The following is a 60948-nucleotide window of genomic DNA, read 5'->3' on the forward strand; positions in this document are numbered from 1 at the left end:
ATGACTACATATTTGAGTTAGAAGAATCAAGACTCACCCTTACTACTTTAGAAATTTAAAACATTACATAGTTGACACTAATGCTAACTCGTTTAAAAAATAAAAGGTAAACTAACTCAACGAATGACTCTTTCAATTTAGTTTCCTTCCAACACTTAGAACTGCATATTTGTCTAGAACAACCTTTAAAACTTTTATTAAATAACTCTTTCGAATTTTGGTCATTTCCCCCAAAATATAAACATTACATGTCTATTTTTTTAAACTAAACTCTTTATGCAACTATTATTTTCTACAAATCTTATTTTTATGCAAATTATTATGCTTCTATAAGTATTATTTCAAACAACACTATTACACCTTCGTTTAAAACCTTAACAACATTCATAAGTCATATTACAAAATAGCCTTAAAGATACTCTTTTTATACAAATTATTATTTTTCTACAAGTTCTATTTTAAAATAACATTTCTATATATCTATATTTACAAAGCTATTTTCTCTTTTATAATACTATATTTACACTTAGCCTAATTAATTATAAGTCCGGTCGGTTAACCATTGTTAATGGGTCTTAAAGGGTGCTTAATACCTTCCCTTTAGATTAATTGAACCCTTACCTAGAATCTTAAGTTTCGCGGACCTTAAACAGAGTTAACTTTAGAAAATAACTTTAATAAACTTTAGGTGTCCTAATTCACTGTAAATAATTAGGTGGCGACTCCTTAACAACAAACACAAAAAACAGGAATCTCCAATACGTCATACTTCTAATTTAACTACGGGGTTAAAAAGGGGTGTGACAGTAGCCCCTCAAATTTGCCAACAAAGTTTATTTAGACACTCGAACTACACCTTGTTGCAACTAATTCAGTATATTTGAAGAATTTTCATAATTAATTAAGCTTAATATATCGACAACCCTCAAACTGGTCAACAAATTTCATTAGACACTCGAACTACAACTTGTAATTAATTTAGTGTCTTCCTCCGAATTAGTGAATTAGACAGGATTTCTATGGCCAGACTAAGAAGTGGTGGGTCAATTTTCATAAATTTCATCGTAATATGAGATACTTATAAAAATTAAACAGATGATAAAGTGATCTTATTAGACACTTTCACTTCAAAAATAATAAAAAAAAAAACCGCACATGTCCTCAAAATACTAAGCAGATAAGTTAACCACTTACAACACACAACTCAAGCTTTGCTTGCTTATTGTAGTTTATAAATCTTTGGTTTTAATGTTCTTTTGCATATGCACAAATCTTTCAAGGTCCTCACTTCTACTTTTTCACATGTATAAAGCTTCACTAAAAGCAAACAAGATGAGGTCACTCTACTTCATAGAGACGTACTAACAAGCTCGTGTACTACTCACAATTATCCGTTCCCAAGCAAACTCGATTGCAACTTTAACATAACAACCAATGTCAAAGAGACTTTAGAAAATGTTGCATCCGTTTCGCATGTAGGTGGAAAACCTTGATTATAGATAACTGCAATAATAAACGTAAAACATGAGCCAAACGTGGTATGTCATTTTATCCTATCCCATCATACCTCTCACACGAAGGTTGCATAACTAGTCATAGCCCAACATAGGTATAAATATGCATGGTAATCCAATATCATTAAACGAAACGAATTCTCTAGTCTGAAAAATACACCATTCTTCCTACAACTTTTGCTTTTACAACTATTTTACATTCAACTAAAATGAACATCTAATCTACCTAACAAAATCCAATACTCATCATACACCAACAAAACTCATCAGGAACATCAAGCACAAGCAATAGAACAAAATAAAAAGAAACTGACAAAGTTATAGATCATCCATCCAAAGGTCTTCGCAATCCACAGTATATAGCTTTTCGAACCAGAGGATGAATATCTTCAGTTAGTACCTCGGCATCCAACTTCTCAATATGCGGCCATATCTGTAGATTGTTGACACCCAATTTTATCCCGCCTCTCCTCCGAAATACCTATTTACGCTTCTAATATTTTTGGAAAATTAAAAAATATATTTATATTTTACTATAATTATTAGCCTCTTATCAATACCGACGTTTCATTATTCTATTACAGTTACTAGCTGCTAATATTATTATTATTATTATTATTATTATTATTATTATTATTATTATTATTATTATTACGTTACCAGTAATATTATAATTCACATTTTTTTATCATTTCAGCACTTTTTTACCAGCTTACACACACGCATTGCATTTATCTTCGCATAATTAGAATAATAGTATTTATTTACTGTGGACTTTCTAAATATTATTGCACGGCTATTACGACGGCATATAATTTTATCATCTGAGCACTAATAATTGCATATTTTATATTAAGTAATATTTTAACACACTTTAGTATAGAGTTATTTAAATAGGTCTTTCATTTAAATGTAGTAACCCAATCAACTCATACTATTTTTTTTTTGACCAATTCATAAGATCAGCCCACATTCATTAGCCCATTCTTTTAACTCACCAGCCCAACATCCTATTCATCTTGCCAACCAGCCCATATTTTAATCGACCCAGTCCACTAAACCCTTTGACCCGACCCGGATTCGTTCAAAACAAAGGACGCCGCTCCCTCCCCTCTCCTCTCTCCTCTCTCCTCTCTTTCATGGTCATCTTCGTCTCTCTCCACGCTCCCTTCCTCTATCCCCCCACGCTCCTCTCTCTCTTCTTCACAAAGAAAACCCTAGCTCAAACCCGAATCGATCCTATAAATAATCGTTTTGCCAGTCGAATAAGGGGCTCTGGGAACCGATCTAGGAGTCACCAAAAGTTTTCAAATTTGCAGTTCGTTGTGATAGTTCAAAATATCGAATCAAAAGAATCTTTATTTTTTTCGTCTGCTCTGTTGTTGCTGAGGCTCGGATTTGGTAGTTTCGAGGGTGAATCGGAGACCCCTGCCCCACTTCGCTGAAGGTAATTCTCCATTCCCTTTTTTATTTCTGTTGCATTTTTTGTTATTTCAGTTTATTGTTCCATAATTCAAGTATGTTAGTTTTTAGCTAAGTTATTCTAGTTCGATAGATAAATCCGTTTCTGTTTGTGTGCTTAAGCATGTTCATGTATGATAATTTAGTGTAGTTAAGAAGGTAAACAACCCTTCCTTAATTTCAGTTTTAGTGATGTATATGGGTTATATGTTCATATTAGTTTAGGCTGATCTAGCTACATGTTGATTCGTCATTAGCTTTGCTTATAGTTAGTTTAGTAGTTCCTACCTGCTTAGTTGTTAGTTTAGTTCAAATTTAGTTACTCGCCTGTATAAGCATGTTTCTTTATCTTAAATAAGTAGTAGAAATGTTTACCCAAACTACTGTTTCTTCTGTTGGTCAGATATGATTTTAATGTGACAACATGTCGTTGGAATAGCCAAGTCAGTGGTGTATACAATATGTTCTAAGTGTTTTGTTAAATTAGTTTGATTGGTTAGCCACTATTATCGTGTCTATCATGTTCCGATTGGGTTAGTATAAACTAAATGTCTCCTACTTGAATATGTGCTATGTTGACTCTCAATATGTCATAGTTTAGCCTAATCCCTGCTATAAACTCTGGCCAATCAAAATGATGGCAAGTCTTGTGTTTCGGTTGGAATCAGTGGGATGTTTAATATGGTTCAATCTAGTCTATAACTTGTTTCGATTGAGTCCTGTTTGATTGTGTATCATGATCATACCTATGAACTCATTGGGTAATCCGTGAAATCTGTTGAGGTCGCTGATCATCTTTGTCCTTTAATAACCATGGTTTGATGAATATTTTAAGTATATTGCACTCAAGTATGTTATGTTTATGGTAAATGTTCAAGTTTGGAAAATATATGATTAAGAAGTCTACATGCTTTGCCCAAATCTCATTGTGGTAGTGTAGTCTTGCCATGAATCTCGTTTAAGCTTAAAGTCCAATCTACTTTAAAGGGTCAGTCATGATTTGAAGCCTGAAACATGCCATACTTAGTGGATGTACCTCTGTATAAATAACCTGCAAACAAATGAAGTACTCGAATATGTTAAAAGCTCACCGGAATCTTGTAAGTGTTCTCATGAAGTGATCTGTGCCAAGATAGGTTTTAAACTTGGTAGCAGCTCATACTCCATGCCATCTGGTAATCTCATACATGTTTGAATGTGTCATCTTTGGCTGAATGTTTGCTTAGGTGGTTAAACTTGTCTAGAAGATCAAGTATTGGTATTTTGTCTAATGAAATATGAGAATGATTGTATGTGCTGAAATATTGGAATCTGAACCAATATTAATTTGTTAGCTCGGTTCATGCTTTGCTTGGTTTAATTAGGTGAGATGTTTATTTTCTGTTTGCAGAGCATGATTGGGTATTCATCTCTAATTCGGCATAAAAGCATAGAGCTTTATTTCATGTTTAGAACTTATTGATGTAGCTAAATAAACAAGGAATGTTATTAAAATATCAGTTTTCATATGTGAAGGCTTAGTAATATTTTCTGGCTTAGTCAGACAAAATGATTTACCAAAGATGATGTTAGGTCAAGATTTTGTTTGCTTACCGCTCTAATAATGCATCTGGACTGAATACTTTTCCTTTCGAGTTTAACTTAGCAGACTTCGATTTAGTTCCATTCTCATATCAAAGCTATTTCTTTCTTCCTAATATAATGTCAAAACTACATATCTCTAAGCACAATAAATATTACATAGTTGTGTTCTTCCTTTTATCTGCTTAATGAAATCAGATTTCGGCTATGTGGAACCTGTTAGTTAGAGTTTTCCAAATCATGTGTAGTTAAGTGTTGGTTTAGTATGAATTGTATTTGATTTGAGCTGTGTGGCATATGCGCAATTGGTGAGTATATGTCTCTGTCAAACAATCATGTGTTTAGATTAATGTTGGTTAAAAGAAAGCTATCATACGATTAAGGAGGGATCTGTGGGGTATATTCGAAACAACTGCTTGTTATCTGCCAACTGTCTATTTTCTTTCAACGTGATTCATTTCCTGTTCTCTTCTTACATGTTCATAAGGCTGCTTGTTAAACTGCTTCTGTAGTGAGCTGGCCTCAATCCACTTCTAAAATGCTATGTTTAGAAATTTATTATTGAGTGTGAAATATGACTGCTGAGTCTATGTGCCGGACTGTATTTAGCTAAGGCCCCTAAGGTAGTCAGTTTGTTGAATATTTGCCCATAAAGTAGTCCCCTGTACGTGACGTTATCATTTTCAGTTTGGTTTGTTCAAATTTTGTGCGTTTGTTGCAAGTATATTTCAGTTGAAATCTGTATATAAATGTATATTGAAGTATGTTCATGAAATGTACTTGGATATACATAGTATATATATAATCGACGGAGTTGTTTTGAATTTATATTTTTATATGCTTAAACCTTATTGATCATATACTAATCTCTTTTCCGTTTATTAAATATTGCTCTTCAAAAAAAACCAATAAACAGTTTCTAATTGAGCTCTGTATACAATGGAATACGAAGAAGAAGTCCTAGTGGATCAGAACTTCCCCTTATTCTCCTGTAAATCCAAACCCACCACCAAAAAACCCGTCCCAGCTCGAACCTCCATCGCTGAAAACCCCAAGCAATTTGACAAGGAGACCAACTCTAGTCCCACACCTAGTCATATCACCTTCTCTGACTTAGGCCTTGCCGAATGGGCCGTCCAGACCTGTAACGAACTGGGCATGAAAAAGCCCACTCCAGTACAGCACCACTGCATCCCTAGAATCCTCTCGGGGCAGGATGTGTTAGGTTTGGCTCAGACCGGTAGCGGAAAAACAGCGGCATTTGCATTGCCGATACTGCATCGTTTAGCTGAAGATCCCTATGGGGTTTCGTGTTTGGTGGTAACACCTACTAGGGAGCTTGCTTTCCAGCTTGCTGAGCAGTTTCGGGCGTTGGGATCTTGCTTGAATTTGAGGTGTGCTGTGGTGGTGGGAGGAATGGATATGATAACCCAGACTAAGACACTGATGCAAAGACCACATGTGGTGATAGCAACTCCTGGAAGGATTAAGGTTCTCATTGAACAGAATCCTGATATTCCTCCTGTCTTCAAAAGAACTAAGGTAAAGGCACCTCCTTTCAGTTCCCGTGTAATTGTTTTCCCGTAATTTGTTTGTCTGATTTTGACTTGACACGGCGTTTAAGAAAGTAAAGAATGACTTTTGAATTTTTTGGTCTTAAACTAAAGATATGTCGAATGTACCAAAATGTCCTATAATCTTGTCCATGTGGAAAGTTGGAATTAAAAAAAAAAGTAATTTATTTCTGGTAAACTCAGCTTTGAGATTCTATAATGTGAGGCCAATTGAGGATTTCTTAGAATTCCATTATTGTAGTTAAAGAAACTTTTTTTGAGAGGAAACAAAAAATTGCAGCTGAAGAACTAATTAACAAGGTCCAAAGTTTACATTTTTAACGAGATTCCATATAAGAATGCACGTTGGAAGATTTGGATAGATCAGTGCACTGTCCAGTGCTGTGTTTGTCCAAAATAATTCAAAAGGAGCTTCTTTTCTCTTTGATAAGTAATGTTCGAGAATTATTTTGAGATGTGGGTAGACAAAAGTACCAGTAGAGTGTCAAACGCTAACATTTTTTGTGCCTTGATTCATCCAAAAGGTTGGTAAAAATAAGACTTTTTGAGAATGAACAGGCAAATAGCACCAGGGGAGATTTTGTAAAAAATATGTTCTGAATTTGTGTAATGATCATCTATGATCCCTCTGAGATCTATGTATCTTATTCCATAAGTGCCAGGACAGACAGTTTTCTAACAAATGAAGTTTTAGACACTTCATTTTCCACGGAGACCACAGAGCAACAATTATTTGCCTAAGCAGGCATATACCTTTTTTTCTGTTTTTATGACTGGGATCTTGTCCTGAAGGGTGAAAGTTCATCCTTTATTTACTTGTAGTCCCCTGTTCCTGCTTGGCTCCTGTACTATACATTTTGTCTAATATTTGAAAATGCACAGAATGGATCCTCTCCAATTGTGAACTCTTATCTGTATGTTGCCTTTCAGTTCCTTGTCTTGGATGAAGCAGATAGAGTTCTAGACGTAGGGTTTGAAGAGGAGTTAAGAGCAATCTTTCAGTGCTTGCCGAAAAATCGACAAACTCTTCTATTTTCTGCAACAATGACTAGCAACCTACAGACGCTACTTGAGCTTTCCGCAAACAAGGCATATTTCTATGAGGCATATGAGGGATTCAAGACTGTAGAATCACTCAAGCAGCAGTACATTTTTATTCCCAAAAATGTGAAGGATGTCTATCTGCAATACATTTTATCCAAGATCAAAGATATAGGCGTTCGCTCTGCAATCATTTTTGTTTCCACCTGCAGGTAAAATCCTTTCTGAAACCCTATAGAATCATTTTACTAATTAAATTTCTATTCTGTAGTCATGCAATAGTTTAAACTACGGCGGATATAGAAAGATGTTTTCCATACAATAGACTCTTGTGTTTGATTCTTGTTGCTAATTATAATTATAAGGTTCTCATGAAAAATGAATTTGGTCACACATAAGGAGGCGTATCGGAAAAGTAATTTATCTACCCTCTCAAGTATCTAATAGTTTAAATACTTAGTAAATGAAAAATCCAGTAAACCTTTCACTAATAGCATCCCAATCAGTGTGACATTCAACTACTCTGATCTACCAAGACCAACTGTTACACCAAACTATAGATGAAACAAAAAAGATTTTATCACATTTCTAGTATCTATTCACTAATCTGGATGGTTCTCTTATACCATTAATTCCAATAAGTGAGTATGTGCAACACAAGGCATGTAAAGTTGTTTTCAACAAGTATCATGATCTGTAGAGGTTAGAGTACCCAATGGTGCTTACCTTATTAATCCTAAAAAAGGAGCACCCTGTGAGGACATTTACAGTTATGTTTTACTACTTTGACTAGGAGCTGTCAGCTTTTGGGATTGTTGTTGGAAGAACTCGAAATCAATGCTGCCGCATTGCATTCATACAAGTCCCAGTCACTGAGGCTTTCTGCACTTCATAAATTCAAATCTGGGCAGGTCCCAATATTGGTCGCTACTGATGTTGCCAGTCGTGGTTTAGACATTCCAACGGTTGATCTGGTGATAAATTATGACATTCCAAGGTGTGAATATGATTGGATGTTCCATTACAAGTTAATTAAAAAGATTTTAGTGTGGTAAATGTAGCGATTGTTTGCTGCAGGTATCCACAGGATTATGTTCATCGTGTTGGACGTACTGCAAGAGCCGGACGAGGTGGACTTGCTGTCAGCTTTGTTACTCAGGTGAGAAGTCTGCAGATTTGTTTTAAGTTTGCAATTTAAGCACTAGGTGTAAGAAATCCATCCTTATCCTACTCGTTATCATTGGTTAAACAATTCTTATCTTGGAAGTTCCATTTCTTCCAACACCTGAATGATAGGAAGACAAGCGATCATAACCCTTTTGACTATTCTTTAATCCATAACTCCTTTCTACTCCAAAGTTACTCAGACTTGGAGCTTGTATCCTTCTACAACGTTTTTATCTCATACTCTATTTGTTTTATACCTACAAGGAATTTCTGTCCTGCCTGTTTATTTGACTGGTAAAAGTTCCATTGGAGAAGGCGTTTACTTGGTCCATGTTTCATGAAATTGCACACCAATTACCTGCCTTGATTGTTGCATTATGTATATCAAGAGCAATACCTTATCGTCAAATTTAAAATATGACAAGCAATGAAGCTTTGTGGCGAAGTTCTTTTTTTTTTTTTTTTTAAAAAGTCAAGGAATATCCCCCAAAAAGTCAGAGGTATATGGTTTTTTTTTTCTTCTTGATAATGTAAATGTATGTGGGTTCTTCAAGGAATCTTTTTGCTGCACCTACATGTGTGAGTTTTAAACTGTTAAGTGGGGTTTGGCTGTAGCATGGTAAATCCTATGAGAGAGGGGTTTAGTATGGGGGACTTGGTTAGAGCGCGATACTAGATCCAATTTCTTGTTTGAGAGAATGAATCGTTGCTCTTGATCCATCTTATTTGAATTAGCACCATCTAAAGCCAATACCAGCCTTTTATTCTCTTCTTCGCATTTTTTTATGTTGTTTCCTGGGCTTGCCATGAACATCCTCCAGATGAATAAACTGCTCCTCCATTTTAGAGTGTCCGCGAGCTTCCTGTTTTCATCATATTTCCAATAGCCTTCATCATTGTCTTTTAGCTCTTTGCATGCTTTGGCTCTCCTATGAGGCTATGAGCTTCTGAGGACTTATTCTTCTGTGAAATCTATGCAAATTCCCCTGGCCTCTCAATATCTTGTTTGAGAGAACGAATCCCATATTGGTTGCATTAAATGAAGAAATTGAAGTGACAGACCTTCAGTAAAGGATGTGTTACTAATAGTGTGATTCAGTATTAGTGCTGCTTTCTCTGACTGGAGTCGTTCCACTTTCCTTTAATTTTTCTCAAGCTTACTTATTCATATCGTGGAAAAGGGGTATGACAATAGGTGATGTTTGCTGCATTTTTATGTATGTTGTTCTTTGTCTTGGGACTGATCAGGAACTTCTAGGACTTAAAGCTTGTTAATTTCCTTTCTTCAACTTTGCTTAGTTTAAAGATTATTTGTTGCAGAATGACGTGGATCTCATTCATGAAATAGAAGCCGTGCTTGGGAAGCAATTGGAGAAATTTGAATGTAAAGAGAATGAAGTGCTTGAAGATATCACAAATGTAAGACAGCCCCCTTCTTATCCCCTCCCCCCCCCCCCCCCCCCCCCTTTTTTTTTTTTGAAATGCCTGGTCAATTTTAATTAAGTTTATTTGAGGAAAGGATTTATCATCACTTGCCAATACCTTAAAATTACCTGTATTGAGTACTTTTATGCAATATCCAACAGGCTTAAAGGGTGTGTTTCGTATGGCAGAAAATATTTTTGAATACCCGAATTGCGAATATCTTGATGCAATGAGTACCCGCAGGCTTAAAGGGTGTGTTTGGTATGGCAGAAAATATTTTTCAGAAGTCTAGTTATTTCTTATATTTTGATATTTCTGGGAAAATGACTTCTCTCACTTCAGGTGAAAGTCATTGTCTTAGATAACTCTTAGGTGAATCATTGCCTTAACCAACACTTAGACAATATTGTCAATCGTTAATATTCAAAAGTTTCATCAGACCAATATCCCGTTTGCTTATATTATTAATAATTTAATTGATATTTCCGTTAAGAAAATGTTCTCCACTCTTCAACCAAACACCTGAAAACATTTTTCAGGAAAATATTTGCAGAAAATAAGTCATTTTCCGTAAAATGAATTCTGTCGGACCAGTTTTAGATTCCTGTGAATGTCCCCCTCCAATCTGAAAGGTGATTGAAATTCTTTTAGCTTCACATGAATATTTTTTCCATTTGAAGGTTTACAAGGCGAAGCGTGTCGCATCAATGAAGATGATGGATGATGGCTTTGAGGAGAAAGCAGAAAGTCGTAAAGCTCAGAAACTGAAAATGCAAAACGAGAGAAAGGGAAGGAACAAAAAGCAGAAAAGAGAAAGAGTAGCAAAAGATATAGAAGTTTGAGATCTCCTATATTTGTGAATGGCAGAGAGTTTAGACGGGGAGCTGCATTTTGCACAAGCGGCTACAAAAGGAGTTTTTGACTTATTTCTCCACTCATCAGCCAAAAAAGAGAATCTCTACATTAAATAAGGGATCAACGTTTATTGTTATTGATCAATTGGTCGTTCTTGACAGCAGTGGAAGGGATCAACGTTTCAAATAAGGGCCGTGACATCTCTTACCGCAACTAATCTGCTTGATCCCTTGGGCTGCAAAGTTACTGCTTCTATGTAATTTGGTTTGAAATATTATTTATATATACTTCGTGAAATTTTTTGGCTGAGAATCTTTTGACCAGTTGGATCTCATGAATTTTGTAATTTTAGAAAAGTAACGAAGGAATTGTAGATGAACTTGAGGTGCATTATGTTGCCTAATCGGTTTCAGAATATTGGATAATTAAACGCCTTAAAAATTCATTAACCTTTACAGTCCTTAATATAAGTACATAGTATGTTCAGGATTTTATGCTGACATAAAAATAATAATTAAAAAATAATAATAAATAAAAAAAATCGGAGATAGCGGGCTAAATAATGATTGAATGAACAATTTGAGCACTAAAAAGAAGACAAAAAACAAATCTAGCACAAGCATTTTCGGTTGTATTATTAAGAAGACTGGATAACGGGGATCTCGACTATTTATGCTATGCGTTAAGAGTTTCACTAGTCACATCTTCTTTTGTTCCATGATAATAAGTGCAAGCACAGATATGATAATAACAGTGATGGATTCAGAGTTTAAAATTAGTGAGTTCACTTGAGATACACCTATTTTCAATATATTTTCACACATATAAGGTTCAAATTAGATGCAACGCTTCATTCAAAATCGTTGCGTCTGCTCTAGAGCCACCACTGTAATGGAGTCAAGTGGGCAGATAAAAATAGAATACGATAGTATAATATTAATCAAACCTCAAAAATGGAACTAAATATGGAAATGCGAGGCTAAAACACGAAATTGCATTTCTTTAGATTAAGGGAGACTTAAGGGAACATCAACATAACAAGCATGAATACGAGGGGCAAGGGAGGAAACTGATCGAATTCCATCCAATCTTGAGAGCTTATTTTTTCAGATACAAAAATACAAATCAAGCCATCACCTGAAGAAAACTCAATATTGCTCCTCTACAAATAGTTTACAATCTCCAAAAACAGGAGTAGAACAACAAAAGCTAATTTCCTGTGGAAAAACAATGTGTACTAATAACTAGTATGCTTCCTCGTTGGTTTTTCAGCGTTTTGTGAACATCCCCTGCGTCAAAGATGAAAAGTCAAATTCTTTTGTCGACTGCGTAGAGCTTGATGAAATTGGGGTAGCAGCCTGCTTGCCCGGTCCCGGAGGCACAATACCGTTGCTGGATGTATTCTGTCCCATCGAGTAGAAGCTGCAAAATAAAAGCTCAACTATCAGTGTCAATCCTAAGATGAAAGATGAAAAATTATAAAAGCACCCAAAACTTTTTCCTCCGGGATAACAAATAAATGGCACAACTATTAAAATGTGTCAACTGGTTCCTTACCCGACACCGGTATTAAACTAAATCACACGATAAAAGATGATTGGCAACTGAGTTCATCAATGCAAATTCAGCTATCAAATGATGTAAATAAAGTATACAAGCTAATACAAGCAATTGCTAATCCAATATAGACATAGCTTCTAAAATTGTTCATATATCTTTGGAGATAAAGCTATGAAAATCCTGAAACAAGTCAAGTCCAAACATTCAGATTTAGAAATCAAAATTACTCTGGTTTCTGTAAAAATGGAAAAAGAACTGTGCGCCAAAATGATGCAACCTTGTCAACCACATGTGACTAAGGTCAATATATTTTTCTACTGGTAGAATAAGTTAAAATAACAAAAAGACTTGTCTCCCTAAATAGAATTCAATCGATGTCCTTTATAATGAAATCATTACCCACAATTTTCTGTCTTTCCTTTTTAAACAATAGAGCTACATAATAAAGGCAAACAGTCTGATCATGAAGTTAGCAGGTAAGAAGTCAGTCACTTGCACTCAAATAAAAAGTTAAGGTATTTTAGAACTGCACCAACCCCCACCATGCATCCTACTTTGTTCTTCTGTTTTAGGTTTTTTTATTTTTATTTTGGGGGGTTGTTTAGTTGCAATCATCCTGTTTTATCCTCTTAATGAAATAACAACAACAACAACAACAACCCAGTGAAATCCCACAACGTGGGGTCTGGGGAGGGTAGAGTGTACGCAGACCTTACTCCTACCAAGGTAGGATGGCTGTTTCCGAGAGACCCTCGACTCAATAAAAACATAAAAAGAGGTCAGATACGGCTAAGAGATTCAAAGCGATATGGAAATGAAGTAACGCAAGCGACACAGATAACATAGAATAATCAAAGCACAGGAAATAACAGATAATAGCATAATAGCATAAATTAGAGCACAAGAAATTATACTACGATAATGCGACTATTAATAAGGCAGGGTAATGAGACTATCTACTAGCCTTCTACCCTAATATGGGTCCTCCAAACCCTCCTATCTAAGGTCATGTCCTCGGTAAGCTGTAACTGCGCCATGTCGTGTCTAATTACCTCTCCCCAATACTTCTTTGGCCTACCCCTACCTCGTCTGAAACCATCCATGGCCAACCTCTCACACCTCCGCACTGGGGCATCCGTGTCTCTCCTCTTCACGTGCCCAAACCATCTCAATCTCGCTTCTCGCATCTTGTCTTCCACCGAGGCCACTCCCACCTTGTCCCGAATATCCTCATTCCTAATCCTGTCACTCCTGGTGTGGCCACACATCCATCTCAACATTCTCATCTATCCTCTTAATGAAATAACTTTCGTAATTGTATAAATAGCAAAAGATATTTTTTGAAATAAGTGTGTCCATCAAAAGTTATGATTATCTACCAGGCGAAACTGTATCTCCCAAGACTGTAAAAATCAACAACGAATAGTGCGTACAGTATGCATACCACTAATATTCTTCAAATTAGGAACCGCAAAATGAAGAAATACAGTGCTAAAGCACACGGTGTTTGACCCAAAAAAAAAATTTTGTAGACGCAGAATTGCTTCATCCAATACTAAGCATTAGATTAGGAAAGAAACAGGGAATATGACAAAAATAGCAATTCGAGCAAAGTGGCATGCTTCTCTAAAGTCATCTTATTACCCCTGTATCTCTGAAGGGAAGTGTTATACAAAGGAGAGAATAATCAATTAGATGCATGAAGTATAGGACATCTGTAATTTCCTTATCTTGTTCCACATCGCCTAATACTGGAATAGAAGTAGCAAAGGACATGAACTGCCAATGGAATCTAAAATTCACTAAGCAGGGAAGAGCAAAGGAAGAAGTCCTGCCACTCTCCCCATGGCCATCTAAGTGGATAGAATGCTTTGGTGTCCAGACAACGGAGCTTTGCCGAAAGGAAAAGGGTCAATTTTGCAACAAGGTTCTAATCTATGGACTATGGGGTTGCCCTCTTCCACTTGATCATCACTTAATCTGTTTTACTTTTTATTGCAAGAGTCTTCTATTTTATACTCCAACCTACTAGGAACGGATCAAGAAAAATATTGAGTTATATGTTAATTTTTTCCTCTTGAAGAAAAATTAAGTATATCAATTAGTGTCGCAATACATCAATGGATCAAATGATACTGTTCACTGGGGTCTGTCCACAACCCACTATTAATCAGAGGAGTAAAAGGAGAGATACTTAAAATGAAATGGAAGAAGCAGCTGACGGAATACACTAAATTGTGTGGTAATGGGACATGATTTAAGAGATCTAAATGGCAAATAATTGGCAGGATATATGCATTGCATCAAGTTATTGAATTTATGGTCCAACAATACGCCCTCTAAGAACAATTCAGCAATTGAAGTTCTATATTTAACCAATAATGGATCAGAGGTCAATACCTGGATGTTGAAACTGGCACAGAGTTCCCAACTACATGTGTCGGTCCCATATTACCTACCTAGTTTAGAAGCAAAATAAACAGCTTTGAGCAGAGAGACTTAAATACAACTTCAATGCAAAATCCAATATCCATGTGTTTTTTTTTCTTTTTCTTTGATAATTAATACTCGTGTTCTACCTGCATATATTTCTCCAGCTCAGTCTTACTAGCTGCTGGCATCATCACTCCTGGGAACTGATAGCCTAAATTTGGCCAATTTTGATTTACCATATTGGTAGCATTAGAGCTTTGTTGTGCATTAACAGGAAGTTTTACAGCACCACCGGCAGCAGCCGCAGCCATTAGTAAAGACTGTTGTTGTGCCAGCATAGCCAGCTGTTGTTGATGCATAGCAAAAGGTGACACCATATTGGACTGTAAACGGCCAACATCAATTTTAGATAAAAGAGGAAAGATAGACATGACCAAAAAATCCAAATTCTTGTAGTAGTATTGTACCTTGTCAAAAAGGCTCATTATATCATTTTTAGCATCTTTCTGCACCTGCGGCTTCTCCGACGAGGCAGAAGGCACAATTGATGGTAAATCCTTGAATAAATCTTCAATTCCAGAAGCAGCAGCAGATTGAGACTTCTGATCATCAGATTTTGTAACCTCAGTTTTTTCTGCTTTTGTTACTTCTTGAGCAGCTGCAAAGGCACAACTTTCTTTATAAGAGAAATGAGCTACAAGAGGTAATATGATAACTTCAATTCAAATCCCAAGAAAAATTACAAGTTGTTTATTCTCGACTCGGAGTATTACCTAGTCATAGATTTATATGCCAATAAAAATATAAAGTTTTAATATTATATTCTTATTTTATATATTTAACTTGTTTTTCACATTTAAATTTATTTGGTATATGATGACATGAGGTGAGCTGAGGATTCATACTGCCGATTCCAATTTTTTTGCGACTGAGATGTAGTTGTTGATTCTCAAACTACCTGTGTGCCCTCTCTTCCAAAAAGTAGTAAAGCACTATGGGCCATCCTAATGAAAAAATAAAATTACACCCTCTAAATGTTAAAAATTGACCGTGACTTGACATACACTGGAAACCTGCCCAAGAGTTATCATCCGTAGAAGCTGCTTCTGAGCCATTGTCAGTTGAAGAATCCATAGAAAGCATGTCAAAAAGATCAGTAGCATAATCAACTTTAGGAGGATTGGTAGCTTCTGCAACCTGCTTTGCAGATTCAGTAACTGTAACTGGCTCTGCTCTCTGACTTGTCTGGTTAACAGCCTGACCTGAAGTTACCTGCAAGTAGTCAAAACTATAAGAATCTATTCTAATTCAGAAAGTATCCTAACTAACTCGGAAGAAACAGAAACTAACAGCAGTTAGGAACAGTTATACACAAGGACCAACAGGGGGACATGAATACACCACGTACGTAAAAATTAAGATGCAAGTATGTAATAGCTCAAAAACAGTACGAGCAACAGCTGCTTAATTCAACAATCTGAGTGAAGAATTAATTTTCAACACCAAGTAAACTTATACTGCACAAAAACCCAAGGGCTAATGGCCCAATCATCTCACATACATAAGCAAGTCGTGTAGATAACCAGCAAATGAAGAAGATTTCATCCAAATTAGAACATTGAAACAATAATATTACACCTGGAAGGGAAAGAAATGTGGAGAAAACCAGTTTGATGAATAAGCTTAACGTACATGCTCTGGCCCTTTAGGAGGCAGTGGTATACTGACTCTAGTAGCAGGTACATCTTGCTTCATGTTTGGGGCTTGAATATTTCTCCTCTCGTCATATGCCCCTCCTGAGCTAGTTGCATGTCCACGTCCACTTCTATCACTGTTTTGTTGCCATTGCACCGAAGCCCTCTCTTCTTGAACCCTGGAAGGTGGTTTTTGTATCCCATCCTTAGGGACCCACCTCTTCTCTTCATATCTTAATAAAAAAAAGGAAATGCCTTGGATCAGCGTCAAATACTAGATAGAGTGGAAGAAGACTGTACAAAGGTAGTTTGTTAGGAGACTTAGTAAGCACATACTTTGCTCGGATGAAATTTTCAATACCAACTCTATCATAATTTGGAGGCAGCTCTGCTTCCCAATAACTATTTGACCTCTCATTTCCCATTGCTATATCAACCCAAAAGAGAAAAGGAAGGGTTATAAAACAATTTCTCTATCAGATCAAAATCGAAACTGTGATAATTATCGAAAACATAAATCTTACAATGAATAAATGCAACTTGCTCAGGAAGCCATGTGTCTAGAGTAGCTGATCTGACCTGCAATTTCAGAGACATCAGAGAATACAACAAAAAATTGAACAACAACAATTGCTCGGAGTACAATGAGTCATTCTTCTATTATGTAAATATTTTTATTTAATATGTAAAAGATGTGGGATTATATCCCGTATACAAGCGGCATAACAAAAAGTAAGAGAGCCTACAAGAAATATAGTGTTCTATAAAAGACGTCCAATCTTCTATAGAAACAAGAACCTCATGAGCTCAACTAAAAATGAGAGGCTACTCCCTAGATGTACAAAAGTAGACTCAAACTACAATGAGCCATTATAATACAACTTTTTTTTTTTCTAAAAAAAAAAAAAAAAAAAAAAAAACTGGGAGGTTGTGGAGATCCAAGGTTGAGGGATGATGAGAGAAATCTTATCACATGTCCAAGTCGGCAGATACTTCACAACCACACATCAACAGAGAGTGCACAAGGATTATTATGACCATGGAGTTTTGCCTAATAAATTGCTAGAAGTTGTCAGTGAACCTTTTTCCCCGATGAAAACAGCAAACAAGTTTCACAGACAATCTTCATTGCTATTTCTTCATTTCAACGATTGTGGTGTAATAGTTTAATGACTTCATTCAGTCGAGATGTGTGCATAACATTAAGATGTTAGAAATAATTTCCTGGATTCTCATCATAAAACACAGAAGATGAGGAAATGGGGAGTGACTTTCCAACCAAGTACATAACAACTATCCCTCTAAATCAGAAGACAATGCAATAAAGGAGGAAGTTAGATATAGATTGAATATCAGTAGTAGAGTCATGAATAAATAGTTATGAAATGTTCCCCATTAGGGGTGCCCCTGAAAAAGGAATGATTTACTATTGCAATTTCTCAATTGTGGCAAAACTTATAACTGCAAAACATGCAGGTTCTCACACCACGTCAGACTCTTTGGTATATGTGGAACATCTTGGTTATGATAAGGAATATGTCACCTTTGAGATGTGCACCCCTAGACTTCTGTGGATCCCAGAGCATTGCATGCAAATAAATATCCCCAGGTTCACGCTTGCCCATCTAGGACCCCTGCATTAGAACAAAAGAAAAACAAAATCAATACAAGGATTCCAAAGAATTCCATACATTAACGCCAATTCTATCCAATTCAATGATTTATAAACAAGGACATCTGAGCTTCACTTTGTCACATTTCAAATACATCCTAATACGTACTTGGCTTTGCAATCTGCACATTCCCTGTTCTCGGGCAATTTAAGAAGTCCTTCTAGTATCTGCCAACAAGCACAGCAATGAGTTACTTTGGATGTGAATGCACATATGAATCAAAAATAAACCACCAGTAAATAACAGTGAAGGGAAAAGTCATAACAGAACCAAAAAGTACATAGCTAATAATCATCCTTCCTTGTGGTCTTCCTGTGGATAATCATATTTTTTGCTTTGATTGAAGAAAATTTGACCTTCCTTCCTCCAAGGAAAATGAGTAAGAGTAGAGGAGCAAGAACGGATACCACATTTTTTTTTTTCATAATAATTGCACGATACTACGTCAGACTTAATGCCTACAACCTATGTTACTCGGACTCTTCACTTTCGGTGCCGCACCCGTGTCGACACGACATGGGTGTGGGTGTGGGTGTGGGATCCGTACCCGATCTGGTCAACCAATTTTGGATACTTTGACCAAAATCGACGTAGAAATTCTGGACAGATTCAATGATTTCTTTAATAAAAACTAAAGCTAAGGTGAAATTGAAGAAAATAGAATAACTTGTATCTAAAAATTTCTATGTCACTCTGTTTCCTTTTATCTCCTTTGGGGATTCTCCTCTTGATCAATATTTTTTCCTCAAGTTTTCCACATAATATTCCATAATTTAGGTTTTATAACTCTAATTTTAGATATTTAAATTTTTTTAGCCGAATCGCCGCACCCATATCCATAACTGAATCCGTATCCTTAAAATTTAAATCATGAAGGATCCGACATCTAGATCCGCACCCGCATCGGACACCCGCACCCGAGTCCGAGTAACTTAGCCTACAACTCAGGATGCTAGTACAGCTTTGGCAATTAAGAGTTCTAAAATCAGCAAGAGGAAGCTTCCATTGAGAGGTTGGCTTAAGCTGGTTTCATTCAGCTCCTTACTTTAAAAGAAATTATCTTTCCTCCTCCACTTCTTCACGGGGAGAGCTCTGGAGAACTTTATTCAACGATAGAGTCATTTCTAACTAGTAATTTCACTCGGGAAAAGTTGACGGCAGAATGGTCAAATGATTAAATGCTTTGACTTTAGGTTGTCAATACCAGCTATATGCATATTGTAATTAATTTAATGAGCTATGAAAGGAATAATAAGTCGATAGTGCCCTGGTAATATGCACATTTCACCTAATGTCCTTAAGAAATATCATGTCCAGAAGATGAGAGTTGCGGAAATAAGGATGTTGAGGTGGATGTGTGGGCATACTAGGAGAGATAAGATTAGGAAAGAAGATACTTGGGACAAGGTGGGAGTGGACTCTGTGGTGGAAAAGAAGAGGGAAGCGAGGCAAAGACGGAGATGGTCCGGGCATGTCAAGAGGAGATATTCAGATGCTCGGTGAGGAGGTGTGAGAGGTTGGTCGTGTTGGGTCTAAGGAGAGGTAGAGGTAAGCCGAAGAAGTATTGGAGAGAGGTGATTAGACAGGACATGGCGCATCTTCAACTTACCGAGGACCTGATCTTAGATAGGAAGATATTAAGGTCGAAGATTAGGATAAAAGGTTAGAAGGTAGTTGAGCGTTGTCTCGCTCTCCTGCAGGATAGGTTCGGGGGGTAGTTAGTACTAGCACTATTCTCGTAGTTTCTTGTTCTTCAATCTTTGCTACTACCCGTTGTCTCTTGTGCTTCAGTTATTGCATTATTTTGCTTCATATGCTATGTTACCCCCTCCCTATTCTTTTTTTTTTTTGAGACTTTCTCCCTATTCTTTGCTATGATTTATTTAGTCTTGTACTTTCTTTTTCGAGTTGCATTGTTCCGCGTTACTTGAGCCGAGGGTCTTTTGGAACCAGACTCTCTATCTCCACGAGGTAGGTACAATGTCTGCGTACACTCTACCCTCCACAAATCTCACTTGTAGGAATATACTGGGTATGTTGTTGTTGTTGTCCTCAAATTACGTAAAACAATTAAAAAATGATGTATATCCTGAAAAGCTGTCTATGAGACGTATCATATAAAACTAAGGGATGTTCGAGACTAATAAGAAGGTGATTTGGAAGACAGGACCTACACACACTTTCAGACTATCTGGCAATAAAGGCACAGTAGAACTTTTGAAGGAACGGAAAGACAGATATGGAAAGCCAAAGGAGAGTCCAATTGTATCCTATGTTGCTCGGACTCTCCAAAAAGGATGCTGCACCCCGTGTCGGATCCTTCAAAAATGCACTACTTGTGGAGGATGCGACACGCACTTGAGTCCATTTTTGAAGAGTCCGAGTAACATAGATTGTATCTACTACAACAAAGAGATTCCTCTTTGTACAGATAGATTTGGACAGTCAGTGCTAACCTTATGTAATGTTGACACTGTCTCAGTGTCATATACAATGAAGTGATTTAAATTACCAAGATAAAAATATTACAGTATTATTAATAATGGAAAGCTAAAGTACAAAGAAAGGCTCTAGCTTTAAGTTTATCACACAATGAACAACTGACTATATCTGAAACTGCAGTAACAAAATCTACATGTGTCTGTCTCAGAACCTATCAAGATTCTTTGAAACAATCTTATTCAGGAAGCATATGAGTTAAAAGATCCTTTTTTTTATCCAATTGTGTGTATAACTGTCTGTTTTTTCTTTCTCTATCAGGAAAAAAATGAACAACCAAAATTATAATTTCAACCACCTGCTTCACTTGAACCAGATCATCATTTCAGTGCTATAACTATCACAAATGAATCTAACAACAGGAGTTCAAATTTAACAACCGACGAAAAAGTATCCAATAAACCCCAAATCTCAATGAGTAACCAATAAAAGCATATAAAATTCATCCATCACAACTAACCAAGAGTCAAACTTAATCAAATCTAACTAGATCAAACGCAAATAATGAATCGGATATATATATATACACACACACACACACCATTCTATGCATAGCATTAAGCTCTTTAGTAACATTAGCTTTCTCGTTCATGGTGACCTGGCAGGGGTTTAAGCTGAAATGGAATTGGCTTACGCAGAGAGAAGATATCGGAAGTATATAATTCTTTGAAAAATCTTATTCAGAAAGCATATGAGTTAAAGCATCTTTTTTTTTTTTTTTATCCAATTGTGTGTATAAGTGTTTTTTTTTTTTTTCTATCAGGAAAAAAAAATGAACATCCAAAATTCTAATTCCATGCACCTGCTTCACTTGAACCAGATCATCATTTCAGTACTCTAATTATCACGAATAAAACTAGCAATAGCAGTTCAATTTTTAGAAAATAAAACCTCAAATCTCAAATAATAATTAATAAAAGCCTATAAAATTCATTCACCACAACTAACCAAGTCAAACTTAATCAAATCGAACTAGATCAACCACAATAACCTAAGTAATAATGAATCGGAGGAATATATATTGATACCTTTCTGTGCTTAGCGTTAAGCTCTTTAGTAACATTAGCTTTCTCATTCATGGTGACGTGGCAGGGGGTTTAAGCGTTAATTGAATTGGCTTACGGAGAGAGAAGATAATAATCGGAAAATTAAAATTTCCGATCTGATATATTTTTCCTCTCTCTCCGACGCGTAAAAATGTATATATGACCCAACGGGGAAAGGCTATGCAAATGGATGAGAAAGGAAGAGGAAAGGAATTGTAGTAGCGTCTCTTTTGATTTTGACTTATTTATGTGTTGGCGTTTGGCAACCAAAACAAAAATATTTTTCTAACTTTTTTTTTTTTTTTTTGAATTTTGAAGTTCGAATTGTGTTTAGTTATATTTTTAGTAAAGAATATTTGTTTGTTTGAGTAGGCGTTTGGCCATGAAAATATAAAATTATTCACTTTATTTGAAATTTTGAAGTTGAAGTTGTGTTTAGTTATAGTTTTTGCAAAGAATATTTAGTTATTTGAATGTAATGATAGTGGAAAAAAAAAGTGAAAATAAGATTTTTGGTGTTTTTCAAAATTTAAATACAACTTCAAATTGAATTTTAATTTTCATAGCTAAACGCTGATTTTAAAATAAAATGAAAAACAAATTCGGGAAAAAGTGAAAAACTCTTATGTCCAAACGAGCCCTTTTACTCGTGTGAATCGGTGGAAGTAGGTCCAACATGAGTAATTTTTTTCTTCTCCGAGTAGGTCCACCATAAATACCTTGGCCGTATTTTTTACTCATTGTATGCTTTAAGAAGAATTAATGATTTGAGGTACGATGGTTAATTATTTATTTTACCACCAACGATTATGTAAAAGTATTTTTTTCAATTTTAATTATAACTCTCGAGTTTGAGCCTTGAGAATGAAGTCGACGTTGATACAGAGGATTTTACTCCTCAAAGAGGGACTTTTCGGCATAAATTCAATTTAATCTGCCTACATATTGGGTGAAAAATTAATAAAAAGATTAAGTATTTAGTTTATTATCTGAACTTAAATGTATTAAAATTATATGACAATATGTTAACTTTGCTTTCATAATCTAAAGGTATTGAAAATATAAATCATTTTTAACCAAAGAAGGATGAGAGGAATCGCAGTAGTGTCTTCTTTGATTTTGACTTATTTATTTGTTTGTGAATATTTACTTTGTGTTTCCCGTGCGAACTGGGATAATGGTGAAAATTTTGGGTTAGTGTACGCGTGTCAATTAGTGGAAGTAGGTCCGCTATACATTTCTATTTTATCGAGTAGGTCCAACATAAATGCCGTGACCTTATTTAGTACGCAGTATGCAGTATGCAGTATGCAGTATGCAGTATGCTTCAAGAAGAATTAATGATTTTGAAGTATGGTGGTTAACTATTTATTTTTAGGCTTAATGTATATGCGGTCCCCTAAACTTATTTTATTTTTTTATTTTGGCATTTTAACTAAGTGTTGTTCTTATTGAACCCCTAAACTCGTCTTCAAGTGTGTCTATCAAACCCTCTAAATCTAATTTTTATTAGAAGCAGAAATTAAATTGGAGAAATGAAGGTGCAATAATATTTTAGGCATGTGGTAAGCTATTCTTTAGGTCATGGATGTGTCGGTTTCTACTGGTTTTGCTCTTCCACAGCTAGCCTAATTAAGAGCTACTCGTTTTTCCCTCTCAATGGTTGTTAATCTTAGCTTAAAGATGGCATAATTAAATTAGAATATATATTAGCATGTTGCTACATTGAAGATGAAATATTATGTAAGCCGATTGTGTTTGATGAACACACTTGAGGACAAGTTCGGTGATTCAATAGGAACAACACCTATTGAGGTGCCAAAATGAGGGGGGGAAAAAGGCAAGTTTAGGGGGGCGCATATGTGTTAAGCCTCAATTTTACTACTCTCTCCGTTTCAATTTACGTGATCCCATTTAACTGGGCATGAAATTTAAAAAGTGGAGAAGATTTTTAAAATTATAGTGTTTTATTGGTGAATATACCACAAATTACAATTGAAAATTATAATAAACAACAACAACAAAATTGTCAGGTCCCGAACCATGGCCTGGGCGTAACACGACACTCGGTGCCTGACAGCATGTGACCGAACGAACCACACGGCTTGCTGAATCAACATGGGGCATGAACTGAATACGAAATATAACTTTAAAACATGAACAGTCTGAATGACATGAGTTATCATAATACTAATGAAAATATTGTTTAACATGATGCGGAAATAATATGAAAATATAATAAATGCTGAGTCAATACTGGTTATACGACTCTAAACACCTGACATGCCATAATTGAATAGTCTATGAAACCTCTGACATGAGTCTGACTGCTAAACTGTTTACCGGGACAAGGCCCCCGGCCTACCTTAACTACAAAACTAACATAAAATATAAATACTGACTAAACCCCGAATGAGATGGGCACACCAAAAAGCTAATACGAGCAGTGGCCTAACGAGCTGATCCGTCGTCCTGTGAATCTGCATCATGAAATGCAGGGCCGCAGGCAAATAAAAGGGGACGTCAATATGTTCGAATTCTACTGGTATGTAAAATAACTGAATGAAATAAGCATGGCACATGAAAATAATAGAACTGAAACTGTATCTGTAAGCTGAACATGAGTATCATCTGACATGAATATATATATATATATAACATGAGTAAAAACATTTTTAGTTGGGAGAACATTAATATAACCGACAACATGAATTACCACGTGGGTACGTGGAGTCTGGTACCTGGCCTGACCAGCAGAGCAATCTCATACCTTGCTAGGGGTATGAGACATAAATGTGACATGAAAGGATCCAATCAATAAAACATGAAGAAATCGACCTAACTGGGCGGAGCGATACCTATCCTACGGTGGCAAGCATAGTTTCAGGTTATCTGAGCCTTCTTGGTAATCTGTGCAACTCCCAAAAACATGAACATGAAAATAGGTGGCATCTGGGCCCATGGTTTTCTTAAACAGGATTTGTAAACATGAATTGCAAGTATAATATAACATGAATATATATTTACATAATATACTTGTATGAAAACATGGAGACATGTAGGATTTTTGTGAAAATAAGCATAATAGTTCATATCTTGCATGTAAGAACCCATGGAATGCAAAGTTTGAGTTTCTATGGACTACAGATAGATCTCAATAACCAAAAAGGAATATGAAGAATGCAATAATGAATTATTAATACAAACATGGTATATCATGGTACATGTACTTAGGATTATCATGAACATGTCTAGAACCCTAATTTTTTATGAGCTTTCATATAATCATGGAAGAATATGGCGTAGAGAAGAATAATGATGTTCCCACACGTAACCCTACATACCTGTAAACGCTCCAAAACTCGTAATAGAATTCCAAAAGCTTAAACCTTGAGATGGTTTTCTTGAAAACCCTAGGTTAGGAGTAATAATTTCCTAATTAGATTACATGAATATATGTTAGAATTGACTTGTAAGGGCTTGGAATGTCTTACCTTAATGTCTTAGATTGATGGGAGAAAAGGAGCTTCGTTCTAGAGCTTGAAGGAATGAAAAACAGAATTAGAAGACTGAACTGGTGTATTTATACTTAAATGTGTCTGGAGAAATACGGACCATAAATAAGGTTCGTACATTGAGATACAGTTCGTATTTATGGACCGTATTTTATCATGGCACAAAATAGAATGTCGATGCTTACGACCACAAAATACGGACCGTATTTACGGGCCGTGTTTCATTAGACAGTTCTGCGACCCTTCGATAAAACGACTATAACTTTTTGTACAGATGTGCATTTGACCTCCATAATATACCGTTGGAAAGGTTTTCAAAGGGATACAACTTTTATCAATGAAGTTTTCTCAAATTCCCAATTAATAAAGGGGTTATAGTCACTTGAAGTAAGACCTTCTGTAAACTCACTTGAAAACATGCTCCGTAGAGTGGCTTCCAACTTTGCTTTGTCCAAAGACTCTTCTTATGACTTGATTAGATTTCAAAACACTTTCTATACTCCTCGTATTGGTTTCACTATACCCTTATCTTACGAGTCGAACTCTAACACGAATGCACGGGGTTTTACAAATATATCCAATGTAATCCCACAAGTGGGGTTTGGGGAGGATAGGATATATGCAGACCTTACCTCTACCTTTGTGGGATAGAGAGGTTGTTTCCGATAGACTCTCGACTTAAAAGAAATGTAACTAATGTAGGAATGAAAAGGAGACAAAAAATAGCAAATGCACAAAACAAATGTAGTAACAGATATCAATACACAGTTGCGAAAAGATACTACGCAACTACCTAAAACAAATGACTACAAGCATGACAGCACTGTGGTACCTACTAACCTTCTACCCTAATTCTCAACCTCCAAACCTTCTTATCCAAGGTTATGTCCTCAGTCAAAAAGAGTTGTGCCATGTTCTGTCTAATCACCTCCCTCAATTCTTCTTCGGCCTACCTCTGCCTTCCTAACTCCTGCTATAGCCAACCTCTCACATCTCTTCACTGACACATCCTCGCGCTTTCTCTTCACATGTCCTAATTATCTCAGCCTCGCTTCTCTCAAAATGAAAATAAATAAATAAATATTTTTCATGCTGCAGCGCGGATATCTCGCTCTCTTTAAGGAGATTCAAGTCCACTGCGGTATGATATTCTTCACTGGTCCAGCAGTATAACTCTAACTTGTCCCCTCAGGACACAACAATATGTCAACGTCGTGTGACTCAATCAACTCCGAACATAAAAATACTCTTTTTTGTAGTGACTAAGTTGGAGACTTAGAATAGAATATTTTTTTTTTCTCTCAACTCTCTCTTTCACTACCCCAACCTCAAAATATAAACGTAACATAATATTTTTCTCTACTACTCATCTACTTTTTCCACACAACACAAGGATGAAAGCATCCTTTTGTATATGCGTAGGATTTATTCCACAAGTAAATGTCAAGAAAGTGGATGGTAATTTGAGGTTTAGTGTGTCAATTTATAACAACTAACATGATAAGATATACTGCACTTTAATATTTTTATTTTAATATTAAAATGCACTAAACTCCAACACGTGTTAAATGTGTAATATATATTTTGTGTGGCTATAAATCATTACATAAAGGTAAATTTTTTCTAAATATAGAAATAGGTCATTCTTTTTTACACAGATTTATAAGGAAATAAGCTCACATAAATTGAAACGCAGGGAGTATCAAATATTATGGGAATGATAAACACTCTTTCATTTTTAATGAAAGGTCTCAAGTTTGAACCTTGTGAATAGAGTCGCCTTTAGATAAACCTTTAGCTTAAACCCTGTATACCTAAAATGAATAATATACATCACGGTGAGAAATTAAAAAAATTTAAGTATTCATTTTAAATATGCACTTGAACATATTAAAAATTATACATTATTTCTAAAACTATATAAAAGTATTATTCTTTTTGCTCGCTTAATCTAAATGGATTGAAAATAGATAAGAAATAAATCATTTTTTTAACCAAAAAAAAAAAAAAACAGTTTAACTACTTGAATAATAGTAATAAAACTATATTAAGTAAGATAACATCAAGCTGCTTTTTAACATTTTCTCACAGCCCAAATGTTTAAATATTTTCACTTCAATTTCTTATTTTTCTTTTTACTGTTTTAGTGTTATCAAGGAGTCCGAACATATACGAGTATAGTGGAATGAACAGTGATTGTCCATAAAATAATTGAATTTTTTGCCCTTTTCATGCTAACCTATAACTGGTAATCGTAAAATCAAATACTCCCCAATTTTGTTTAAATCTTTTTGGTGTAGGAGACGTTTCCTCCAATAAAACTTTGTCGCTCTGATGGTGTTTTTTTAACTGACAAATGACTATACTAGATTAACGCATAAACGGTATGAAAGAGTCAAAATACACAACATAAATTATAATCCAACTAGAGAATACAATATTTAATTAATCTTAGGTAGCAACCAAACAAAAAACTTGATTAAATTGTGAGCTAGCATATCTAAAAATATATACAAGCTGTAAAGCTCTTACGGTCCTTAGCTGCCATTTTTCCTTTTCAAATTTATGATGATCTGAACAGATTGTTATTCCTCTCCAACTGTCATCCTTAACAAACTTTATTATTGGTTTAGTTAAATAACTCCACTGCTTTTCATAGTGAACGGCCCCCCACCTAAACGAACTGTGAAGCAAAGTACAAACTTAGCACATTGTTTAAGTTTGGGTTTGCATACAAATTAGTTGAGAAAACGATAAAAATATCCATTGCATACAATTTTAGTTTTTTTTTTAAATTTTTCCATTTTTTTTTTAATCTCTGTCAAATATTTAACATACTCTAATCGTACATCAACAATAATTATTATAAAAATTAACATATTTAACCAAAACTTCCAGGAAGGTCTTGTCAAAATTTTAAAACCACAGTATCAAAAACTACAGCAAACATCAGAAATAGATCATAAATATCAAAGACTACATCAAATTATCATAAATAGACAAACAATAGCAGAACTAGACACATACAGGGAGCAAAATAGAGTGGCGGACAAACTGGTGCAATATGGCTGCACCACGCTCAACACCAACTCCCTCGTTATGCTTGAAGATCGACCCTTTTTTGTTCAGCTTATGCATGACGACATCAACGGGAAACTACATCTACGCCATAGACAAGCTGACATGCCCCTAGTTCCACCCTATTGTAGTGACTACTTAAGTCTTACCCCTTAAACAATTTTGGTCTAGACTCTTCTTTGTATCCCCCGCTCTTTTATAAACTGCAATGCTTTTTGTACTTTTGTTATTTAAATAATAATTTACACGTAAGTCGGTATAGTTGCATTTGTATACATGGTTATGGACACGTGGATCAATATGATCAAAATAATATGCAAAATTAAACAAGATAATTTTTTAAAAAAGCTAATGAAATTCGAAGTAAATACCCTAAGCCTTGACGAAATGAACGAGCTAGAGTCTCCGGGCAGACTAAGTGTCAAAGCCTCCTTAATAAAAATCAAGAACAAGAATAAAGAAATTGCTTGAGAATACTGATTTTCTCTTAGACTTCAGATGTCCTTGCAAAAAAATGAGAATCCCTGTTTATACTTGAGCTATGGGGTACACATTCCTTGAATCATGCCCCTCCCCCCCTCCCCCGCTTATTACCGAATATTAATGCTAGGACAATGATGAGTAATAAAAAAGGGGCAATAATGCTCATGCAAGGCTAGAGGAAGACTTGAGTTTTTTTGTAACGTTTGAACGTTGAACTTCGTGTGACCGGTGCAATAGAACGACCCCTCGGAGCATTTACAATCTTTTGTCTTCATAGGCGAGATGTTACGCCACTCCTCTGGGGCCATGCAAGTATCCGCGGAGCCACTCGCTTGCTGGCTCTTTACTGTTGCCGCGTGTCGTCGCTCAATACGTTCACTTGGAGTCTACAAATTTTGCCCAATACAAATTGTTGGTACCGGAAAAAACATAGACCAATAATAGCAAAAATTGAACCTCCAAATCTGAATTTTTGTAAAAGAATATTCACAATGTTTAGACAAAAATGAGTATAAAATACTACCAACTTTTGATAACTTAAAAGATCAAACTGCTCAGAGTTACACTCAAAAAATACTGTTTTAAACGTACACCAAACGTAAGAGACAAATTTTGTCATTTTCACCAAAAAAAAATTCAAGTCGGCCTAGGCCCATTACACTCAGTAGCTCCCGATGAAGGGCATTTGAGTCTTTTGGCCATTGTCTCCTTTATTGCATTTACTCATTTCTAGAAACTCACTCAGTCCGGTAGCCCCTGATATCAGGTCGATACACGATGGCGGCGCGGCAAGCATCGCACCTATCTCGACTCTCCGCTTTTAAATCAGTTAATACAACTAATCAAGGCGCGTTACTTATCCAGCGACGCGGTCTCGCTGGTGGTGGTGGTAATTAACTACTAATTCTCCTTAAATTACCTGAAACTTTAAGTCTGTTCTCAAATTGTATTAGCTGCTTGTAAAATCACTAGTAGAAAGACATGGCGTTTTCTTGTAATGTCGTTATTCATTTGACATTGGAAGTTGATACTCCCTTCCTCTCAAATTATCTCTTATGGTTACTAAAAATAATCGTCTCAAATTATTTATGAGAAGTTCAAGACACAATTAATTTTTTTTCCCCCTCATTTTACTTTCGTAGAATTTTGTCATTAATGGAGATACATATAAATATATTAAATATATTAATGGAGAGAGATTATGACTTAAACATAAATAAGTATAAAGTTAGTCAAATATCCCTCCGAATAAAAAAGAGTGTCTACTTAGCTATTTGTACACCCCTTGAGAAAATATAACTTCTAGGCAACCGTAGGTAATTCGACTAAAATGCCCCTAATTAAATTGGTATTGGGATTGGGCCACTTAACACTTAATAAGGGCAAATCTGGAAAAGTTAGGTGGACACTCTTTTTGAACTAAAAAATAAAGGCTAAGTGGACACTCTTTTTGAACAAAAAAGAAAAAAGTAAAGGCTAAATGGAAACTCTTTTTGATCCAGAGGGAGTATTTCTGAAGGGGCGTGAAAAACAAAAAAGTGGCTTTGAGAAGGAGGGAGTATAGATTATGCATTTTTTCTTCCTTTTTTCTTTTGCAAATTAAAACTGTGACTAGATTCTTATTTTGCTTCGAGTTATGACGTTTGTGTGCTCTTCTGTTAATCTCACAAAGGATAAATGTCGAAAGTTTCTGCACTGATGGAGATAATACTCACTTATACGTGATCAACAGTTATAAATGTCTTGCACTAGTTATTTGGGTTTTTTTACATTGGTTTTGCTATAGTACCATTGTGCTTTTTTGTTAGAACTGTTTGAACTGCCTGAGCAAGCTGAACTTATTATACTAATGGGCTGAGGCGCTGAGTTTGTAAAATTGGTAAAGGAGAATCCGTGTTTTCTAGTAAACAGAGTTTCCAAGGTTCCATTGAATTTGTTACTTAGCTCAAAAATCCTTTCCGTGTTACTTAATCCAGTTTTCTGGCCAATCTAGCAAGATAGAAGATTGTGCACTTTCTATAAAGTACTATCAGTTAACCATCTCTAGTCCGTTCAATATGCAAATTAGATTTCTTATATTTTGCTTTGTCTTAATTGGGCTATTACCACCATCCTTCTATAGATTGCTTCCAATTCTTTCAAGATTGACTGGTACTTGGAAAGCGGGGTTATGTAGAAGGGGCAATCAAATTCCTGGCTTTTGTTTTGTTCTGCCTCCAGAAAACAGTGCAAGCATATGAATGCCACGCACAATTGGATTTCAAATGAAGTTGTACGATGGAGTGAGATGATAACTAATATTTTTTTTTAAATGCAGACCACCATGGACCTCCAAAGGTGAACTTTTGGCAAGATCCAATGAGTCCATCGAAATGGAAAGAAGAGCACGTGAGTCTTTCAGACCTTTGTGATGTCTTTTCAACTTGTTTAAACTGTTATGGCTTTGCTTGATTGTTTGCTTTGAGATTATCAGCTTGCCTGATTTATGAAACTTCTGCAATTTGTTTTGAGTTTTTTACCGAAGCACCCCTTAGCTTTTTCCTGAGGAATACTATAGTAATGGTAGGAACTTCAAATGCAAGACATCAGGTAGAGAACTATTACCGGCACTTTTAATGGTCACTTGTCCTTGGTTTTACAACAAGTTTAAGTGAGGATTGGAATTCCATTTTTGAATTGGAGATCCAGAAGAGTATATGGAGTATTAATTCAGTGGTAATTGTGGGAAATGATTTTCTTTCTCCACTACTTATTGGGAATGATGTTTTGCCCTCTTCGGAAGTTACTTATCTTTTAGACCACTGAAAATCTTACTATATTTTATGCATCCCTGTATGTATCAGCTCAATATCTAGAAAGTTTTACTCTATTTTGATAGGTTCCTTTTCAGTATCTGTACCAAGGTCAGGCCTGTTGTAGATAGGCTCATCAAGGTAAATATTAGAGCAGATCAGATTGACGAGATCCATATTTTTGTGGAATTTTTAGCTTCCAGTCGTGATTGTAAACCACCAATGTTGGAGTCGTATCTTCAATAGTTCGATGACTAGAAGTCTTTTGAATTGGATGCAATGATGTATGTGGGTATAACATGAGAGGATTTGCTAAATTGCTAAAAATTTCACATTAGTGGACGGGTTGTTAGTGTAATTTGATTACTCCTTATTGTTTTGGTTTGTAACTTGGAATTAGCATTTGTAGCATCCAGTTAATCACATCTCTCTTGTAGTTTGTGATCGTCTCTCTTACCGGTTGGGGGTTGGCCTTCTATGGAGGTTATAAGCTCTTCACAAAGGGAAAGAAAGAGAATAAGGAAGAGGTACATTTCTTTTCACGGCGAACAACATCGTTCAAATATTTTGTTGTTGCTGGTGATGTTAAAGCATATATTTTAACTTTCTATTTCTAGTATACCTCTAGGTATGTCATTCTTCATGTTATGAATGCCTACGAAATACTATATAAAACAATGCCTATGAGATATTTTATCGATTTTTGCCAGCTATTAGCTGATTGAGATATGAATAAGAATTGGCATAATAATAAAAGACCAAATGATTGCCCATGTGGTTTTACTAGTATATGTTGGTTAAATCGTACCTTACCTTATGAACGAAAGAGTATTATGTGAGTTAAACTGAACCTAGCAAACATTTCGTCATGTCTACAGTGTATAGGGACATGTCACCTCGAACAGACTGCTATTCTCAAACTGCTTGTAATATGATGTTTTCTCTATCTATGATCTGATCTGATTTGCTTCATCTCATGGCAGAAAGTTGGTGAAGGATCACACTAACATTGGACATGCCTAATCGCCTTGAATAAAGCAGTTATTACGGCCATGTGGTCTTAAATTTTTGCCATGAGACCGTTAAATGGGTTTCCTCCCATTTCCTCCTCTTCTCTTATGGGGCAGAAGAAATGTTGGACTATCAACAATGTATTTCCTCCTCTTTTTTCTTTTCTGTAGGATGTCCGTTCATTTAGGAACACCGCCTACTATTGCTTTGGTGTTTCTTTCTTTTGAAACTACTGCTGTTCTTCATTTGTATAACGACCATGAGTATGTTACGGAAATGAGCCACAGTTTTTCTTCTCATTCCATTTCTGTGTCATTTTACAATGCGGAATGCCGTAACCAGGTTTGATGGAGCTTAATGAACAAATTATGCACCGAGTATATAGTACTTTTCGGCAGATGGTAGCTCAACAGCTGGAAATAAATAATGTTGGATTCATAGATGCAGCAAGCTCATTTGCTTCATCAAGATGTTTCCTTTCATCGTGCTCTTGGTCATTTGGTGAGACTGAGGGAGATGGTGGATAAAGAATTTTCCATTCATACAATTCTAGCTATTGAAGGAGGAAATCAATGATAGGGAAAACAGAACACGAGACTCAGTTATTATGTGATGTGGCAGGGATCGAATTACTTTTAGTTATGGTCTTTGCACAACGTAAAGCTTTACAACGTAGAAAATGAACCTAGTAATTCCAGTTCAGCTTTTCCTAAGAAATGAGCATCGGGATTTTTGGCCATGAAGATTGTGCGACTCAGATTTGAGCACGGAAAAAAAAAAACAAGGAATGGGAATCTCTAAGAGGGAGAGTGTATATATTTTTTGGAGACATTACATCATAATATGTACACCGTGCAACTTGGAGTCGAAAAATTTAAGTAATAAAAACCGTTTAAAGTAAGAAAATACGGTCCTATGATATACAATTGAGTTATATTACACCTCACTTGATGAGAAGTAAGAAGTACTTTTACAAATGTCAGTCCAGTTTTTCACATGACCAGGGAATAATGAATACAGGCTATTGTATCCTATGGTATACTATGGGGCAACTGCAATCAAGTATAATGGTATCACATAACCAGCAGCATTCTATAATATGTTTGACTGTGTGTTCGCGACTATACTTCATCTTCGTGTGTACAACCATGCATGACAAAGAACAGTGCTTCCCTTCATACCAATAAGGGATTCTCATGTCTTCTCCATTCAGTGCTGCTGCTGCAGCTTCCTCAATGCTAACAATGATTCTATGAAACAAGAAAAAGAAGCAGCCTCATACATGACAGGACAAGACCCCCAAAGGACTGCTAAAATATAAATCTCCCAGTACCGAACACTTTTATCAATTATATAGCAAATTATGCCGTACACAGCACTCAACTATACGTAGTAAACAACTCCATGATGATAACAACAATAAAAGGATCTCTCCCGAAACACGCCCTCCCTCCCCAAAGGGGGGAATGGTAAGATGAGCAGAATCAAGGTTTCATCCAGCAGATATAGATGGATAGAATATGACAATTTTGAAATGACTTCTTTACATAATCACAGATTGTACACTCTGTCCAAACAGTTCTGGACATTGTTTCTAATTGGCAGTAATTGTCAAACAGAGAAACACTTGAGCGTGGGATTTTGTTTTCAAGGCTTTTCTTTTCAAATAAAAAAGACCAGTTTGAAGGGATACAAGGTAGAGACACAAACAGAGAAATAATGTTTACAAATAGCTATGGTTTTCCTTAAAGTGTGCTGTGGATCACATGCATGAGCAAGCAAAATAAATTTGAGTGGTTTACCATATGCTACTGTATAACTGGAGACCGCTGCCTACTCCACGTCCTTAACTTCTGCTTCGATATCAACAACTCCTATAGAGGAAGCCTTACCTGTAAAGTAAATACATGAGGTTAAGTAGTCTCTAATCCAGATATCGAGAGACAGTGCTCAGACCATAATTTAAAACCATAATCATCAAAAGTTGCAGAAATTTTGGCAGGATTCCACAGTCTAGCAGTTAAATCAATTCTTATGAGGATTATTTCAACCTTATACAGGATATATGTTTTGAAGATTCATCTCTGAGAAGCATATTTTTTGAAAGTTCTCAGACAGAAACTTATGATAAGAAGAAATGAATGATATCCCCCCCCAAAAAAAATGAATTGAATAGACTGCTATTACCCTGTTATATACCAAGTTTAGATAAATTGATTACACACTTGATAAAAACATCCTAACCAGTAAATGCTCTAAAAAAGAAGGGTGAGAAAGATGAACCTTTCTTTGAAGGAGTACTGAGATCACTGAATGCTTCACCAAATGTAGTTGACTGGTTGGAAAACCTTACCGGGTCGCTCACGAACTTATCATCAACAACTGCAGATACAAACTTATTTAACCCAATAACAAGCTTAGCTTGCATCAGTTAACATGATATGACTCATGCCAATATCTGAACAAAGACTTGAAATGGAAAAAGATATAACATTTACATCAAGAAGTTCAAGATAACAGAAAGAAAAGTCAAACATATCTAAAACTTTTATGATATTAATTGTCGCTATCAACATCTGTGGGCATTGCTGTACCCAAGTGCACTTTTAATCATCATTAAAGATATCAAACATGTATATAGTCTACCTCACATATATGCATTAAGACAAAGGAATAAGATTATGAGGTGGAGAAAAGCGAGGTAAAAAGGGTACGCAAATTTTATTTAGGGCCATATTTGAAAAAAATTATTTTGTGAAACTTGGTACTGTAAAATTTACATTAGCTAAATTTCTTGAAACAAATTATTTGATTCCTGAATTTCTTGATAAAGTTCTTTTCTGGTTCATTCAAAAACTAATTAACTAATTGGACGAAAATTGATATTCCTTAGCTAATTGAGATCAGGCTCAAACTCCTTTGACAAAGCAACTTATCTGTATTTAGTGTGTTGAAAAGCTGCGCTAGAGAACTGCTTCACGTGGTAACAACCAATGATACCAAGTTTTAATACAACGTTAAGATTTATTATAAATTTCTCCCAATCTTGAATAAACAATATATCAGCATTGACTTGTTTTGTTTACCTCCTCACCTTGCATTCCACCTATACCCATATCTACTTTATAAGGTGCATATATGATGAGAATAAATACTATTAATGCAAAAATCTAGCCAAGAGGCCCAACTGCACAAGATTTTGCCAACACTCACTTCAGATAGCTAATAACATAAGGTTGCAGAATAAAATACAACAACACATGCAATTTTCCATCAGCTCTCTTGAAAACCAACGTGAGAAGAATAGTGTAACTAAATGAAACAAAACTGCCATCAATCGATCAGCTACGAGAAAGTTGTCAAAAGAAGGGAGAGAAGCCAACTCAGAGTATCAATTTTAACCTGAGAATGGCTGAGTACAGAAAGGGCAAAGTTGAACCTCATCATTCATAGTAGACCTGCACTGGGTGAAAATCCATGCTATGAGTAACTAACAAAAATAATCAGCCCTCCAGGCTTCAAATATTGCTCTTAAACAAGGTTCCATTTGAGCTTACCTGAAAACTTGAAAATCATTCCCGCAGTTTGGGCACTGCACAATAGAAGAAATCCATTAGCAAACACAGAAGGAAACATGTGCCATAAGAAGTTTGGTAGTAGTTGTTAGACACTTCATTTGATCTGCTTTAATTTTGAGAAAATCTATTTCTCATCACTGTAGCATCCTAAGCAGTGCACCTACAACAGAACAATCCTTACCGCGTAGTAAAAGCATCATGAGCACATTTATAAAAATATATGAGCAAAAGACTAACCAATTGCTTGTTGCAAAATATTACTCCGGTCCATGATAAGTGACCTTTTGGCCTTTTTATTTAGGTCCAAGATGAGTGTCCTTTTACATAATCAAGAAGAAATTAACTTTATTTTTCCAAATTTCCCCTTATTTACATATCCCTAAGTAAGTGTTTTAAATTACTCCAATTTTCTGTGATAAAGTTCATTCAGGGTAATTTAGTCAAAACACTTTTTTTCTTTCTTTCTAGGAGTTAGTATTTTCTGAAGGGGTGTACCAAAGGCCAAAAGGTCACTTATTATGGACCGGAGGGAGTAGTTATCCTCGAAATTCTGTTTTTCAGTTGAAATTTAAGCATTTCATTTAAAGGAATAGTATGTCTGATGATGCCGAAATTTGATATAACTGAAAAGTGGTAAATCGATTTGTGGTGAGATAAGAGCTATGATAGAGATTGCGTTATTTGGATGAAATTTATGCATTTTGGTCCCCAAGGCTACAACAATAGAAGTCCTTGATGCAATGTAGTAGATGACACATATTGAGATAACCAAATATATGGAGTTTAAATGAAATGCACGTAAAGTTAATACGGGAGAAAGTGATCTCATTGGGATCCGTACACTAGAGGAGTTTGAATACCGGATCACTATAGCATAATAAAATAATTCAAACTGCCGTTCAACACTTCAAAATAATGGATGAGATATCCTATCCACATAATTTATAATCAGTAAGATGATCAAAGCAGGCATTTGAATAATAGGATACATGTGGCAAAGTGAAGAGATGCAAGTTTAGTTTCCTTACAGTGCTTTGAACTATATCTCGTCCAGCCCACCAAATAAAAGCTCCCAAACCTAAGATTGGAAGTAGAACTGCAAGGAGCTGGAAGCCAGAAAATGAAGGACAACTGTTAATATTCATGAAGTATGGTGCGACAAGATAATCATAACTAATGCATGAAAAGCAGCAATACAAAGATTGACTGCGAAATTTAAAAAGTTGCAATATATAGTCATTAGTCCTTCAGAGTTAAGCACTTTGCAAGCAGCGATACCTTCAAATAAATTTTAAAATGTAGTGAATACAAGTACACAACCACCCTAAGTATCATCATGGTATAAGCATGTTCCATCCACTGTGTTATCCTATGCATGTTAAGTATCAGAAGCAGCAATGAGACTGCAAAGAAGTTTCCTAACAAGCATTAGTCAATTTTCCTTAAAGGTGACATGTGCAGTGGCGCAACTATATAGACTGAAGGGTGGTCAGTTTGAACACTTTTCTTGGAAAGTTATATTGTGTACGTAGAAATTAATACCGTGTAAATGGTCAAAATTACTTTTTATAGATAAACATCACTCTTAGCAAAATCCTTGCTTCGCCACTACATGTGAGATGAAAGCAAATTTGAAAGGCAAAAAAAAAAAAAGCAAAATTCTTCCGTACCAATTTATGTGACAGTCTTTCCTTTTAAGTCAGTCCCAAAAAGAATGACACCTTTCTATATTTAGTGACAAATTAACTTTAAACTTCACATTTTACGCTTAAAGATGAATAATAGCTACATAAAAGTCTTAAACCATTAGTTTCAAAAGTCTTTCGTTCATTCTTAAACTTCACATAAATTGGGACGGGGGACTAAGAGGTGTACCCAAGCTATGGCATACCAACAACATACCCAGTGAAATCACACGTAGTGGGGTCTGGGGAGGGTAGAGTGTACGCAGACCTTACCCCTACCTTGGGAGGTAGGGAAGTTGTTTCCGGTACACCCTCGGCACAAGGACAAGCAGTATAAAAGACATGGAAAAATACTGTAAAAAGCATGAAAAAAGCTGGCTGAAAAACAAAGAAGCAGTAACTACCACAAAATAATACGATAATCAAAGTACAATAATCAAAGTACAAGAAACAATAGATGGCATAACATGCTCACAAAAAGCTACTATTTTCTAACAAATCCATGTAGGATTATACGCAAACATATATCTCTAACAATCAAATGAATATCAATAGAATCTAAATGCTACAAATATGCAAGCTAAGTGATACTAGTTTGAACAACATATGTGTCTGTGTTTGAGAGAGAGAAAGAAATACCCAAACAGAAACAATAGCATCCAAAACCCAACCAAGCTGACCAGTCATAGTAAGATAAGTCAATCCAATTGCTAAAACAAGATTGCTCAACACTCTCACTGTCTCACTATTATCCTTCCCACCACCACCACCACCACCACCATCACCAATCCCATTAAATCCAAAACCTTGTTTAAATTTCACAAAAAACATTCTTTTTTCACAACCCCATCTCTCATCTTTCACCAAAATCCCATTTTTACCCCTCTTACCTTTCAAGAATGAGGATAAGGGTCTCTCCTTAAAAGCTCCTAATTTATTCCAACTACTACAAACTGATACTTTTCTTGTACTTAAATGAGGGTAACAGTAACTTGGTTGCTGTATTTTTAGCCCAAGAAAGTTTGGTTTTAAGGGTGATAAATTTATGGATATTTGAGCAAGTGCTGTCATGGCAAAGTTTCAATTTTTACAGAAAAAAGAAGTGAAATGAATTGAAAAAGCTAACTTTATGTGAAGGGAAGTTGAGGGGTTATTTTTTTTTTGTTATTTTTTTTTGTTTGTGCATATTACAGTTCCTAAAATAGAAGGGATAATAAAGACTCCATTTTTGCTAGCTCTAGTAGAGGTTGCTAATCGAGTTCGTCTTCTCAACAGGATTTTTCCAGTCATACGTGGCCTAGAACACTCTTTGGAGGATGGGGGACCACCTTTTATATTTTTCTCTAACAGACATTATTTTTAGGGAGAATAACACTTTTTGAGGCTTTAGCCCTCAAGTAATACTTCCTCCATTCATTCAAGTGTCTTACTTTACTTTTTAATTTGTCCAAAAAAAAATATTAGTAAGTTAATAATTCAAACATCCTATATAATAAAATTTGTAACTACAAGATTTAAAGGACATTTTAATACATTATACATATTTAATTTAGATACACACGATTCAAAAGTTTCTTTTTATTTTTTAAACTCTGTGTCTAGTCAAACTAAGACACTTAAACTGAGAAGGAAGGAATAGTAAATACTTATTGATTTTGTTATATGACTCAAGATACGGAACTTTAGTAACTCAGTTGATTAGCTACATGAATTCATCTTATTGGGTGAGGTTTGATTCCTCGCCTTGTAATCCCCTCCATATTTTCTCTTCCCCCCTCCCTACTCTTTTTTTTTTAAAGAAAAGAATGACTCAAGGCATTTAATCTTCAATTAGTTAAATTATGCAACATAAGGCGGGAGTAATTAAACAGTAGAATGTTTAATAATTGTGAAATTTCGTGAATATTCAGAATTAAAGGGATTAAAGGTACGCATTTCAAATAACTGAAGATTAAATGTGCTTAGTTAAATATTATAAAAACTAAAATCAAAATTTAGCAGTAACAATTGGACCAAAAATATTATTAACCCGAAACTCATTTTTATGACACGTATCAAAGACGAGGGAGGGGAAATTTTGGTTGAGGATGCCCTTATTAGACGAAGATGGCAGTCCTACTTTCATAAACTCTTAAATGAAGAAGGGGACCGGAACATCGTTTTAGGCGAATTGGAGCTCTCAGAGAGCCGCCGCGATTTTGGGTACTGCAGGCGGGTCAAGGTTGAAGAGGTCGAGGGGGTTATGCGGAAGATGACCAGGGGGAGAGCGACTGGGCCAGATGAAATACCGGTAGAATTTTGAAAGAATGCGAGTAGGGAAGGCTTGGAGTGGCTTACGCGGTTGTTGAATGTTATTTTTAGGACGACGGAGATGCCGGAAGAGTGGAGATGGAGCACCATGATCCCGTTGTATAAAAATAAGGGGGATATCCAGAACTGCAATAACTATAGGGGTATCAAGCTGCTGAGCCATACGATGAAAGTTTGGGAGAGAGTGGTGGAAGCGAGGATGAGGAAGATAGTATCTATTTCGGAGAACCAGTTCGAATTCATACCGGGGCGTTCGACTACAGAAGTCATTCACCTTGTGAGGAGGTTGGAGGAGCAGTATAGGGATAAGAAGAGTGACTTGCACATGGTGTTTGTTGACATTGAGAAGGCTTACGACAAAGTCCCAAAAGAGATGCTGTGGAGATGTCTGAAAGCTAGAGGCGTTCTTGTAGCATACATTAGAGCGATTAAGAACACGTATAATGGAGCCAAGACCCGGGTGAGGACGGTTGGAGGTGACTCAGAACACTTTCTAGTCACGATGTGCCTGCACCAGGGGCCCGCGCTTAGCCCGTTTCTAATGACATTGTGCTTATTGACGAGTCGTGGAGCGGTGTTAACGCGAGACTGGAGGTTTGGCGACAGACTCTGGAGTCGAAGGGTTTCAAGTTGAGCAGGACTAAGACAGAGTACTTAGAGTGCAAGTTCAGTGATGTGAGTCAGGTAGAGGACGAGGACGTGCAGCTGGATACTCAGGTCATCCCAAAGAAAAAAAGTTTCAAGTAGCTGGGGTCGATCATCCAAGGGACTGGCGAGATTAACGACGATGTCACACACCGTATTAGAGCGGGGTGGATGAAATGGAAGCTCGCATCGGGGGTGTTGTGCGATAAGAAGGTGCCGCCTATTCTAAAGGGAAAGTTCTACAAAGCGGTTGTTAGACCGACTATGGTGTATGACCTTCTTTTTACATTATTACGGATATGAAAATAATGGTAAAAATCGAATTCAATTGTCAACTGCCCCTATCGGAAATAGGATTGACTACCGATTTCGAAGGAGCTGGAGTTATAGGACGGAATGCTGGCCAATTAAAAAAGCTCATGACCAGAAGATGAAGGTAGCAGAGATGCGGATGCTGAGATGGATGTGCGGGCATACCAGGAGAGATAGTATTCGAAATGAAGTGATTCGGGACAAAGTGGGTGTGGCCCCTGTGGTGGATAAGATGTGAGAAGAGAGATTGAGATGGTTCGGCCATGTGCAGCGGAGATGCGATAATGCGCCAGTGATGAGGTGTGAGAGGATGGCAGTGGTGGGCCTGAAGAGAGGGAGGGGTAGGCCAAAGAAGGCCTGGGGAGAGGTGATTCGCCAGGATATGGCGCTACTTCAGCTTACCGAGGACATGATTGGTGATAGGAGGAGGGGGAGGTCGAGTATCAGGGTAGAGGGCTAGTGGGGGGCCGCGAGGTTTTCTTTCTCGCATTAGGGGTATTTTTATCCTGCTTCTATGTGTTGGGTCTTGTCTATGTTTGTTGTTTTATCATGACTTCCTTGCCCTTGCAATTTCTCATTTTCGCATTGTTTTGATTTGCTTGTCCATATGTAACTCTTTTCCCTTGTTTTTCCTTGTTTTCTTTTGAGCCGAGGGTCTTTCGGAAATAGCCTCCCTGCCTTCCAAGGTGGGGGTAAAGTCTGTGTACACTTTACCCTTCCCCGACCCCACATTGTGGGATTCAACTGGGTATGTTGTTGTTGTTGTTGCATAATTTTTTCCTCCTTGACTTTAGTAATTAGAAATGTACTACTAGCTAACGTTGTAAAATCGTCGTATTTTTTGAGATTCTTGGAACGAGTAGTGTTATCTTTTATTTTTGTATGAATGCCATTATACATCAATTGTATGAATGTCATTATACATCAATTAGTCTCTCTTAATGAAGTAGTAATTGATTGCATTGCCATCAAGGAGATGCAAAATTGATCTTTCTAAATAAAGAATTAAGTTTTTCTCTTAAAACTCTTTATAGTATAAAATAAAAGTCTGAGTTTGATAATTTATCAAAATGAAAAAAAAATCGGAGCTCAACACTGATAAACATAATGAAGGATTACTATTTTCTTTCGGTAGATGAAAGAATATATTCAATTTAATAATTATAGTAAATACATCTAAGTCATTATTTTAAATCTTATATTTCCTGTGTATTTCAAATCATTGTCACAATACACACACATAAAGCATCAAGACCGATGTACTCTTTGCATTCACAGCAAGTAGTATGACAGGATTTTGCTATGGAGCTTATATTTTTCAGTAGAGATTAGAAAAAAAATTCGAGCAAATTAATGAAGATAGCATATTGACAAGGTTGTTAGGTCATAAAGATGTAAGTAAAAAATCATCTACTGCAAATACTAGCTCAAAACCTCAAAAGCTTGCTGTAGACCAACCTTTGGGAAAAGATAAAGTGAGTAATCAAAAGTCATAAACTTCTCGATCCAAAGCTATTGCTTCAAGAATCAACTGAGCTCCAGAAGTCAGGTTAAGACATAATTATATTCTACGGAAAAAGAAAAAAAAAATTAACTCTCATATGCTTCTCTGTTTTTATTTCAAATGAAGTAGCCGTTGCCTCAGCATGGAAGGATTCAGTTCTAATTCTCACAAAATGTTCTAATATATCTGTCTTTTTCTAATAAGATTTTTTCCCCATCTCCACATATCTTGAAATAGGTGCTAAAAGTACAATACTGCCTGATGATAAAACTCTAGCTCTTCTTACTCCATTAAGGATACGTTATTTAATAGAAGAATCTAGCATACATCAACAGGCAAGTCTACGATAACATACAAGCAATAGGAAGAATTGACGATGTCTGAAGATAATTTTTCACAAGAATGAATGTTGCGTTATCACTCTTTCTTTTTATCTCCTCCTGAACTTGTAACAGCTTCTTGGCGATATGGCGCTGCACTGTATGCATGACTCATAAAGATAGAGAAGAAAACCATCTCCACTATCACTAGTATATTCTGAATACCTTCCTGAATGCGCTCCACCTTAAGCCAGAAATGGTCAGATTTGATTATGCCTAGTGCTACCAGAATACTAAGCAGAATACCCTGCAGAATGGTACAAGTTTCTTTTTTAGCATAACGAATTTCACCACTAAAAAAAAAAAAACTGGAATTAGTGACGGGAAAATTCCACTAAACGATAAATCTGTTGCTAATCCTATTTAGCAATGGATTATCATAAAATCCCGTTAGCTACGAACAATTTAGGGACGGATTAGCGACAAAGTTCATAGCTAATTTCAGTTTTTTTGTAGTGTTTATAAAGTATTTTCATGCTAATGGTTTGATCTTAGTACCATTAGGCTATTTGAAAATATAGTACACATCTAATCAATAATCAGGTCCCACAGGCCACAAGCATGAACAATATCCTTGTCAAGAAAGCAAATAACCAGCAACATTGAACTCCAGTATGCAATTTACAAGAAACCAAAAGATAAGACTGTAAGGAAAGATGTGAAAATACCTGCCAGAAAACGAAAAAGACAATTCCTTTGACACACAGGAACTTGGCTAGTGGCTTGTGAGGTGCCAACTCTTTTGCAAACACGTGGTAGAAAATCACAAGAGAATACAAAGCCAGTGAAACGGATGTGTTCAAGATGATGGTAAAGGTCCAGCTAAGCCAACTAGGGTACAATCCAAACATTTGTAAAACAATCATTAAGATGGATAATACAGGGCGAATCACAACAAACTGCCATGTCCAGTTCTTGAGAAGCTTCAATGTGTGATGGTTCAAATGAGCTGTGCGAGGCTGCATTTATAGAACAGTTAGCTTGTGACTAGGTACCATGAGAATACAAAAACTGTAACAAAGTAGAAGCTTCTAGGAGGGATCATGTTTTTTGGTCCCAACAAAAGAGAGAAAGAGAGAGAGAGAGATGAAATGGTGTACTTATATGCCAATCATCTGAGTTTGTAAACTTATTATACATAATTTGGCCATGTAAGATTAGCAATCAACTCAATGCAGGAGACTTAACTATGCATTGGTGCAAAACAGTTGAAATAATGAATGGTGCAAAATAGTTGGAATAATGAACTTTGTGCTTAATAGTATACTCAATAAGGCATGCTGAATGGAATGTAATTATCTTTCAGTCCTTGTGGGCAACATCACAAATTTATAACCTTTTTGGCCAAGCTTTTGGGAAGCCAAAAGTGCTCATTTTAGAAAGTTGAGATGTTTGGCCAAGCTTTTAGGGAAAAAAATAAGTACTTATGAGTAGTAGCAGAAGTTGCTTTTCCATAAGCTAAAAAGAGTAGCTTTTCCAGAAAACCAGTTCTGGAACACCTCTGCCAAGCACAAATTACAGCTCTATTATTGGCAAAAGTGTTTTTCAAATTGATTAGTCAAACACAAACTACTACTCTCCAAAGTATTTTTTTCGAAAAGCACTCCAACAAAAAGCACTTTTCTAAATAAGCAGATTTTGAAAGCTTGGCCAAACGTGCTATTATTCTCACAAGAATGCAGTGTTAATGATATATAAGATTGACATGTACACATAATTCACTACACCAACATTACGCATTGTACCTGGAAGAGTGTCATAGGGAATGAATGGTGAATCTGTCTTCCCTTAATTTCATCAGGGACTATGTTTTTGCTTATGGATATGTTCAAGTAAGTGTACATCAACCCCAGGAACTTAGCCATCACCTGTTGTATCACTTAGAACAGAAGTGAGCAAAGAATCTCTAGTTGCAAAAAATGTTAAAGTTAGCTATATATTTGACTTACAATTGCTTCATAACATTCTTTGACAGATTCCAAGAAAGTGAAAAAGGGTTTGCTTCCCATGAAATCGATCAACCCAATATAGGAGTCAATAGCATACAAGGGTGCCATGAGGATGATAATAATTATGGCCTTTTGCTCTTTAGGCTTCTTCCATGATGTAAAATGTTGTGTCACTAGCCGTATGCTGAAATGCATAGTCAGCATAAGACATATAGTGCATCCTATCAGTGTGACTTGGTCACGATCCAGATCCAACTCCATATTTTTCTAGCCAACGAGAATATCAAAATCCAGACCTGCAAAGTCGTGTTAAGACTTATCAGGACTAAACTGGACATTTCGAGTTAAGCTTTTATATTTCAAGAGAACTGTCAGGAAATAAAAAGGGCCTCCCCTGTGACTTCTGTTTTTGGTTCACACAAAAAGGAGGTGCTTTTGAATGATGAGTTATATCACCTAATAATAAGGCCTTTTCCTGAATCTACAAGAATTTCATTAATATAAAAAATTCATTTGTGTACAATATATATGCTGATACCTACAGATCAGCCACCATTGTTCAATTCAATCCACCAACTTTCATTTCTATTCCTCGACCTTCACTCCTCATAGAAACCATCAGGATATTTCATCACTTACAACAATTAACAAACCCAAACGACAAATCTGTAACAATGAATTCTCATACTAGTCAGTTTTTCAACCCAATTATACCGTCATTCATTAGGATAAATTCTAATTCCTAGATAAACATATCATGACACTGAGAAATAAACTGGAGGCACAAACCAGCTCTGCATTCTCTCCTCAACTTACTGTTCTAACTAGAAGGGAAGTATTGACTAATTCATGAACTAAACTAACCCTTCAAAGGCCCCCAACGGTCTTTAGCCATCCCATTTTGGATCAATAACCAGATATAGCTCTGTGAACCAATCACTGTAAACTAGACCATCTGGTAAATGATGATATGCTAATATATATGGCAAAAAAGGAGCCCTCCGAAGAGCAGCATAACCGATGAAAAACACAAGCCCTCCAAGCACCAACTCGGTATTGTTGTCTTAAGCGTGAGATCCAACTTCTTTTGTCTTGAACGTAAGACAATTTTTTTTGATAATCGTGGTGTCTGGGCCAACTTGCGCACACCTCCACTAATTCCACGGGTACCTGATACCTCCCACCGGTATGGATACCGGGTAACTCTATCCACCAGACAATTCATTTCACGCTAACTAACTTAGTGTTGTTTGCAGTTCTCAATCGGTCCTCAATCAAAATAAATGATCATAAAAAGACTCTTTTTTTATAAATCTGTTAGTTAGCTCAAGTATAAGAGTTAAGGTAAGTGGAAAGGTTAAAAGATAGAGTACTTCTTGATATCACCACTTAGTCCTAACCACAATAAGAACGATGGGGAATCCAAAGCATCATAGTATCACTAGTACGGATGATATTTTAGGTAACAGTTACCGGTTCAATGTGCAACTTTTGGGTCTTTGGCCCAAGATCAAGATGAAGTTACAAGCTAATCACTCTGTTAACTTTATTTTTTTTATGACCTTAAAACCATCAGAAAGACAAACCCTTAAGGTCATTTTAGACTTAAACAAGCTAAATGTAAAATATCTAGGCTATAACAATCATGAATTTGCTTCTAATAATTCAAGATCCACCCAAGAAAAAAAATTAAGAATCCAGCTGATGCACTAAAGAACAGAAACATCATTTTTTTTTTTTAAACTGGTAACTGTAGAACAGAAACATCATTTTCTTTTCTCACAAAGGTAATAAAAATCTGATCTTTCAACAATATTGTAATCCAGACAAGTAAACATTAGAACATAAGTGACTTTTATGATTTACCCAACAAAATACATAATGATATCAAGAAAAAAAGTACCACATGACCAATGAGTGAGAAGTGGGAGTTGAAGAAAGAGAGAGACAACTACTTACGGAGTTAGTAGAAATGGGGTGTCAAATCCAATGAAGAGAGTGTGGTGAATAATATTGTCCCACCTACCAAAACACAAGACTGTGTTAGATCGTACAAGTCTGTTAAGTGTAGGATCAAATAAACTATTAGTAGTACTAAATATCTTTATTCAAAGAGACAAAGACCAATTGCCACGTTGAATTTCTGAGATTATTATGATCCTACGCGGTTTTGTAATTGCCACCTATGTTTTCTCAATGTGTGGGCTACCTGCTACACTTTTGCTTCTAGTAGTTTATCAAGATTCTAGGACTAGTAGTCGACATAGACTGTCCTTCCATGAGCGGTGGCTCGATTATAAGGCTAATAAAGTAATTATTTGGGATTTAATTTTTTTGGGTTCTATTTTTTTTAAAGATATATTTTATATATAATAATTGCCTCAATCGAAAGAAGTTTTTCAAAATTTAAATTAATGAAATCTTATCTGAGATCAATAATGTCTCAAGTGAAATTAAACGGATTTGCTATATCAACAATTGAAAAGAAATTGTTAGAACAAATCAATTATAAAACAATGACTAATGACTTCACATCTAAAAAAATTAGAAAATTAGATTTTAAATAAAAATATATATGAAGATCTTTTTGTTTCTTCTTTCCATACTATCATGCTTTATTTAATATTTTATCATGAGTTCTTTACTTCTGTTATTTTTTTCTGGATTGCTTTGATTTGCTTTTCTCTGAGCTGAAGGTATGCTTACACTCTACTCTTCTCAGACCTCATTTGTTGGGATTACACTGAGTATGTTGTTATTGTTATTGTTGTATATACGACGACTTTCCTTTAATAAAAATTAGGATCTCTATTTGAAGTTTGATTTTAGGCTCCAATATTGTTGAAATGGCCCTGCCATGAGAATATGATTACTAATTCAGAATAGCAAGATTAACGAGAAAATAAGATCTCTTGACCTCTTACAATTTGAATAGAAGAAAATGACTTTTTCAGATCACTTATCTATTTTTTTTTTTTTTTGAGATCTCTTGTAAAAGAGTCATAAAACTAATATATATATATATATATATATATATATATATGACCAAATAACCATTTCTCCCCTAACGAATTGAATATTCAATGCGAATTTGAACATTAGTTTTTATATATTAAAATATAAAATTCACCGTATTTCAGAGATTTGTTAAAATGCTTAATCGAAATTACAATTGAATATACATTTACGTGGGTGGTGTTCCGAAGTTCAGAATTATGGGTCCACTTTAATCGAATTTTGATTTTTGTGGGGCCTGTGTAGAAGAACGTTTAACACGGGGCACAGAAATGCTCGTCAAACCACATGCAATGCACGGGCTGATCCGACTTAGTCGGAGGGTCCACGCATTGCCGGCCCCACGGTTTCACCCACGCAGGTTTTTTTTTTGGTTAGTTTGGCTCGTAAAACTTTTACTGCAACTCCAAAAGAATTTAGATTTTGCTGTGTGGTGAAATCTAAACTAGAAACTCTAATACCCAATACTTATTAACTTTATCACTTTTACTAATATCGTTTTAGGAAACTAGAAAAAGAGCTAATTAATTTTACAACTTTCCCCTTATTATAAATGCTCTAGAAAGAAGTAACATGATTTAGAAATTAAAAAATAAATAAAAATAATTTAGTAGACTAGCTGGACTTTTTCAGGTTAATCTCTGTCAGTTCCCGGCAATTGACCATCCTATTGGCGAAGGATTGGGCTATGGGAGTATCTTCCACGCATTTATGTAACATAATAACTACATGTCTAAATTTAATGTCTGGTGTATCAGAACATGCCTAGCAATAATTAGTCATTGGTCAATGCCCAGCGCCCATATGGCAGAAGGATGCACGTTCAAAACAACGACCATACCAAAATTTAGTAAACTGAATTAATAGCACTACACGGTAGTGACAAACTGAACCTAGCGATAAAGAACCTTCAAAACACTTCGCCAATCGCCAGGGCGGAGCTAGAGGGGCAGAAGGGGATTCATCGAACAACCTTTACCGGTAAATTATACAAAGTCAGTTCTTTAATATTATATTATATATAATAAATGATAACCCTCTTAGTAAAAATCTTGCCTTCATCATTACTACTCAAGTTGATTTCACATTCCAGAATAACTTAGGAGATAATAACATTTACCTGCCGGTTTTGATAATACCGAGTCAACATAACCTAAACATACCTCCATACAAGAAGAGCCATCGCTAAGAATATAGTTCATCTCCTAGCAGAGATAAAAAAAAAAAAAAAAAAAAATTAAAAAAAAATAATAAAAAAACTAGTGCCCGTCTGCTAAGTTTGAAGGGCATAGTTACTTAATAATAATAATTGTGATGATGGAAGATAATTTATACGCGATGAAATAATTGAGTGCACAACAGAAAATTAGCAGTCATTCAAAAGCACCTCAGATGGGGGATAAAGTACAACATAGAATACACAAAACATGAACAAGAAGTTAGACAATATAATTGAGCATTACTCTGATTGTGATAATATCTGAGCATATTGATGAAATAGAAAATTTTACATCAATGTGCGATTAATCGGATTCTGTGATGCTCTGGACTAAACTTGACGGCATCAAAGGAGGATCTGTTTCCAAATGTCCATTTGCTTGCTGAATGCTAATTGCCTAGTCCTAGGAAATTGGACCAGAATAAATTATTAAAAGAACAGGAAGTAGGTGAAATCTTTCAAGTACCAGCCACGTGAAAGCATGTTGAAGCATGATGAACAGATTAATCAAATAGAATCAGTATGATAAACAACACTAGTACTCCAATGATCCTAGCTCTGATTAGCATTTCTTATGAATTCATAATCATTTCAAGTAGTTGAGCACCTAAGAAAATGAAGCATGCTTTGACAAGAAGAATTTGATTGAGTGGCATGTCTTTATACCCTCAGGCATTTTCACAATTTCTGAACATATTTCTGATGCACATTGGAAGAAGGTATCCTCTCATGTTCCTCCTTGAAAAATATGGATATGCCTTGGAGTTCCATGCAATTTTTCCCATTCCTTCTATGACAAAGAATAACTATTGATAAAAGCATTGATACTGAGACTAACAAATCCTTACCACCAGATTTCTTGTTCTAATTCATGTCCAAGCAACCTTCTTCACCTCCTTTGCATTCTTGTACATGATAAATACAGTGTGGACCGTCCGATATCATTCTCATGGCCTGATGGGTGAGACAGAATAAGTGATGACAAATCTTTTAATCAAATTAATGTTTAGCCTGACTACCACTAAAAACAAACTTTTAGAAAGAAAAATCAAATCCACTGAAACCATGACAAAATCATAGTCAAGGGGTACCAAAGTTCATAGTAATCTTTGCAGACTTAACATATTCACAGTTCTTTGAAAGATCAAGGCATTTTAAGTGCAAATCGGGGGGAAATTGTTGTCTTTACCTGTAAAAGGCAGAAAAACTACTCTACAAAATTTGTGCAGCGATGAAGAATCTTTCTCTTTCAGCCACAATTTACGTTAATGAGACTGAGGAACTTGGTGACTATAAGAAGTTTCATGAAGGGTATTCATCGGTGCAAAATCTGTCCCAGTTTCATAAAGATTTCAAAACCTCCCCCAGAACTAGTCCCCACTGCGTCCAATGAGTGCCACCCTGCAATTGGAAATTCAAGTACGGTAAAATTAAATCTCCCCCAAATTCATTGAAAAGACGAATTGCCTCTTTCCCACATGATAAGTTACATAAGCAAACATATACTTAACTAATTAGTCCTATAGTAAACTAACTAATGGTGAAAGAAATGGCAGAGTATTACCTGACAGAAAACAGAGAAAGGCTCTCTTAGGGGCCCATCACATGAGAGCTCACTAGTACTTCCATCAATGAAGGTTCCATCAGCAAAGATGACCTGCTCAATGAATAACATTCCAAAAATAGGGTGACGGTGAGTTGCTCAAGCTAAAAAACTCTAGTAAATAATAACTAAGATGTGCTTCATATATCAATTATCCTACAAGCATCCAGATGCTAAGTATGGAAGGAGCAAAAACGAAAAAGCAAGGCGGTAAATAAGGTAAAAAGACCAAGATAAACTTGCAGATCAACCGAGACCCAAAATTAAACTAACTATCCAAGCTAGAAAAGTCAGGACACGTAGAAGCTTGATTCAGATTCAACGCCACGACTCCCTGATCTTCTACGATTCCAACGAACCCAAGCAGATAAAAGGAGACATTAGAGAAATGTTTCCTACTATACAAAGAACATTGTTGCTCATATTAGATTTCTTTCATAATTAATTCTATGTGACTTTCGGACATGATAGTTACATCGTGGTTCCTCTGTCATAGCATTAGCAATTTACCATCTTCAATAATTTTATTTCCATTATATTGTTAACAAAATGCTAACAATAGAATAGGAAATGTTTCCTTCAAGTACAGAAAAACTTATATTCCCCTCATACCTCAGATGCATAACCAGCAGTTGCACCTGCAACAGGCCTGATAAAAGAACTGACAGGAGAACTTCTCTGAACAGCCTCGCAAAAGGAAAGTAGACGCTCTCGGCTTCCAAGTTGTACAGCCTGAGAAGAATAACAAACTTAAGCATCCAGTTGCACTGATGACTGCTTGAAAGTATGGCACACGTCTGAGAGCACCATTAGGTACTTGATTTTGGGATATATTTTATAGAAGAAATATGAAGATTGTTACAATTGCTCATTGAATGAGGAACTGCGATCGAATGGCAGGTGGTACTGTAAATTCTTTTTTTGCAAACAGAGGGGCTTTCTTCGACAGTTAGCAATACAAGGACTTGTATATGCCTTGACAAATGCAAGATGAGACAAACAAACCTGCACTGTGTCATGACGCTTGACCCGACAAAGTGGCTGCACTTTATATCCTTTAGCTGACATGACTTCAGCTATCAGGAAGCTTCCCTTGCAACAGGAGTTTGCAAAGACGCATGTAACAAGGTGAAGTAGAAGTAACAAAAGATTATGACCACATCAGAACTTGAGCAGAAATGAGATACCTTTATTGCTTCACCAACCATTTGAGGTGAGAGGAATAAACCCTGAAATAAAGTTCTCATTATATCACCAGGAGTAGAGCCACAATCAACTCCAAGTCCTGGAGCCGAGAGACGGGCAGCTGCTGCTTCCACCCATCTTTTCTTTCCTGCAACATATCCACCGCATGGTGCAATTGTTCCGCCCGGATTTTTTATTAAACTGCCCGCAATTAGGTCAGCACCCTGCTCAGCCAAAAATCAACTTTTGATATTTCGGTATTTCCACATGCAATAGAACTTTTTTTTTTTTTGAACGGTTAACATACATGCAATAGAACTTTAATAACAAGAATAACTTTACATACCACCATAGGAGGTTCGATATCGTCAACAAATTCACCATAGCAGTTATCCACCATGACCATGCAGCTTGGGTTCTGCATCTGCATCGAAGAAAGGAGTTTGAACGGAGAACTATCTTTACTAAAAGCAAATGTAAAGACATATCCTAACAGTGATAAGTGTAAAGGAAAATTTATTTATTCCAGTGTTACAAACACAAAGCATCAAGGATCAGGGAGACATCAATTATATAGACCCAGCATCTTATACCTGAGAAAGGCATACTTCTAATAACTTGCAATTCTACAGCACCCTTTCAGTAAATATTTTGAGAGTTTGTTTTTGGAACCAACTATTATCATAATTGCCGCGGTTTCGAATGGTTTACCTTGATTATATTGATGGCCTGACCTATCTCAGTTACACTCAAACTGCGACGCCAGGAATAACCACATGATCTCTGTATGAGTGCACACTTAGTGTGAGGTCTTACAGAGGTTTTAAGTGCAGCCCAATCAAGCCCGCTATCCTCTGCAAGCTGGGAAATTCCAGATAAGGTTGGCTATTCTCAAATTGTGAAAAATAAACCATATGGAGCTAATATCAAACATGCAGATGCAACTTACTGGGACTTCCCGGTATTCTACTCCAAAGTCTTTTAAGGAACCCAATCCACCAGAGCCCCTTTTTCCAATAACTTCCTCCAGAGTATCGTAAGGTGCACCAGCCACCGCTAACAGCTGAAGCAAGTTGATTCAAGTCATTTTCATAAAAAAATAAAAAAAAATTGACAACATTGGAAACATAAACTGATATACTGGACTATAATAATTCATGAAACAGAATATTGTGATGCTAACAAGTATAGAATAATTGTACCTCATCCCCTGGTCTTAAGAGAGCGAATAATGCACAAGTGATTGCATGAGTACCTGAGAAGAACTGAAGGTGAAGTTTGAAAGTGTATTAAGAAAGGATATCATCTTTCGCGGAAATATGAAGCTACCTCCACAAAGAATAAAATGCAAACCTGTGCTCGAACAATTGCAGACTCAGCACCAAAAAATTCTGCAAAAGCCTGGTCCAAGGCTTCACGTCCACCAGCTTCTTCATGACCATAACCAGTGCTACCACCAAAGTGCTGATGCAGGTATAATTTTACACTTTTTAGTACTAACAAAATAAAGTGCCTACTAGTTGCCACACTATGGCATTTAGACTTTGTAAATGTCATTCCATTAGACGAGACCATTCTGGTTACCCGTCTTCAGCAAAAGAATCATGTGTTCCACTGAACACTTGGAAATGAAATCCCAAATAAACTCATATTCTGGATATGTGGGCAGTGTAAATAATATAATGCAGCATATAATGCTGTTCCAGCACACTTAAACGGGGAGATGTAATCTTTTAACTAGGATAGAAGAGTGTTGATAACTGTTCTTATTTGTTTCATTTGCTGATAGACCTAAGGAACAGTACAAAACAAATTGTTGACAGATTTTAATCCCATCGAGCCATGACTCCACTCCTTGTCCCCACTATCCCCCAAAAGCGAGAAAAGTTTGTGTGATATACTGCTAGTAAATGCATTATGCTTTCTTCACAGAACAAATGGTTTATATTAATATTAAGGTAATAAGTACTTTCCATTTATTGACATCTCATTCTCACCAAATCATAAACAAAAATGGATATTGGACGTCAGCAGTTGAACAAACTTTTATACATTAACTTGCTTTTAACCATGATAATAAATTATAGTAATTCTTCTTTTTATTTGTGATAAACAGTAAATAACAAAATACTAGTCGGAGTGCTCACCCAAAAAACCTTTTGGCCAGTTCTTTTACTAAAGAGATATCATTCACAGCATGCAGTATAAAAAAAGGATCATAATGTCATATAGTAACTGAAGGGGAGCCTTGGCGTAACTGGTAAAGTTGCTGCCATGTGACCAGGAGGTCACGGGTTCGAGCCGTGGAAACAGCCTCTTGCAGAAATGCAAGGTAAGGCTGCGTACAATAGACCCTTGTGGTCCGGCCCTTCCCCGGACCCCGCGCATAGCGGGAGCTTAGTGCACCGGGCTGCCCTTTTAATGTCATATAGTAACTAACAAACAAGTAATCCCCTCACTGACTCTTGTTTATTTCCACCTTACCCTATAGAGTATATCCTAAGGTAAAGGTGGAGTAAGGTCCTAAACCATTAGTACTCCAGGCCTAAGCTCCAAATGCTCATTTATCACGTCGGTTTAATTCACAGGATCCGAGAATCAGCAGCAGTCTTGCAATGAAAATTGATATAATCGAAGATCCATTTGCTCCAAAGAAGTAAATTCACATATAAATGATATCTACAAGCTACAATTAACAAATTTAAGAAAATGAAAACTTACATGAGATCCAACCTTGACCCTTTGAAAAGCTCTTAAAACTCGCGCAGTATTGCGTGCCACTAAATTGTCAACTTCTCTGAACTCTTTTGATAAAGAATCAACCGCCTTGTTAACCTACACCTCGCAGAAACAGAAAAAGCAATCACGTTGCATTCATTTCTCAAATAAACAGACTTATCTCAAACCCAACACCCATAAATCCAGAATTTTAGCTCAGTGAGCGATGTAGCACTGCACGCACTATGACTTAGTGATAGTAAGTGCGAACAGAGTATAAAGACATATTCCCTCCGACCCAATTTATGTGGCCGCTTCCCGAGAGTTAATTTGACTAACCTTCAAAGCTAAATTAGACTAGATCAACTCAATATTTATAATTTACAAACTCAAAAACTATACGAAAGCTAGTCTAAGTTGCAATTCTTCTCGTGCCAATATGACGAACAAATGCATTTTAAAATGTTGGTCAAAATCTACATAGTTCGAATCTCAAAAAGCGAAAAGTGGTACGTAATTGGGACAGAGAGCATATATATACACACACACACACACTCTGTCCACCTGAAACCGAAATGTTGCCATAGGTACCCAGTAGTCTAAGGTATTTTATGTATACATTGTTAGTAGCTATACGTAAAAACACAAAGATTAAGCATGAAGCAGTACTAGATAATTACGGTAGTTTTAAGAAGTTCTAAAAAAGAGATTCCTACAGAGATATTGAAGCACATATTCTGTTTACTCACCAAGTCCAAAATTTTCTAACTTAGAGCTTGTTTGGATAGTTTTTACCTATTGTATTGTATTGTTAATTTAAATACAATGTTTGTTTTGATTGTTACTTAAATTTTACAAATTACCATTTTCCAAAAAAAAAAAAAAAATTATCATATCGTTAAATCCATCGTTAAGTAAAAACGAAAAGTCTCATGTAACGACCGATTTGGTGTGATCGTGTCGTTACCTTACCTTATTTGTTTTTCTCATTTTATCTTTACTTGTTATTTAATAATCCTATTTTTTCCTTTACTCTACCTTTTTATGTTATAACCTACTTTTCTTTGTAAGTTTATCTTTAAAAAAATTCTTTGGAGCCGAGGTCTTTCGGAAACAGCCTCCCTATCTTCCGAAACAGGGGTAAGGTCTGCATACACTTTACCCTATCCAGACCCCACATTGTGGGATTTCACTGGGTATGTTGTTGTTGTTCTTTTAATTTGCTAATGTGTGATATTATGTAACGCCAGTGAACAATACAATCTATCCAAACATTATATTCATCAAAACAATACGATACGACATAATACAATATAATATAATACGATACATTATGAAACAATATGTAACAACCATCGAAACAGAGTGTTGAATTCAATTATTTATGTTGTTCTAGGAAATAAATGGAGCATTTGGGTAATTCAATTCTACCTCAGGGACAAAAGGGGAATTGGATAAATGAAGTTGAGGAACTGAAACTCGTGAGCTGTAACACACTGGAATTTTAGCTGACGTCACTCTCAGACTATGCGTAGGATAAGCAGATGTGGCGCAGCATAAGACCGCCATTTTCACGCCTGTACTAAAGGAAATGGATTTGGAGAGTGATAAAAATGAAACTAATATAAAGGCTTGTTGGGCTTTAATCAAATAGGATAGGGTCATTTGCACTTTTGTTACTATTTTGTCCTGATATTTAATTTTCGTCCCTCATAAAAAATAACTTTTTCTCAAAGCATAAATTTATATTTTTCGCATTATAATATCTCACAAATGTTCGCACCCTTAAAGAATTTACGACCTCCGGCGTAACTTCGATTTTGAAGGGACAAAAATTAAAGACTGACCCATTTTAAGGACAAATATTAAAGACCAGCCCATTTGAAGGAGAAATCGTGCAATTAAATGAATAGGATAAGGTAAGAAATGACACAATATAGCCACTTTGTAGCACTCCTATGTAAAACATATCCAATTATTTGAAATTTAATCAGTTTTAGAAAATTTCAAAAATTGGCAGTTGAATTTAGAAATTTCAGACCCACGATTTCAACTTCAGTCATGTGTTGATTCTGTGACGATTAAATTTAAAATTATTTTCTAAATTTTAATTATTCTTTAACAATTATTTGTGCGCTTCACCCTAAGGGATGTGTTAGGATTAGGCTTTTAATAGAAGATGGGTCCATATATAATCAAAAAGCACTTGTTTCGTGGACTAATGTATATATAATCCTTTTTCAATACTCTTTATAATTTATCTTAGATTAAAATTAGAAACATCGTTTCCTTATTTATTTTAGATTAATCTTGAACTGATTGTGTCAGTTCTACATTTGAGAAGGATTCAAACATTATAATAATAATTTGTCATTTGCTGTTGGCTGCTACTCCGAATTTTGTTTCTTGTATAATATAGACTTTAGTTAGATAAATATTCTAAAATTTTCATGTTCTTATCAAAGTAGCTCAATCCGTTGATAAAACTTTGAATAGGTATGAAACTAATTATTATTTAGACTTGTGGTTTCATGGATATTAAAAGTGAAGATTAACATTGTAAAAGAATGTGGAGGGGCAAAGTTCATTTAGAGAAGAACTCAATAAAGTAAACTAGACAAAGTGAGAAAAAAACCGATTTTTTTCTTCCATTTGAATTGATTTCAATAATCCTTTTAGTTGCTTTAATAGGTGCAATTGCTGTAGTTACTCAAATTATCCATATCAATGTAATTGAGATGATCAACAAAATAATAAGAACTTTTAAGTACTGATTAATAAATCAAAAGATCTTTTCATACCTGGTGTGTGTCCATTGAAAATTTTATTTTTTTATGTTGATAACAACAATCTTAATATCATATGAGCTATATATGCAATACACGTATCAACAAGATATTAGTTGATTCAATAACATGGGGGAGGATAGATAACAAATTTTATTGTTGAACCTTTTCCAAATGACCAATATGGCACTCACTTATTCGGGAATAAATTGAATCACCAAATTTCAAGTTGGAAATTTTATTTTGCTTAGCGAATTTTGAATTTTAAATGAATTACACGTTCAATACACGTGTCAAACGACTATTGAAACAGCTGAGGGTGATTAAGAACAATGCTTTGATCTTCAAATTACAAGTTGGTGGTTCGAGCTCCTAAATAAGCCGAGGACGGTTGGTCATCTAGAAGAGGGAAAAAATAATTTAATAATAATTTTCTTACATATGAATTAAAGTCTGTCACGACTCACGATGGTGATGATTTCTCATTGTTGGTCAACGTTCTAGGTAAGGAGTAATCTTATTCAATTTAAGTATATTACAATTTTCACATTAACGATTCAATTTTAAGCAACCTGCAGTCGATTTAATGAATCCCCTTTAACCATTGTTATTCTATTTAAACTCATCTTAATCAACATAGCTCAATCCATCGATAAATCTTAAATAGAAGAAAAATGAGTTATCATACCTTATAATTAATTTAGTATTCATTAAATTTGCAATTACATGAAGATTAATACCCTCAATGAATGTGGAGGGACAAAGTCCATCTTTGGGAGATTTTGCGTTAAGTAAAAGAGATTTTTTTTTTCAATAAAAGAGATAGCTACATCATTCACTGAAGATCAAATGAGCTACATATGCTCAAAATCTAGTTGATTTAGTTAGATGAACGAGAATGTAATAGGAGTAAGTGCTTTCATTTCTACTTACGTGTAAATAGTTCCAGTTACTGATCTGAAATGAGTGGGAATCATATTGGTCTTACATTTAAAATAATTAGTACTATTTAATAACTCTTTTCTTACATTCAGAGTTTGTTATGATGATAATTGATAACAGCCAACTTTCCAAGCAAGACGTAATTTTATTTATTTTAATATTTAGTTTTATTAAAAAAATATCAATCAACTTAGTTTAGTATAATTCATTGATAAGTTTTGCATAGGTAAGAAAATTAATCATTATACCTTATAGAATATTATTTAAAATTGTGATCAGATGAATATTGGATTGCATATTAACTATATAAAAGGTTGTGAAGGTGCAAAATTCATCTATATAAGAATTTACAAAAACGCAACGATGATTTTTATGTACTTTATAATTCTATTTGATAAATCAAAAGATGTTTTGAGAATGACAACTAGCCTTACAGTGGTAGAACATCGTCAACTAGGCATACTATTGAAGAACCTTCCGTGAACTTTTTTACTCTTATGAAATTTCAATTCAGCTTGTTTAGATAATGAATTTTTAAATGTCAAATGGGCTCCATGTGCGTCACACGTGCGTTATACGTGCCCATAACAAGTTCATTCAATAACGTGATCGATGATAGATTAGGAATAAACACTTTCATCTATCTTCAATTTGCAAATTGGGGGTACTAGTTACTCCCAAACAACTGAGAACTATAGTAGTCTATTGTTCATTTGGAAGAGGGAAAATAATAATAACAATTTTCTTACTTGTAGAGGTTGTTGTGATAATAAATTTTCTCATTATAAGTCAGCTTTCCAGGTAAGTCACAATCTTACTCATTTTCATATTTCCAATCGATATAGCTCAATCCATTATCAAATTTTGGATAGGTAAGAAATTAATCATCTTATAAATATAGTATTATTTAAAATACGATAACATAAATATTAGAATTAAAGATTAACACTTTAAAAAAAATGGAGGGACAAAACTCATTTCAAAGAGAATTCGTAAAAGTAGAAAAGACAGTTCAATTAATAAAATAATGTTTATGACACCATTCTTTGAGGTCGTAGAAATAAGAAAAGACGAAAATTTGTTTTTACTTAAATTATATTTTAGTGAAAATTTAATTTTGGGAAAATGCAAAATTTTAAATGAATGGATTATACGTGCAATACATGTGCCTGAAACTGAGTTATTTTTTTGTGCCGAGAGACTTGTTAATTAAGTGATACAAGTGCAAAATGTATTAGGAATAGAACTCTCATCTTCAACTTACAAGTTGGCAATCCGGATTACTCCCGAATAATTGGGGGATGATTGATCACTTAGAAAAGAAAAAATAATTATAAATTAATAACATTTTTCTTAAAAATGAAGGCTTTCTTGATGATAGTGGCTTTTCAATATTGGTCAATATTTTTTCCTCTATTTTCAATCAACATACCTCAACTCCTCAAGTGACATAATTATGTCTCCTTCCCAAGCATATTTTTTTTACGTTTGAGATTGTTATGATGATAACAGTCAACTTTCCAGGTAAGACGTAAGCTTGTTTTTATTTTTTTATTTTTATTGGTTGTAACTCGATCAATCAATAAATTCTGGATAAGAAAGAAATTAATCAGCACTCCATACCGTTTTATATTTGCGATTACGTAAATTCCAGAGATGAAGATTGTCGCTTTAAAAAGCTTGTGGAGGCGCAATAGTTCATTTATGTTCTCATTCACAAGAGTTGAATACTGACTTTCTCAAAGAGACCTGAAGTTTTGAGTTATCAGAAGGTATGCCTACTCCTTAGAAGCAGCCTAGATTTGTTTATGTGCTCGACTTAATGTAATCTCAGATGTCTGTTCAAAAAGGGCTATTTGAGAAGCTCTATTAGGGTTACAAGTATTGTTATTCTTTTACTGTTATTTATTTTTTCCTTTTATTGTTTATGTATATAACTAGGCGTATCTTGTTTAATAAATTGTATGCAATTGTGAAACTTTATAGAAATTAACCGTATGGTGATTTTCCTTCAATTGATGTTCAATGTTAGAGCTTTAAATATTAATTAACAGATCTGAAGATTTACATCGCATCTATAAAAAGTTTTCTTTTCTTTTTCTTTTGATTTTTTGGACATTTTGTGGCTCGATTCTCAATTGACATTTTTATATCTTTTTTTTTTCTTGTTTTAAAAGTTGCAGACATGTTTTCAGACAACGAGTTGGATGGTTTTATGGGTGTTTTAAAAAAAGAATCGGACTATATGGAGATTGAATGTGGTGCCACTCATACCAAATTTGGTGATTCAACTGGAAAGCTTAGAGTTTTTCGAAATGGGAAGCTTGAAATTGATTGCCAATGCTATCATGATTGCCCACAAGGTCCTCTTTATTTTCTATTATTAATTTTTCAGTAATCTAATTTTTTTCCCATCATGTTAACAAGTAGGTGAAAAAAAGATACATTCGGCGAACAAATAATCGATGATTTTGATTGAGTAATTTCTGTCTTTAAAGAGTTTAATCATCTATTATTTTATTGCATGAGTTTGTGGTATGATTCTTCCAGAATTTACAAACCCAAACGATTTTATAAGAACACATTTTGAATTCTGAGAGGAGAAACGAGTTTGTTTGTTGGTATAAAATTGGTTAGATATCTGTATATTTTTTTAGTAGAAAACATGTTTTTGTAATACCTTTAGGAGTTGTCTGGTCAGGAACAAGTTAGTCG

At 35.4% G+C, this 60948-nt stretch overlaps 5 protein-coding genes across 7 annotated transcripts; 1 reads left to right on the plus strand and 4 right to left on the minus strand.

Annotated features, from left to right (window-relative positions):
- The first annotated feature begins 2634 nt into the window (after window positions 1-2634).
- On the plus strand, window positions 2635-11008 carry LOC132616568 (DEAD-box ATP-dependent RNA helicase 36-like). Its single transcript, XM_060331067.1, has 7 exons — window positions 2635-2961; window positions 5473-6098; window positions 7061-7383; window positions 7965-8168; window positions 8249-8330; window positions 9659-9757; window positions 10444-11008. Exons 2-7 carry the CDS (start codon window positions 5496-5498, stop codon window positions 10603-10605), a joined length of 1473 nt encoding a protein of 490 aa, XP_060187050.1. The 5' UTR covers window positions 2635-2961; window positions 5473-5495; the 3' UTR covers window positions 10606-11008.
- A 688-nt stretch (window positions 11009-11696) lies between these two features.
- LOC132616599 (ADP-ribosylation factor GTPase-activating protein AGD5) lies at window positions 11697-21749 on the minus strand. Its single transcript, XM_060331132.1, has 11 exons — window positions 21506-21749; window positions 18087-18145; window positions 17849-17939; window positions 16830-16884; window positions 16642-16732; window positions 16304-16538; window positions 15676-15883; window positions 15079-15269; window positions 14758-14994; window positions 14579-14637; window positions 11697-12040 (listed from the first exon to the last, which is right to left on the minus strand). Exons 1-11 carry the CDS (start codon window positions 21554-21556, stop codon window positions 11887-11889), a joined length of 1431 nt encoding a protein of 476 aa, XP_060187115.1. The 5' UTR covers window positions 21557-21749; the 3' UTR covers window positions 11697-11886.
- An 11544-nt stretch (window positions 21750-33293) lies between these two features.
- Window positions 33294-39006, minus strand: LOC132620488 (uncharacterized). Its single transcript, XM_060335164.1, has 7 exons — window positions 38305-39006; window positions 37009-37086; window positions 35960-35994; window positions 35805-35860; window positions 34686-34784; window positions 34205-34294; window positions 33294-33652 (listed from the first exon to the last, which is right to left on the minus strand). The coding sequence occupies exons 1-6, from the start codon at window positions 38734-38736 to the stop codon at window positions 34236-34238; spliced, it is 759 nt and encodes a 252-aa protein (XP_060191147.1). The 5' UTR covers window positions 38737-39006; the 3' UTR covers window positions 33294-33652; window positions 34205-34235.
- Window positions 39007-42517: 3511 nt separating this feature from the next.
- LOC132619299 (uncharacterized) lies at window positions 42518-46908 on the minus strand. Of its 3 annotated transcripts, XM_060334246.1 has the most exons (6): window positions 46890-46908; window positions 46725-46787; window positions 44766-45061; window positions 44562-44684; window positions 43485-43775; window positions 42518-43063 (listed from the first exon to the last, which is right to left on the minus strand). In XM_060334246.1, exons 3-6 carry the CDS (start codon window positions 45024-45026, stop codon window positions 42854-42856), a joined length of 885 nt encoding a protein of 294 aa, XP_060190229.1. In that variant the 5' UTR covers window positions 45027-45061; window positions 46725-46787; window positions 46890-46908; the 3' UTR covers window positions 42518-42853. The 3 variants fall into 3 exon arrangements, with proteins under 3 accessions (XP_060190229.1, XP_060190228.1, XP_060190230.1); XM_060334245.1 differs by lacking the exon at window positions 46890-46908 and having other exon boundaries at window positions 46725-46878; XM_060334247.1 differs by lacking the exon at window positions 46890-46908 and having other exon boundaries at window positions 46669-46771.
- A 2289-nt stretch (window positions 46909-49197) lies between these two features.
- On the minus strand, window positions 49198-56104 carry LOC132619298 (uncharacterized). The gene is made up of 14 exons (XM_060334244.1): window positions 55937-56104; window positions 54509-54622; window positions 53141-53251; window positions 52990-53052; window positions 52737-52850; window positions 52499-52648; window positions 52134-52211; window positions 51790-52011; window positions 51608-51694; window positions 51215-51334; window positions 50564-50656; window positions 50189-50400; window positions 49848-49953; window positions 49198-49402 (listed from the first exon to the last, which is right to left on the minus strand). Exons 1-12 carry the CDS (start codon window positions 56072-56074, stop codon window positions 50341-50343), a joined length of 1350 nt encoding a protein of 449 aa, XP_060190227.1. The 5' UTR covers window positions 56075-56104; the 3' UTR covers window positions 49198-49402; window positions 49848-49953; window positions 50189-50340.
- Window positions 56105-60948: the final 4844 nt, after the last annotated feature.

Source organism: Lycium barbarum, chromosome 11 (assembly GCF_019175385.1).
Source record: "Lycium barbarum isolate Lr01 chromosome 11, ASM1917538v2, whole genome shotgun sequence".
NCBI lineage: Eukaryota > Viridiplantae > Streptophyta > Magnoliopsida > Solanales > Solanaceae > Lycium > Lycium barbarum.

Bases quoted from the DNA above. Each gene is read 5' to 3' on its own strand.
- LOC132616568 (XM_060331067.1), top strand. From the start codon at position 5,496: ATGGAATACGAAGAAGAAGTCCTAGTGGATCAGAACTTCCCCTTATTC. The intron at 7,384-7,964 runs GTAAAATCCTTT...TACTTTGACTAG, and splicing joins ATTTTTGTTTCCACCTGCAG to GAGCTGTCAGCTTTTGGGAT. The intron at 8,169-8,248 runs GTGTGAATATGA...TGTTTGCTGCAG, and splicing joins ATAAATTATGACATTCCAAG to GTATCCACAGGATTATGTTC.
- LOC132616599 (XM_060331132.1), bottom strand. From the start codon at position 21,556: ATGAATGAGAAAGCTAATGTTACTAAAGAGCTTAACGCTAAGCACAGA. The intron at 16,539-16,641 runs GTATGTGCTTAC...TTTTTTATTAAG, and splicing joins GAAAATTTCATCCGAGCAAA to ATATGAAGAGAAGAGGTGGG. The intron at 14,638-14,757 runs GTAGAACACGAG...CTTCTAAACTAG, and splicing joins AGCTGGAGAAATATATGCAG to GTAGGTAATATGGGACCGAC.
- LOC132619299 (XM_060334246.1), bottom strand. From the start codon at position 45,026: ATGGAGTTGGATCTGGATCGTGACCAAGTCACACTGATAGGATGCACT. The intron at 43,776-44,561 runs GTACAATGCGTA...CTATAAATGCAG, and splicing joins TCCCTATGACACTCTTCCAG to CCTCGCACAGCTCATTTGAA. The intron at 43,064-43,484 runs GTATTTTCACAT...ACCATTCTGCAG, and splicing joins TCTTTTTCGTTTTCTGGCAG to GGTATTCTGCTTAGTATTCT.
- LOC132619298 (XM_060334244.1), bottom strand. From the start codon at position 56,074: ATGGCGGTCTTATGCTGCGCCACATCTGCTTATCCTACGCATAGTCTG. The intron at 54,623-55,936 runs GTAGAATTGAAT...TGCGAGGTGTAG, and splicing joins ATTCCCCTTTTGTCCCTGAG to GTTAACAAGGCGGTTGATTC. The intron at 50,657-51,214 runs GTATGAGGGGAA...TTCATTGAGCAG, and splicing joins CTGCTGGTTATGCATCTGAG to GTCATCTTTGCTGATGGAAC.
- LOC132620488 (XM_060335164.1), bottom strand. From the start codon at position 38,736: ATGACAGCACTTGCTCAAATATCCATAAATTTATCACCCTTAAAACCA. The intron at 37,087-38,304 runs GTATTTCTTTCT...TCTGGCTTCCAG, and splicing joins ATGCTATTGTTTCTGTTTGG to CTCCTTGCAGTTCTACTTCC. The intron at 35,861-35,959 runs GTAAGCTCAAAT...CACCCAGTGCAG, and splicing joins AATGATTTTCAAGTTTTCAG to GTCTACTATGAATGATGAGG.